Here is a 72,089-nt window from a genome sequence, read left to right on the forward strand (position 1 = left end):
ACCAGACCAATGATGCTTGAGGCTAGAGCATTGAAAAATAGCCCCGGAATCTCTTGAGCATAGTCAGATCTCCCAAGTTAAATTTTCATAGAACATACTTTAGGAAATGTGGCATACATTCTCCAGGGATAAATAAAAGAAACTTGATGTCATATATCATTCCCTCTGTGGGTCATCTAGATGGAAAAATTCTACACAATGTATAGAGCCTCCATGAAGTTTACAGAAGTTGTCAGTGGTGATTAGACAAAAAGAGTAACCTGACGCTGACTTTCAGGGGTCAAGAACAGGTACCATAAACTCACCTTGGGCACCCAATCTGAGATGGCACACTCCCCACGGGTGAACTTTGAGTTGAAACTAGGGTGGCATTTGCACTCTTCTTAACATATAAAAAGACTTTGTCATTCAACGTGTAGTAGTTTTCTTTTTGTCTTTACACTTGCACATGAAAGCTGCCTTTATATGAGTGTCACCAGACTGTCTTTTTATAAATCACTGCTGCCTTGCCAAATAGATACGTGCATCGGGAAGACAGTTTTTTCTGCATGAGTCTCATAAATCAACATCACTGAACAATTCCCGGCATAGGTCGTCTTTTAAATTTAAAATTGAGAAACATAAAGAAAGAGACTGTCATATGGAAACAAAAAAAAATTCTTAAGAACTTCTGTGTTTGTTGGAAAGAGTAAGAGAAAGAGGGAGAGATTGAGCTAGAGAGAAAGTTTCCCATATTCAGATGGTCTGAGTTATGAGCTAAAGACACAAAGGTGCATGGGGGAGAAATACAAAGATAGAGTTTTCCTTTGTAGAGGGGCAAAGGTTTGCATTTTTGGACCCTGGAAGGGAGGCTGCCTTTGATGTGGACTCCTCACTGGCCCAGCCTAAAATGCATATTTTTGAGAAAACACACACAAGCGCACATGGCTATTGTGATGTCCAAAGAAAGTGACAAATTGATTTCAATAGAAAAGACTATTAAAAATAATGATAACTAGCTTAATTGAGTGCTTACTCTTGGCTGGATACTTCTTAAAACACTTTACCGATTAAAACACGTTGAATTCTCACAGGAAACCTCTAGGATAAGCACTACAGTCATTTCTTTCACATAGAAAAGGAAACTGAGACATAGAAGTGTCATTAAATAACTTGGATAGATTCACAGCTATTATATGTAAAGACAGAACCTATTTTGCAAAGTAATTTCAAGCAAGTTACCAGGGCAGGATTTGAACGTGGAGAGTATAGCTCCCAGATCCGTGATCCTCTAGCAGCAAAACTATTAATTTAAGATAGATATTCTCCAGTTGCCTAATGAACTCCATGACCAGGGTCTTGCCTTTTTTTTTTTTTTGTGATCAGTATGTTTATTTTTAGGAACATGACCTCCAGTTTGGCCATGCCCTGGACCTTGCTTGAAATTACTTTGCAAAATAGGTTCTGTCTGGAGTGAAATTTTGATGAGGACAGATTGGACCATAACTATAGGGTTACATGAGGTATCCCAAGTTCAGCATGGCAACACAGTTAGCTGCTACTTTCTCTTTTATTTTCCTTACAGCTCCAGCAAATTCTCTCCTAGAAAGGGATATGGAAGGGGAACATGTATATCAGTTATGTTACTGAAAATGGATCCCTTACCATTATACCCTTTGAATCAGAATTTCCTGGGAAATGGGAAAAATGGGCATGATTCAAAAATCCCCAATGCTAACAATTCTGATACAGTTTGCTCCAGCTGGACAGCACTGTATTATAAGAGCCTTACATACATGCACAGATATTTGAGACATAAGTGTGAAGTGATGAGATGTTCTCAAAGCCCACCTCCCCCCCAACACACACAATTTCCATGGCTTTGTTTGTGCCCATGCTTATTTATCTCACTTAAAGTATCTAAATATATTGAAGTATATTTTAGAACTCATTTCCAGAAAAATATTTGTTCCCCTTGATTAATCATTATGCCTTTTTTTGCTCAACTATTCATAATGAAACATCCTATAATAGTTTGCTTTGGCTACCTAGAAGCAATGCTATGTTACTATAGTAGTTCATATTTTTGGCACATTTATATCCTTCTCCATCTTTGTTATGATAATTATCTGTATATATTTCTGAACAAAAATTTTTTGTAAGTCATCCCAAGTCATTATTAGAAGTAGGTTACATATAAATTATTTACTAAAAAGAAAAATAGATATTTATTCTCTAAAAGTGCATAAGCTAAATCATATACGAATTTCATATTCACCTGTGAGATTTCTCCCTTCCCCTTTTCTGGGGTCTCCCAGGTGAGAGCCCCTGGAGGTGCCTTCTTATTGTCATCCGTGATAACAACACAGACATTAATCCGGAAGGTCCCTGTCTCATATTCACCAGAATGTTTCAAGGAGGTCCATTTGAAAGGGCTTGGGTATTATGTGCTATGTCATAGCTTTTCACATAACGGGCCTGAAGATAACCATTTCTGAGAAAAAATGAAAAGGATCCAACACGTGGTCCTGAGAAATAACCACAGATTTGGAGAACAGACCAAATGAAAGGAGGGTAAAGGGCATTGTGAGCATGCCACAGGATGGCTTTGGTTCAGGGGGGACACATTGAAAAAGTGATGCAAAAACAGGAAAAGCATGCTGAGCCTTTGCTCTCCCGCGTGCCTGGATACACAGTGGGCAGGGAGATGAGTCCCCGGATCCCCAGCAGCGTGCTGGGCAGGGTGAGGACGGCGCCCTCCCTTCCTCTGGCTTCCCTTTCTCTCTCCCCAGCTCCTCTCCATTCCTCTCTCACATTCCCTGGGCCATTATTCAGCTTTCTTTTTATACACTTTTGAGATTTCTATTTCATCTCAGTCTGACTACATCCAAGTTTTTTTTGCTAAAAGTTTCCTACATTTTGTTTTGTGATTTCATCGTGTCGAGTGTGGTCTGTGGTTTGCTCCCCGTGTATCAGCTTCTCTCCTCCTGGTCCACCTCTGTCCATCCCTCCCTCCCCACCCAGGCTGCTCAGACCTGTGCCTGAGCCCCGACCTGGCCCTGGGCTCAGGTGGCCTGCACACTGCCGGCATGAGGCAGGCATCTCAGGATTCACCTGGAAAACACAAGTCCCTCCTACCCCTCTGGCGGGGACTGTGGCAGTCCATTCCCCAGTTTCTGGGACAGTTCAGGGACTCTCCATCACTGGCAAACACCAGATGGGACGGATAGAGGCAATTTTGCAGAAAATGCTGAGTTTGGCTTCCTCGGTGGCCTTTCCAGCTGGAAACAGAGTGGCCAGAAAGCACACGGTTCTCAGCCTAGCTGCATCGCCTCCAGAGCTACAGATGGCTTCCCCAAGCACCTGAAGTCTGTGCTGCTTCCCTGGCTGGGATATGCTGCAAGCGGCAGAATCGCTTTTGTCTCTCTGTGCAGCAACTCAGCACCCAGTTTCTCTCTGTCTTTCGAGTGAGAGCAAGGAGAGGACACAGAGTAGCAAAGAGCCAGAAGGTGGGGAAATTAATGTTTAATGTTTGAAACTCCCTGGAACTGACCAGCTGCTCAGAAAGATGCACCAGGGGATATGACTGCCTCCAGTGCGCACATCTGAGCAAGGCTTTGGAAATGAGCCAGGTGTCTTCCTTCAGAAAGGTGTAGGTTGGCCAGTTGAGTTGGAATCGATGACACGATTTCCATATTACTCGGTGTAGGAGTTTTTGTTATAATTTTCCTTCCTTTTCTCTCATTACCTTTGAACTCTTAACTTTATTGTTCATTCTATGAACATCAGTCAATGGCTAGAATCAAGGCATATGGACCAAGGGGCACTGCCCGGGATTAAGACGTATGTACAAAGAGCCACAGCCATTGAATTATTCCTCTACTGTTTGACAGGTCTTTCATTTGTTTTTAATTTTCACTGAGTGTTGGAAGCTGGGACTATGGGTCATTGGCAGACCTGATACGATAAAGGCTCTAGAATGATCCATAACCCTAAAACAGGCACCAGAAAGGCAGGCAGAAGTGGTCGGTTTTTTTGTTTTTTGTGTGTGTGTTTTTTTTTAAGTGGCTGTTGTTGTGTGTTTTTTTGCAAAGCTACCCATAGGAAGCCATCAGTGTTGACTTCGTGTTGGGCCGAGGAATGGTTCACTGTCAGTCCAGACCTCTCAGTGGCTGCCAGGTGCCATGACAATCATAAAGAAAAACAAAACGGTTTTTCCTGATTGACATATGATTTGTATCTTTTCCCTTACTCCTCTATTCAAAGCTGAGTTCCAAGCCCCGTGATCTTTTCCCCTACATTTCGCACTGCTTCTGAAGTTGGCTGAGTGCAGGCAGACACCAGGCAGAATCTGTCTAGCCAGGTGAGAGTCATTTCAGGCAGGACTTGGCCTTGTCCCTTTCATTGCTTCTCAACTGCCGGGGCTGAGGAGCAAAAGGACAGAGCGGCAGTGATAATCTTAACTCAAAACTCAAAGCCTGTGGGCCGGTGGTTACACTGAAGTAAGCCGGGTGGAATCCAGATACAATTCTTTCTTCAAGATAAAGAAGCAGGCAGGCTGACTGCTCGGTCCTGCAATGACCCACACAAGGCCAGGGGACTCTATTGATGATGCCATGTGCCCTCCAGCTAAAGAAGAGTGCAGGGCAGGTCAGATAAGAGGCAGGAGGCAGGGTCCTGACATAAGAACAGCCCCTGGACAATGAAATGTCTCTATATGAAAGGGCTGGAAAATTGTCACAGTCCTTTTGTAGTTGTTGACTTATTTCATTCCTGTATAAAGCCTCGAGGATGACAAAGGAAACCTATCCCAGATCTATTGGTTTTCTGTCTGGAGCCTGGAAGGTGAGCTGCAGCACAGCCTTGTCCAGCCGTTCAAGGCTCTGGCTAACATCTTCCTTCGTCGTGTGAGTGTGTTCAAGGGCTTTGGGGTGGGAGTCCTGCCAGCTCTGTGTAATTTTCTTTTCTTTGTCCAGGAGATCAGACACATGTGTGCACAAGTGACAGGACCAACTGTGATGAGGAGCGAGATTTCAGTTACGTACTTGGTGGTGGATCCGGTACCTAAAATACTGTTTAAGTGAATGCTTGCAAGACCAATCGGATCCTCATTGATATGAAAAAGCTGATGCGCAGATGACAAGTGCTTTACTAAACCACAGAGTTAGTGAATGATGATGCCAGAAATCAAATCCAGGTCTAATTGATTACACATTATATATTGGTTTCAGAACACCAAATTTTCTACAAATAATGTCTAATACTTAAACAATTAAGTATTATCACTTATAAAACACGTTCACACACTCAATTGCAAGGGATCCTTATCACCCTTCTATGCACTGGAGGGGGGTGGGGGGACGTTGTAGGTGAGGGAATTGGCTCTTGAAGAGTTAACTGATTTTCCCAGATCACAGGCTAGCAACTGGGAGTCAAGACTCAGCTCAGTTTTCCTTTATCAGATTCGTTTTTTGCTATGTTACATCACCTTTCCCATGAATGATACAAACAACTATAGTTTCTGGAGCAAAAGCTTCCTCCCAGACACCATTCAGCGTTTTCCTTGGCTTCTCCCACTTAACCCTCACAGCAAACTAAGGGAGGCAAGTACCATTATCCTATGAATCCTGCAGACAAGAAATTTAAAGAACCTTCTCCAAGGGTACACAGCTAGTAAGTGGTCAGACTAGGGTTTCCTCCCTCCTACTGATTCTGACTTCAGAATCCACATCTCATCACAATACTGTTATACTGTCTCTCAACCTGTGCCTTCCCCACACCTCCTGCTAGCAGTGGTTCTCAACCTTTCTAATGCGGCGACCCTTTAACACAGTTCCTCATGTTGTGGTGACCCCCAACCATAAAATTATTTTCGTTGCTATTCATAACTAATTTTGCTACTGTTATGAGTCATAAATATCTGTGTTTTCTGATGGTCTTAGGCTCTACAGCAGCAGTTCTCAACCTGTGGGTCGCTGCTGTAGAGCCTAAGACCATCGGAAAACACAGATATTTACATTACGATTCATAACAGTAGCAAAATTACAGTTACGAAGTAGCAACGAAAATAATTTTATGGTTGGGGGTCACCACAACATGAGGAACTGTATTAAAGGGTCGCGGCATTAGAAAGGTTGAGAACCACTGTGCTACAGGCAGAATATACACGTAAGCTGCACAGTGCTGGGGGAGGACAGAAGAAGGAGTTATTGATTCCAGCTCAGGAGATCCCCAGAAGCTTTGCAAAAGCAGTGGCATTTGAGCTAGGCCTTAAGGAATTATCTAAGGAATGGATAGGCTCAGTGACTTCTTTAAAATTTCTTAAGTTCTTCAAATACAGTTTCTTATACTCAGATTCAGATTTTTTTTAAGAATGTAAAATATAGACTCATCATGTTGTGCCTTTCTTTCTCCATGTACCTTAATTCTCTTTCCGTGAGCTGCAAACAAAGAAATATGCAGAATCTGGAAGGATAAGAGCCTCAGACTCTCCAAAGATAAAGATTATGTTAAGAAATATATTAGTGTCATTGCATGCAGTCATATACAAATGGTGCAAATTGAAAGCACACATTCATGCCTAGACTATCTCGAATCTCTTGCTAATAAATATGGCTCGCATTGGCTCTGTGGGCATGTGGAATATAAGACACACCCGTGTATTAATCCAAACGTGAGAAAGGCTCTAGCAAAGGTTCCATTCATGAAGTGATGTAAAGCAGAAATAAAATGTGACTCTATCGTCCAATTTTCCAAAGCTGTATTTCCACACTCTTTTCAAACATGTGTAAAGCTCTTTTTCATGTGAAGTAAATACGAGTCCTGAGCAGTTTTAATTAGCGATCTGGGAGGCACGCTGCACCTGTTCTGATTCATCTGCAGCGATGAAAACCCCTCACCCTTTTCATCTGCTGACAAGTTAATAGACATTTCCAACTCATGCCAGCACGTGGGGCTTTGCAGGTTTCTTGTGACAGGTGAATAATAAAGCCGCGCAACCATGTGGCAACTGTACACAGAACATCCTCGGGAGTGTAAATTCCTGAGCAGAGATGATACGTCCCCCGTTGTTCCGCAGGCCTCCGCCTGGGTAGCCGTGACATCACTTTGTTTTTAATGACAGATTTATTGAGGTGTGCTTTCCATAGCGCAAACCCCTCCTGTCTAGAGTGTCCAATGTGATCATCTTTGATATATTTGCAGAGCAGTGCCACCATCACTGCAATCTAATTTCAGAACATTTCCATCACCCCGAGCAGAAGTCTCGTGCCCACTTACAGTGCCGCCATATTCACCCCCCTCAGTCCTGGACAGCTACTGGGATGCTTCATCTTCACTACACTGTAGTTGGGAAAATGTCCCAGGTGCTTGCTGCTTTGTGTATCGGGCCAATGAATAATTGAATGGCACTTCATGCACTGGAGAACACGATATGGTATGGCTAGTATATGGCTGCATGCATGTGTGTGTGTGTGTGTGCACCTGTGTTTCTGTGTTTATGCTAGAAGGAAATACAAGGAATCATTCACGAAGAGAAGCAGAGGTTGGCAGTCAGCTTACACTTTTGATAGCAAAAGCTGTCAGGAGAGGTATTTAAAATGGGTATAACGATGCAAAGAACAAAAATGCAATTACAGTGCATTCTCATTATTTGGGCATTCTGTATTTGCAACTCACCTACTCACTAAAATTTACTTGTAACCCCCAAATGGGAACTCGTGGTCTGCAGTCATTTGTGGGCCTGCACAGAGCAATGAAACAGTTCCATCCTTGGCTTCCCTTCCTGATGGTCCCAGCTGAGGTCAACAAGAAACACTCTGGCTTCTTGTATCAGCTCAGACAGAGATGACCAGAGGATGGAGATACCCTGGACCACGTGGAACTGAACACAATTTCTTGGAATGAGCCAGTTGGGTACAAGCCTTGAGTTTCTGGTGTTATCTGCCCTGTTGGGGAGCTCAGGGGCAGTCATACCCTGGCTTTTACCGTGTGTCATAGAATGAAACATTGGCGTTCAGGGACTGAGATTCAGCGGGTCCTTTACCCCTTCACAGTCGGGGAGCACCCTTTGTGGTTATTCTGTGAAAGAGTTTAGTCTTCAGAAAACTGTAAGTCTACTGCATGGATCCAATCTCGAAAAATTATTTTCGCAAGTGGACTACCTTATTAAAAGTAAGAAAGGAGACATTTTCAAATAAAAATGGCATTCAGTCAGAATATGAGAGGTTAAGGATATTCAGTGAACCATGTGTATCTATAACTAGTGAGCCAACGTAGGCGATAAGGTCTGCCCTCCAACAAAGTCAAGGTCTCCACTATCAGAATTCCCAACCAGATTTATAAGGAGTTCTCCCACGTTGTCCTGGACCCCTTTAAAAACAACATTTAATGTTTTATTAAAATATAACATGTTTAATTTAATAGAAAATTAATGTTAGTAATTTAACACATAAATATAATACATGTATTTATTTCATGGACCACTAATATCTTTAAATACTAGATTGCTACTTAAAATCTAAACACACATACTATTAATGACTAATGGAGTCTCTTCCAAGGTTCCATAAAATATCAAATATAATGTGATTAAATAAAAATATCAAAATTATGTAAGTTACTAAAACCTTCAAACCCCTGGAATTTGGGGACAAAAGGGAGCTCAGGTGAAAACATGGCGATGTGATTCACTAATAATGAGACTAATACATTTGGTTTGAAGAAAATATCATGTTTTATGTACAGTCTGCCACTGAATTAAAACATTTGTGCAGCCAGGAAATGGTGACAAAAACCTCGGCTCACTGCATTTTCTACCCCTTGCTGGAGCTCATGGAAGACATCCCCATCCCACCTCTGTGTTATGGTGAATATTTCCTGGACATAATGTGTTCATTTTGCAGGATAATACAGTGGCCGGTACCTGGGGTCAGGGGAAACTGACTTATACCCTAGTTCCACCAGTTAGGCAGCTTACTTAGTCTCTATAAGTATTAATTTTCTTATCTGTAAAATGGGAATATTAACAGTACTTATTTAGCGTAAGGAGAAGCTGTAGAGTCAAGCCTCGGACTGACCTGTGGCAGAGCCACAAACAAGTCCCAGCATGGAGGGCAGAGCCCTCCTAACACAATTAAGCTTGACCTTATAGTCATCCCTTGTTCCTAGGTAGCTAATGGGCTGTGGGAGGTGTAGCAAGTGCTGCCAGGACAAGGCTTGAGTAATGAAATAGATTTGAAAATCGCAAGAACATTGTAAACATGTTGACCATTCCCCTTGTTTTGCTTTGTGTGCTCTGACTATAAAATAAAGATTCAGCTTAAAGGCTGTGTCACTCTTTCCTTATCCAGGCACAGTGATCCCACCTGGTCCCAACTGTATTCTCTTTTCTGTTTTCTTTTTGTAAAATATATTTTATTGATTTTTTACAGAGAAGGAGAGAAAGAGTTAGAAACATCTATGGGAGAGAAACATCGATCAGCTTGCCTCCTGCACACCTCCTACTGGGGATGTGCCCGCAACCAAGGTACATGCCCTTGACTGGTATTGAACCTAGGACCTTTCAGTCCGCAGGCCAATGCTCTATCCACTGAGCCAAACCGGTTAGGGCTTTTGTCTATTTTCTTTAATCCTTCACCGGCCCTCCTCAGGTGTACCCCTGGCCAGGCTGGACGCGTTTCAATTTAGAAGATTTCTGATGCCTTTTTGAGGCAGTTAGCCTAAGATTCTACATACAATGAGTACCCAATAGCTGTTCTTACATATCATCTATCAAATATTATTATTGTGCTTCCTGCCACCATCTCATACACATAGAGGGAGAACATATGAGAGAGAGAGGAAAATAGAGAGACAGGAGGAGAGGGAGAGGAAGCAGATATAGGTGTTATAATCTGCAGCGGGATGGAGGGTACGGAGGGGAGCCTATGGTCTGAGCTGTGGGCATACAGTGATTGGCATGTATAATGCTGTTTCTCCTGAATAAGGCAAGCAGGAGTTGTTCCTGGAAAAATCTTGAAGTACTTGATCCTGCGGTTGTTCTCTTAAACATATTACACACGAGTTAAGAATTGAAGATTGAACATGTCTTCTACTACACTGTGAAAAGAAATAGACATTGGAGCCTAGAATAGTCCACCATAGACATCAGGGCAAAAAACACATAAACAGGCAGTCACAGCATCAATGAAAGAAGGACGAGAGTCACAGAGAAAGCAAAGACCCGGCTGAAGACTGACACAAGAGAAGGCAAGATACACAAATACTTTGAAATTCCAACGAATTGCTTCTCAGCTGAGGGTGATTGCGCACTGCCCCCCCCCCTCCGCCCCCAGGGAATATTTGGCAATGTGTGGGGACATTTTTCATCGTCATGACTTAAGGCATTTCATGCCTGCAGGCTGGGTTGTTGCATATGATGCTACTTATTCCACAGGACACACTGGGAAGGAAGAATCATGTAGCTCAAAAGCCAATGTTATTGGGGTTGCAGCCAAGATTGCTGCAAAGGAAGGTGGATGGTAGAAATGAGAGGTGTTGGTTGTCAGAAGTGATGCTTCAGAAAAGTGAGTCACATGGAGGATGAGACAGGGAGGCTCTCCGCTAATTCATAAGACAAGTAAATATTGCTAAAAAGGCGGTATTCCATATAGAATAGGAGAGGTGCGTTCCAACTTATGAAATATAGATATAGAGAGGACAAATAAAGAAAAACATATAAAGATACACAATTGCTTAGAGATGTTACCTGAATAGGCAGATCAATTTGCTCTAGGTAAAAAAGACATCTTCTATTTGGGACAAAAACGGCTAAAAACCAGGATGTAAAACAAGGATAACTTCATTAAACAAAATCCAAGCTGGCCTAAGATTTTCCCCTCCCAATGTAAAATGCTAGAAATAACAAGCAAATACCCCAGAGACAAACAAATGCAATTCCCTAAAGCAATGTCAATAGAAATGTAAGGGTAAATTCTTCAAGGAATTAAACGTATACCCAATAAGTAGCTATTTTTATACATGCAAGGAAAGGTACTATAATTCTATATTTTCAACTCAAAAACATTAATAATCCCAGCCACTAAAGAAACAAATGAAAAGTAATAACTGAGTATAGCCATATATAAAAGGCCTAGCTGAGTATAGAAATGAATGATCTTTATAATGATTTAAATTTTGATAACAAAGTAGAATTCAAATATTAAACTTGTCCGTGAAACTTAAATGGTACCATGTCCTTTATGAACAGTGATCTACATCTAAAACTTCAAAATAAGATAGCAAAGACTTAGGTGACTAGCCTGAAATGATGAATACAAAAGGCAATATCTGATTCATTTTCTAATTTAAAAAAATAATATTAGGAATGAGTTTTTGCAAATCAAATTTTCTTTTCAGTGCTATTTAAAAAAATATCCTTTTATAAGCACTAGTAATTGTTAAAATTAATAACAGTATATGTAGCAAGAGAGAGAAGGTCACAGCACAAATGTAAATTTTTAAAAATCATAATACAATATGACAAAGATAAAACCAAATTCATCAGTGTATTTTTAACCTTCACATTATGCTGAATAAGGTTGAGTTTTCCATTGAAAACTAATAATCATCACATAATGGAGATAAATTTCTTTGCTTGAAAAATTTTTTTTCTCAAATATATAAAATAAAGTCTATTATGAACATATGACTGAATTGACAGAAATACTTAGCTTTTTAATGGATAGTTTAAAAGAAACCAATTTATAAAAACTAGAAAAGAATAAAATATTCTGAAACTTGCATTTTTAAACTCAAAGCACAATCACTAATAAAGTACAACTAAAGATACAAAGCAACGTACTTATAAATACAGAGTATAAAATTTTAAGAACTCATGAAATAGTTGCTTTAAAAAATTACATCTTTCAATAAACTCTAAAATATCACAAATACTTAAATATAAACATACAAGACTCTGACATCAAAGCCATTAAGTACATTACTGGAAAGAGATAATAAAAGTTGAAAGAACAAAACAAACTTTGAAAAAATACAAATTTATTATAAATAAATCCAATAAAGGAGGGGAAAAAAACTTCACTTTGTTTGCAGAAACCAGAAGATACTTTTTAAATAAAAATTTGTGAAATGTACCCAAAGTTATCCTTAGAGGCACATGAGTCTTAACTGCTTTCATAATTCATTAATAGATCTTAATAAGCTAAGCTTCAACTTTGGTAAATTAACACAACCAGCCTAAGGGCAGCAGAAGAGTAAGAATATCAAAATTAGTTGTTTCTACAGATTAAAAAAGGACATTTGAAAAAAGTAATTGAAGAATTTATTCTGTGGGGTCCCAAGGAACATAATGAATTAAATAGGAAAAGAGGTTGTTTTATTAAGAGGGAAAGAGCAAAACCGCAAATATATAGCATTAGAAGAAAAGGCCATGTGTCACCAGAATGGTCATTAAAAAGCATAAGGCATTTTTATGTAAAGATCTATGCCAAAAATGCAAAAACCTTAATGAAAAATATACTTTTATAGGATATTTTTTAACTGATGAAAAGTGATTCAAGATCTCAGGAAACAAAAAAATGTCTAATACCTATTGGAAAGAATAAGAAATAAATAATCAAAGGTTTACTAGGGTCTGATAGTTTTACTAAGCATTTCTTCTATATTGTTAAAAAGTATTCCAAAGTCATGTGAAACCTGTCATCGCTTGGGAAAATGTAGAAAAATTAGCAAATTACTTTATGGTGCTAATATCAGCCTGCGAAGCAAACCATGATTAATATTACCCATAATTGTAGACCACAATTTCTGAATGCAGTTGCAAAAATTCTAAATAAATTACTGACAAACAGTATTAATAGAAGAATTTATGACAAGCAGGTAGGATTTATTTCATTATTGTTATTAAGAAATTATTAAAAAGTAAGCCTGGATAAATGTATTTCTTCAACATGACATTTATTTTAAACTAACATGATATAAATTCTCAGTCATTAATCTAATTTTCTGGTTAATGTAAAATACTGAAGCCCTTCTTACTTCAGTGAGGATTATGACAAAATTAGAGGCCCACTGCATGAAAATTCATGCAAGAGTAGGCCTCCCTTCCCCCAGCTGCCGGCACCGGCTTCCCTCCAGCGGCTGGCACCCAGGGACTGGGCTGCTTCCCTCCTTGGGCCTTCTGCAGGCACCTGGGACCTGGGCTGGCTTCCCTCCGGCTCCGGATTTGTCAGGAAGGATGTCCAGAGTAATGTCCGGAAGACGTCTGGTCTAATTAGCATATTACCCTTTTATTATTATAGACTAGAGGCCTGGTGCATGATATTCGTGCCCGGGCGGGGGGGTGTCCCTCAGCCCAGCCTGCACACTCTTCAATCTGGGACCCCTCGAGGATCGGGCCTAAACGGGCAGTCGGACATCCCTCTCACAATCCAGGACTGCTGGCTCCCAACTGCTTGCCTGCCTGCCTTCCTGATTGCCTCTAACTGCTTCTGCCTGCCAGCCTGATCACCCCCTAGCCACTCCCCTGCCAGCCTGATTGATGCCTAACTGCTCCCCTGCTAGCCTGATTGCCCCTAACTGCCCTCCCCTGCAGGCATGGTCACACCTAACTGCCCTCCCCTGCTGGCCTGGTCCCCTCTAACTGCCCTTCCCTGCCTGTCTGTTTGCCCCTAACTTCCCGCCCCTGCTGGCCTGGTCACCCCTAACTGCCCTCTCTTGCAGGCTTGATCGCTCCCAACTGCCCTCCCTTGTAGGCCTGGTCCCTCCCAACTGCCCTCCCCTCCTGGCCTGATTGCCCACAACTGCTCTCCCTTGCAGGCCTGGCCCCTCCCAACTGCCCTCCCCTGCTGGCCATCTTGTGGCAGCCATCTTATGTCCATATGGGGGCAGCCATCTTTGACCACATGGGGGCAGCCATCTTGTGTGTTGGAGTGATTGTCAATTTGCATATTACTCTTTTATTAGATAGAATTGCCTACCATCCCTATTGTTATCTCACACTGTTTTAACATTTTGCACTCAGATGTCGAGTGTGACTCGACACGGTTAGCATTGGTAGCAGCTCTTTTTATACTCTTTGAATGTATCAATAATTTGAAATATAAAAAAATCCAAATAAATAAGTTTGTATGAAAAGAAACTCCAGTTTTTTATTCTACTGCCGAGCTTTGTAAAATCTGGGGTATTTAAAAAATTAAATCCCGAGTAGAATAAAGGAATTGAGAAAAAAGCAAGCGAGTGCAAAGGGTTAAAACAGACCAAATTAAGGCAATGGGGAATAAAGGGGGGTAGAAGAAGGTAAAGAGGGGATAAATGGTGATGGAAGGAGACATGACTTGGGGTGGTAAACACACAATACAATATATGATGTTTTGTAGAATTGCATACCTTAAACCTGTTCAATTTTATTAACCAATATCACGTTAATAAATTCAATAAAATAAGAAAAACTTTGAAATTAAACAAAAAAGGATACATGACCACAAATAAAATCTGTAGTGATTGTTAAAAGGAAACAAGTATCAAAATTTGAGTTGCTTTTGTGGAACTACAAGATAATGAACTGAAATAGAATTCAAGATATTATGAAGTGAATCAAACCTGTCTGATGCACCAGAAATAGCAAATTGGAAGATGCGATGGGAAAATGGGGTATTCATGAGAGCAATGAAGCGTGGACTATGTGGCACCTTAATAAGAAGTATGGGGAGCTTAAGAAATTAAACAGAAAAGAAAACCTGCTTGGCTTGTACAACAGATGAGATATACCACGTTTCCAGATGGCAGAATCAAATATTGTTAGTTGTATATCCCCCTAAATCAATATAGAGATTTAAGATAATTCCGATCAGGATTTAAATGAGATTGTTTCATTTGTTCTGGCAGGGGCAGGGCAGACTTGAAAAAGTTGTTTGAAAGTTTGATTGGAAAAAAACACAATGTTGAAACACAAAGTCATAATAGAGATCTTGCATCATAGAAATGTACACTTGAAACCTATATGGCCCTATTAACAATGTCACCTCAATAAATTTAATTAAAAAAACAATAGGTGGTACAAACTGACTCAAGTTTGAATGGATATGTAACTATAAAATTAGAATGACTAGAAGACAGGTGAATTGGTGTAAGGGTCAGAACACATGTTAATTTAATAGACTAGTTGGCCTTAAACTACATGAAAGAATTTATTAGAATCTAATTATAATTCAAAAAGTAACATGCACCAGTGGGAAATTAATTATTCAGGCAGGATATTGTTTTAGGAGAATGGTTAAATATATGAGAATCATAAAGTTAGATTTTTCTTATGCAGTTCATTAGTATATATTTCATATCTTTAAAAAGCTGATATAGAAAATAAAGATACCCTTGAAAATAATCTACTAAATGTACTAACCTACATATGGATGTGTGTGTGTGTGTGTGTGTGTGTGTGTGTGTGTGTGTGTGTGTAGAGAAGACATATTTTCAAAGTATAAATAAGCCAAAACATGCAGTTCAGTAAAAACATAAGATCCAAAGTAAATATATGATTCTGGTTTTGTGAAAAATATAAAATAAGGAAATATGTACACGAGGCTGGTGAAAAGATTTTGGGGCATGTTAATAAGATTATGTAAAGCTTAAGGTGAGCCTCTACCTTACCTTTTGTTTTTTAATATCATACAGTGAGGAGAATCAATTTTGTTCATATAATTAAAATAACTTAAGTTTAAAGATAAAATAAAATAAACGAAGAGATAACATCACACAAAGATCATTATGTGTATAATATACCATTTATAAGCCAGGAATAAAAGTAAATTCGTGAAGCAAGTGGAAAACTCATTATTATTGCGACATGTATTTTCACCTTGCAAAGAGTTCTTAAGAAGCAATTTTTTTAAAAAATCCTCAATACAGAAGTGGCCATTCAATATGAGCAATTAACAGGGGACAGAAAATGCGTTGAAAACATCAGCTTCACAAGTAATCAGAGATGCAAATGAGAGTGATATTGATTTTTCACTCACCACATTGAAATAGATTTTAAAAAAATGTATTTCAATACTAGAGAGAATGAATTTTATGAGCATTTTTATGCCCTCCTAATGGGAGTGTGAATTTAGGTAACTCTACTGCAAAGCAAAATTCAAAATTTACCAAAAGCCTTACTGGAAACTTATCCTTTGCTCCAACAATGTAACTCAATAATCTATTAAAAATTTTAAAGAGGCTGGCTGGTGTTGCTCAGTGGTTGAGCATAGATCTATGCCCCAGGAGGTCGTGATTCAATTCCCGATCAGGGCACATGCCCAGGTTGCCAGCTCGATCCCCAGTGTGGGGACGTGGAGGAGGCAGCCTATCAATGATTCTGTCTCATCATTGATGTTTCCATCTCTCTCTCTCCCTTCCTCTCTGAAATGAATAAAAATATATTTAAAATATTTGAAAGAGAGAGGTACAGGCAAGTGTTTGTGCAAAATGACGACGATTGCATTCAAATTTATCAGAGTGTAAACAAATGAAAACAACCCGTTTCCAACCATAGAGAATTCAACAATGGTGCTCCCACCACAAGTCAGATTGTAGAAGACTATCCTCCATCAGCATAATAGGCAAGAAAGTGGAATACAAAGCTTAAACATCATTGTTTTATTTAGCAGGCACTCAGAAAAATACTTGTAGGAAATAGGACAGCATATTCCAAGTGCACATGCCCTGTAATTTATTCTCAGGACTGTGTGTGTTTCATGTACTTGTTCTGTCAATGTTAAGCCTGAAAGTTCAATCATAATATTTTATGGAGGGAATAGGAAAAGTAGTTCAATTTGATAGTGTTTAACCCCCAATGATTAAATCACAGCAGTGTTCACTCGAAATGGCTTTGGTTGTTATAATCTTGCAGTTTGTATTTTTACATGAAAAAGGTTATATATATATATATAAAAGGGAACCCCAGCATGGCCTTCCTCCTCTTGCCAAGAATAAAAGCCAGCATAACCAGAGTTCATCAATACTGCCTTGCTGCCATCCCACTTTGTAATATTTGTAGCCACTGATTTTTTTTTAAAAAAATTCAGAGACTGCTTAAAGACAGTTACTCTTTCCAATTAAAAAGCCTGCAGTATAGCCATAAAAATTATATTCCTGCCAACTTGGCTAATGACAGCAAGCGTATGCTTTCTTCATTTAAATGACAGAATGGTAAACACAGATAAAATACATTAGTTACCATTAGCAACTGTATCAGAATTAGCAGATTTAGGTTATACTTGAAAAAAATATAGATCTATCATATTTTAATAATCATTTTCCCAGTATGAGGTCTCTTTGCAGCTTGATGGGAAGATCTAAAATTAGACTCTTTTTTTTGCGTACAATTCAGTTTCAGTGAACCAGATGTAAGATGAGAAGTCTTCAAATGGAGCTGGTAATAAACAGAAGCATACTTTGATTCTGCTTTCATAAACACCTCATTTTCTACATTAGAAAGGCTTGAGTAAAGTTATAACTAACCTAACTGAATTTAGCTCCTTTAATTTTACTCTGATACCTTGTTTTGACTTCAACCATTGTGGGCTTTGACCTGCAGATCCTGGAAACAATTTAGATCTCTACATCAGCATTAGTAGACAGGTGATAGTCTAATGTTGACAAAGCATTCATTCCATTGTAGACCACCTTCTCTCATACGTCTCTACATGGAAGATTTTAGCACTTTCATGTATGTATTTATTTTGATGAATGAGAGAAGATCATAAAGTTGAAGATTGTGGGCTTAACCAGCAGGTTTATTTGTGGGTTGTTTTTTTATTTGGCATTTCAGACCTGTGTATGCTATTGCTTTATATCATCTGCATACTGTAATTAATATAATTATTTAATAGCTACATTTTATGGAATTGTTTTTGTATCCTGTATATAGACATAAATGAGATTTTTTTTTATTGAAGCCACTCTATATTGCCAGGCTATAATAACAAAGAGGTGATTAAAAGTGAGAGATTAATGATGTTTGAGGTCAAAGTGAATAGCTTATTAGCCTACCTCGTTCGTATCTGGCCATTCATGGCTTGAGTCTGATCCAGGCAAGGGATGCCTGCCACCACGGAAGCTTGCCTATGGCACTGTGCTTGACTTAGCTTCCTTCTTTCGGTCATTATCCTTATTAGCTTGGGCTATGTAGCAAACATATTGCCGTTGAGTTTTATTTCTGCCATTCAGAATTGAGGTCACATAGCATGAGTCTTCACACCCATCGTTAGGGAATCTTTGTATGTTTTAATGGGATTTTCAATAGCACTTGAAACAAAGTAGTTGGCTGTGGAAAATAATTTTCAGGATGTTGACTTTCTTAATTCACATAACATGATCAATTCAGGAAAATAATATAAATTACATCATGATGAAGTTGATGCTACTGGTTTGATTTTTCCCCAGACTTTGAAAAACGCCATCCTAGGCAGGCATATACGTAAACTGGGATGTGTTCAAGGAAAGAAGAGAATCCAGCCTAGCAAGCATCCGCCGTAAGGCACACATTGAGCCAGTTCGTGACCCCAGCAGTAACCATTTATTGGGCATGGTGCAATTCACGCCTTATTGATCGTACCATTGCTATGTTATCAACATTTTAGAATCCATCAACATGAGGGCACACTATCCAGAAGCAACGATGTTTCAATTTCAAGGAGGGAGGTGTGGGAGAGAACGTTTAAATAAGGCACATATCAGAGCCGAGGGACTGGTCAGGATCACACATTCTATCTGTCTCTGGGAAATATTTGTCTGTGTTGTGAAGCCACATGGAGCAATGCCCTAGTGTTTTCCATCCTCCACAGTGCTCCGCTTGTGCCCCATCCCCATGAGGAATGTAAATGTAGGGACGTTGTTTCTCCTTAGGTTGCAGGCCCTGCCACAAAGACTCAGTACAATTTCCCTTCCACCCGGGCCACGGGGTGCTGCAGAGGTAACCTGGGACCTAACCACGGTGGCTGGCAGCAGACTCTGAGGCATATGGGATGGAATGCTATGCACTGAGTCCCTGTCATGTCGGTCTGTGAAAATCCAAGTCCGATGAACTCCTCTCTTGGTGGAGACGTTACTTTGGATGAGCAGCGAGGAGGCAGAACATTATCAGGGGAATAGTGATACGGAGCATCTGTTCCAGCCCCAGCCCTGGAGGCACTGGGGTCTGAGTGCCTGAGGAGCTGCTGACATAGTTCCGCACTAATTGTCTGTGCCACATTGCATGCACTGTGTGTCATCGTAGCCAGCCCTCTGTTGTGGAAGCAAGTCTATGCAGTCACAATATCAAGATCATTGGTGGGTTTACCATTGTGTTAGACATATTTCTGGACAACCCTACACAAAGTTTATGTAGTACATTTAACTTGACAAAGCGAATATCAAAATGAACGGACTGTGTGCTTTGGTAAGACATTATTTGTCTTTAGAGATACACTCTATTAAAAACCTCTTCAAATCCGATCCAGCAGATGTCACATTTTCCAGTTTCGTTACAGATGAATACACGGAAAATCAGAGATGCTGAATGACTTCCCCCAAGTCACATAGCTATGAGGTGTCGGGTGGAGGGGTATCAGGATGAGCTTTGCTCATTTCCGTTCAATCCATCACTGGTGTGTAGGAATCCTTGGCAGCCACTCGTTGGCACTCTGGTGTTACCATGGTGTCAAACCTTCTCAGGTCACCATGTATATATAGTGTTGACTCCTGGTATATGTAGTGTTGTTGAAGGTACACAGCCTCTGCTCTGTAGGACTTTTTACTAACTCAGAAGACTAATTTCTCAGCCAAATAGCATTACATCTGGCACAAAGAGGGGTGGGGTGGCTATAGAGGCAAGGATGCAAATTAGAAATTTAAGGAGCCGTCCAAATGCTGATATTCACATTTTTATTTATTTTTAATTTAACTTTATTGTTGAAAGTATTTCAGATGCCCCTCCCCCCATTAACCCCTCCCACCCTGCTCCTGCCCCCTCACTAGGCCTTTATTACACTATTGTTTGTGCCCGTGGGTTATGCATATAGCCATACAAGTTCTTTGGTTAATGATAGTCACATTTTTAGAGTGCGAGCAGAACAGAGAGGACTTGCTTATAGAAAGAGCCTGTCATTTCACTTGGTTGAGGCAACTAGAAACATGTTAACCTCAAGCACTGAGATAAAGACCAGTCCAGGGGTTGGAGAATGCTTCCACAGAATCCATAAGTAGCAAACTGAGATAAGAGGACAATAGAGGGAAGTTATGTACAGGATAACGTCAGGAAGCCATACACAGCCCAGTAAAAGAGAGTGCACATGAACCTCTTGCACCAGAAAATGATGGATGCTAAAGGAACCCTGGGCGTGTTAAAAGGACACAGGATCCAGCTCGTAAGAACTTGCATTGATCAAGTCTGGGACAATTTTGTCCTCATTTTTTTAAATGATAGTAATGGATTATAATCTAATGAATAATGCAATCATTTATGAGTCCAAAAAGTGATATAAAGAAATAAGTGAAACATAAATAAATGAAGAAAGGAAAAGTCTTCCTTACAGCGGAATGCTATCTAATAGCTATAGAAATAATGGTGTTAGAAAATCAGTAAAGAATGCTAAAATTAGTAGGTGAAAGTCTGATGAGCAATAGGGAGGTTACATCACATCAACCACAAATTACTTAGTGTCTCTTCATAAGTCACATTGATTAAAAAGGGAAAATAGTAATCTTAGTGTGAAGGACAGCAATGTGACCAGGTGGTTCAAAGCTAATAGCACCAATACACCAATATGCCTTGAACTTACTCTCAAATGGATCAGAAAAATAATAGAGTGTATACAGTATGATATAATAAATTGGAGAGAGGGAGAGAGATAACGATAAAACAAATGGGTCTGAATATTAATGATTGGGCAGTCTGAGGAAAGTTTATATGTGAGCTTCTTGCACTATTTTTGCAATGTTTCTATAGGTTTGAAATTATACAAAATTTAAAATGACCAAAATTAGGCACATTATGTTTCTGAGTATATTCCATTACAATAAGGCCTGAAAAACTACATCTAATCTGAAGAGTTAAAGCAAATAAAACAGTGAACTAAAGGATGTATAAACTTTATTCAGTTTAGTCACATAGACAGAGAAGTTTGTGTTAAGACAGTTTGTAGAGTTCCTTGTTTATTTTTTTAAAGATTCATTTATTGATAGATATGTATTTATTGCTACTTTATTGCTCATTTTTTTAATCTTTTTTTTTCTTCTTCTTTTTAAACAAGACCCTTTAATAGTTCATATAATACTGTTTTGGTGGTGATGAACTCCTTTAGCTTCTTTTTGTCTGGGAAGCTCTTTATATGTCCTTCAAGTACAGCACAGGAAATATAATCAATAATATTCTAATTACTATGCATGGTGTCGGATGGGTACTAGATTCATCAGGATGATCACTAGTAAGTTATATAATGTCTAATCTCTAGGGTGTACACCTGAAACTAATATAATGTGGTAAATCAACTGTGCTTAAAAAATGAAAATGATTTAAATTTTAAAAAAGTTTGTAGAAGCACACTGATAACCATTTTCATGCCCCAATAACTGGAACCATCAGAAATCTATATTCTTCCATTGTAAAATAGGATCACAATAACTAACTTGCAAGGCTTTCTGTAGATTGTATAAAATAATAGATATTGCTATTTAATATCCACCTCCATTGTCTTTCTCAGATTTTCTTCTGAGGCCAGCTATAATATTTCTCTAATTTCACCTCAAGGACATTCAGTCTTGAAACTCTGAAAGCCTTTCCTGGGATTCAGGCTACCATTTATGACCCATAAGAACCAGCTCCTCTCATAACCCTGAAGGGAAGAAACATAACACTTGAGAATTAGGATAATAACGAACACTTTTCTTTCCATTTCAGAATTATTCAAATGTATAGTCAATGTGTCCCAGTGGAAGCATATTTCTCTCTTTAATTTCTGCCTGAAGACTTTGTACCACATTTCTCCCTTAGAACAAACATGGGAAAGTGTTCTGGGAAAAGGAGTCTTTTAGTGAATCAATAAGTAGAATGTTTTCTTTAAAAGGACTACAAATTCTTTCCATGTTTTTTTTTTTCTTAGTAACATGGGTGCACATGTTTAGAATCTAATTAGCCAAATTAGTAGACTCCAGTGGCAAAGAAGTGAATTGAGAACTCAGATTTTGTCATTTTAATATTGCTTATCAAATGGGTGTTTCTAATGCTTGGTGATGTTTTAATTTTATTCTACAAATGTAGTGAGCACTATGCTAAAAGGTAAGGGTGTACCTCGAGAAGTAGAAAAACATTCTTCACCCAAAGTTATGCCATGCATAAGATATACTATGCAGTCATAAATCATGAAAAACACTATGTGATAAAAATACAAAGGAACTCATAATACATGCTGTTGATGATCAGAATTTCAACTGAGACAAATGGTGCAACCAATAGAATTCAGGGATCTGAGTGGAAAGGGAGGAAGTGATAAGAGATTTCAGACACATATTATGTTAGAATTATCACCAGGCCCCTGGGTAGTTTCATCTATATCACTTCTGGTCATTCTAAGCATTGAAATTATATCTATACTTATCAAATGGTTTGTTCAAACATTTCAGGGTGTAAATTTATTAAGGGGTGTTCATCTCTGGGTTTGGGATATGTTGGCAAGCCTATTGTTACTCAAACATTATCTCTTGAAATGATGCACAGAAATGCTCCTTGGCTTTGTCAAGGCTGTGTGGTAGAATTTGCCACTTAAAACCATCAGCTCCAACCACGTCAATCCAATAGAAGACAGGAAGAAAATAAAACTCAACCCTACATTTAATAAATATTGGGGGAATACGGACACATATGTAATACCACAATCAATAAAGAAATTTTAAAAAATTTAAAAAAAAGAAATTCAATAAATAAATAAATATTCGCTGAATCAAATCAACAGTTTTAGGGGAGGCAGAATGTAGCATGGAAATAGAACTGGCTTTCCAGCCAGACAACTGGAATCTAAATTCTAATTCCCCCACTTTGAAAATATGTGAGCTTCTTTATTTGTCTTTAAAATGGAAACAGTAATGCCTCCATATCTGATCTTCCAGAACTATTAGGAAGGTACAATTGAAAGCATATACATTTATTTTCTAAATTGTAAAGGGTTGTGTCTACATGTCAGAATAATTCCTTCCTTTTCAGTAAAAACCATATTAGCCATGCTTTTCATTACCAAATTGTTGCTTATTTTATAACTTTTTATATCTTTAGGTTTCCTGATATTTGCGACTGATACAAACATGGGAATAAAGCATAAGAGAACCAACACAACTATTTTTCAGAAATGGGCTATTTGGAGGGTCATTGGAGAGTGAGGGCAGGAGAGACCACAGAGGAAAGAGTTTCACAGGGCAATGTGTCCTGGAGGGATGCTCATAAAACTCATCAAACTAATATTCCCTCCAATGAAAGAAATCTCCCGGAGGCCATGTCTCTATAACATTGTAGTGGGGCCTGCCACTTGGGTCAAGTGAAACCAATTGTGGCTATTATTGTCTGAGCCAAAGTCTATTGTGTTTGGACTAGCTACAAAAAATAAATAAATTGCTCTTAAGAGAAAGATGACCACAATGTAAGCTTTGAAAAGGCAAGGTTTTGTTCAAATAACTATGGACCCCCCAGCACTTAGGACAGTTTGGGGTACATAATAGGTTGTTGGATTAGCACCAATATGTGTTCTGGTGAACATTTCTGCTCAGTGGGGTAATCCACATTGGAAAGGGGATGATCCATAGAGACCCTCTCTCTTTGTAGGTGTGACTTTTAGGGAATTCATGATAAAGTACTCAATATTACAGTATTTCTTGGTTGGTACCTTGACTACTTTAAAAAAATGTTTTACTGAGGAGATGTAGTCTCATGTAAGAGCTGTTTTGTTTTCATGCTGGAACCCCTTACTAATGTACCTTGGGAGTACTTTGTCCTTGCAAACTTCAAGAGCCCAATTATTACAAAGAGAAAAACAAATCTTCCCCTGGGTACTCTGTATGAAATATACCATTTAGTTCAATACCTTTCCTACTATTGTAGCAGAAAGCATTTTGTAAAAACCCATGTGCAAGCCATTTGTGGAACGCATTAGCAGAACATTCACGCTGGAAGAGTTGGGCCCTGACTGAATTTTGTCTCTCATCCACAGCATTAAATTATACCAGAAATGGCCAGAACAATAGAACAACGTGAATGAGGTCTCTTATGAAAACAAAAGTGCCTGTACTTATTTTGTTGTTGTTGTTGTTTTGTTTTTTGTTCATCCTCCCTTGAGAATATTTTTCCATTGATTCTTAGGGAGAGTGGAAGAGAGAGGGAAAAACAGAGAGAAACATTGATGTGAGAGAAACACATTGATTGGTTGACTAGTTGTCTCCTGCTGGAGCCCAGACCAGGGCCGCAGGAGGGGGAGGAGCCTAAGGTACATGCCAAGGAACCCTTTGGTCTGCAGGCCGATTCTCTATCCACTGAACCAAACCAGCTAGGGCAAAGTGCCTGCACTTTTAAAACGAAGTTCTGTAATACAAAACTCTGTGACAACCAAGGAGGAGGCTTAGGACCAGGAGGAGAGGAAGGAGGAGATGGACTCATAAAAAAAAAAAATGATCTTCTAACTCCAGAATTACAGAATCGGGACTAGGAAACAGGAGTAAAATGCAGATCTAAACCACTTCATTACAGAGCATTTGTATGATAATTAATACAAGAATCACAATGCAATTATTTCTGGATCTCACTTGTAATTTGAAAATATCTATAGACTCCCAAGTCCTGTGTTTGGCAAACAGTATGAATTTCACATTCGGTTGTGTGTGCTCAATCATTTTCAACTAAAGCTTTGTCGTCCTCATGTTGACATTTAAGTTCTAATTGAAGGGAGACTTTAAAACGGAGTGTACCTGGCCGACAACTCTAGTGACCAGGTACATGCAAATACTGAGCAGCCCGTCTAAGAGTGGTGTCCACAAACAAGATATTCAGATGTGCCCCTTCTTTCCATTGTCAAAACCTACTTAACTTCCAAGATCCTGCTCACATCTTACTTTCTCCACAAATCTCTCCTCATTTATTTTGGAACATGTAACCTTTTCATGTGCTGAATGTCAATGGACTTTATTGTCTACAGTACTTCTTTTTGGTTATATCATGAGAACTTATATTACTATTAACATAGTAATTACTATTAACATAGTAATTACTATTGACATAGTTGTCTTTTTTATTTCCTCAAAGGAGAGTGATTTCTTTTAGTATTTTTTCCTGGGTGGGGGAGGGGGAGAAAGCTATCCCTCATTTAATATTTAACAGAAGTAGGACCAAGGTCAGAAGTCAATGGATGAATGTAAAGAGAAGTAGATAACTAGCCTACTAGCACTATATTTAGAACAATGTTTTCTCTGGCTGTATACAAGCAGGAGAAAGGTGATAGAGGCATCGCCAGGGGGTCAAGGAATTTTCCTCTGAGATCATGTCCAGGGTCCAGTGCAGAAGAAGTGCCTTTCAAGCTTAGCAGTTGGAATTGAAGTAGCCTTTTAGGAAGCAAAAGGAGAGGTGCTCTACCTCATTTCACCAGCATCAAGTGCCTAGTGAAGTGGGGTGGAATGACACTCTGTCTGAACCACCAGACCGGAGTTGGAATGGCAGAGATGAATGCAGGACTCACTTGTCCATGACTTAGTAGTAGCTGCTGCGCATTGTGGATACGTGAAGAGTCCGTCTAATAGTTTATTCTGCATGAGCCATTTCAACCACACCGGGAGTTAATGGTCATATCTGGATATGTCAGCTTAAAATATTAGCCTAGATTAGCAGAAGTGTCAGGTGATGGCTCCAGGGAAACCCCCGTTGAGTTACTCCTGTTGGAGAAAAGCTAGTATGGAGTAGCTTTTTGGAGTAGTAGCGTTACTGTTGAATTTTGTTGGAAAACATGATGTACAGAGTGATCTCTCTTAGATAATTACTTTATGCATCTTCCTTCTTCTATTGAATTGCTAGGTTTTGGTCTACAAGAGGTCTATCATGCTGAAGAATTTAACCCAGACCCATATAATTTTCTGTTTTGATAAGGATACACATTAGATTTGAATCTGAAAATGAAATAGAGCCCATGAGCATTTCAGGATGCTGTTTTACATTTTATATTATTCTAAATTATTAGGTACCCTATATACCAATCTAGTCAACTGAAAAGAAAAAAAAAAGAAGCTGAGTTTTCACACACACACACAGACACACACACACACACATACACACACATATAGTCTCCAAGCCATGCTCCTATCCGAATATATAGTCCTTGCAAAAAATAACAACTAATTATGTGGTCTCCGTTATAAATTTTCTACCATTATTTCAGATGACTATCCCTTGTTATCTTCAAAAGGTTATACAGCATTTGGAATTCAAAAGGAAGTTGTTACCTGCTATCTTGCATAAATCTCTAATAATTGCAAATGGAATATATTATCGTCAGATCCAATTGCTTATAACCAATCTTGTCTCATTCCTGCATTTGTAAGGGTAAATGCATGGTATCTTGCCTCTTATTTTCTTGGAATAAAAAAGTGCGCCTATAAATGAGAGAATCCATGTTGTGGGGTTCCTTGCAGATTGTCTTTTTCCATCACTGTTCTCAGACAAGTACATTACACTGAATGGTGAGAAGGGCTGGAAAGCTTTATTAACTCTAACTGACATATAACAGCACGTTCTTTTTTAAAACGATGTGCGGAAAACAAATATCAACTTTATTCCTACTATTCAACAATTGAATTACATATACACACACTACTTGTTTGATTGCTCCCAGATTCTGTAAGGTCTTAAATTAATTGATTATTGTGAGGTTTTATGTTGAAATCTCTTTGTCAAAGTTTTTCAGAGTGCCAGTCTATTGGAACTCTAATTTGCATACTAGTAACGATGTAGATTAATAGAGTAGAATTACCTAACTCCAGCTAATAAGCATGTATTGAGTGCCTACTCCTTAATCATCACTGCACTAGGTTCTTGGGGGTTTGGAGGCAGGAAGACAAGCAGGCCCCTATCTCTGTCAAGTTCACAGTTGTGTTTGAAAGAGACTGAATAACCTTAATGCTTAAAATCCCTTGGGTTGCAGCAAGTATAATCAGAAGGGGAGTTGGACAATTTCAAGGTTAAGTCTGACTCATAATCAGAATCACCAGGGGATATATAAAAGAATAAAGATTGCTAGCTCTGCTCCAGACTTACCAGCCCAGAAGAGCTTGGGGAACATTACCAAGGATATGTCACTTAGAATGCTCCCTGGGTGAGAATGAGGAGCAGTCAGTTTGGTGACCACCAGACCAGGTGACCTTTAATGTCCTCTGAAAGCTTAGAAGTCTCGTATTCTAGAACTAAATTTGGGAAGCTTAAAACAGAGAACAATGTTGGTGGGAGACGGGGGAGTGGGGGGAGAGCGTACATATTCAGGCTTATCATGAATGAAACATAAAGCAGTCTTCTCAACTCTTTTTCCAACCAGGTCAGTGAAAATCTGTGTTTCGGTAATATGCCTAGCACCCACAAGAGGGCTCCCTGGGAAAAAAGGAGGGGGAAAAAAAAAGTACACCAAAATAGTAACAAAGCTTGATCCATTTAGAACCATCTCCATGATGTACTTATTTATTGAAAAACACACTGGCAATGCATTCTAGATAGTTTTTGAATTTTTTGAGCCCCATCTAAAGGGGTTTATGCTGAAGGAATGAGAACACCAGGTATTTAGTGTTTAACTGTCTAAACATGAGCCCAAATATTATTTTAAGAATATATGGTAACCTATAATATATGGTAAACAAAAAAGACATTATTTTCATAGCCATCTTTAGTTTCTGATTTTTCCTTATATATAGCTTATCTATTTTCGCTACATTTCTAGCCTCGGTCACACTCGAAGGCTTAGCCAGTGTCCAGACAGGATCCATTCAGGTGCTACATTCCTAACACGGCCCCCGGTGACCTTGAGGAGACACCAGTAAGACCACTGAGAGTAGAGAAAGTATTTCTCAAGTATCCATGTCTGAACCCTGTACCTGATTCTGTGGGACATTTATTCTGTGTTTCATCTATTGCAAGTCCAAGAGCCAGGCCATTTTAGGGGCCGGTAGGCCTGACTCAGCGATTCTCCCTGGTCTGATCACTTAGGAGTCAGAGTCACCGCAGCTTCTTCCTCCCTCCCCCTCTCTCACTTGGCTGCTCGCCAATGACATTTTATTCAGGCAAAGTCCCTGGATCTGTGTTAGCCTCAGGACAACATTTAAATTCATGTCGCTGGAGGCATTCAATCCCTGCAATCTGGGTGTTTCCTCCGAGCCTCCGGGTGAGGCCTGCTGAGGCTCGCACTCTCCCCCTGCATTCCTGAGAGGTAGCTGCTTGTGTTCTGTGTCAGAGTGCTCTCTGCCCGTGGGTCCTGGCGGTGCCTTCCCCATCCTGTCCTTCATCACGGAGCAGGCTGCACCCATGAGACACCACATCACATTTTGATTGGTGGCACTGAGCTTCTATGTTCCTTGGGGTAGAAATGACACGAATATGGGTTGGTGATCTGGTACTGGAATGATCTGAGTGGAGAAGAGCTAATTCATTGGCCACGCCTGCCTATTACCCAAGTCACATGGTCACCTGGAGCAGAAGTGGCCGGGGCATAGTTAGTCACTGCAGCCAATTCTGACATTAGCTGCAAAAGCAAAGAAAATAATCCCCTGGCTTCTGAGAGCTCACATATCAGCGGACAGATTAAATATGAGAATTGTATTATTACCTGAGTGGAAAAAGAAGGTAACTGAACTGTACAAACTCATTTAGAAGTGCATGGATTCTGCCTCGCAATGTATATTGATTGGCTATTGTGGGACTTAAAACCTTAATCTGTTTTGCTAACATAACAGCATGCAAAGCTGTTGGGCATATACTTTACAGCCATACGTAACACTGTACAGGGTGATGGCAATACACATTTCAATCTAACAGTGAGTCAGTGAGCACCTGTTCTGGCTCAGGCTTCACACAGGGCTGAGCCGGGGGGTCAGAGGTGTGCAGAATCTCCTCTGGCACTCCAACCGCTCTTGAGATGCTCCGAGTATTCGGGCTCTATAGAGGGAGATACGTGTGGACAGAGCATAACCAGCAACACGAACTATTCAGGAGGGCAGAATGGTGGAGAAAAGTAAGATTTTTTTTCAAGTCTCAGGGCTGGAACTTCTAGGATGGGGGCTGGGGACCGAGGGGAGTCCAGGGGGGTGGGAAGAGCTCTGTGGTTAGAGGTGGAACATACGTCTGAGGTCATGTTAAAAGATACTAAGCAGCAGTCATGTGAGATGTGACAAGCATGACTACTACCCCACACTCCCTGAGATGGTGGCTTCTACACAAATATGTAGGCACCCTCTTCCTGGGGCTCTGCTCAAGCACAGAGCCACCATCCCATCGGAAAGCACACACCTGTGTCTGTCTCTGCAGTAAGTCCCAAGTTATGTGCAGTAGAGGCAGGATTTTAAAATGATCTCCAAGATCTCCACCCCCTGGTGCTACTCCTGTGATGATAGTTCTTCATATTTTGGAGAAAGAGAGATTATCTACTCACACGAGTCCTTTAAAAGCAGAGAGTTTCCTCAGGCTGCAGGCATAAGAGAAGGTCGGAGTGATTCTAAGGGTGAGAGAGAGTTAATGGACCTCACTGATTTGAAGAAAGGGCCACCTGGGGAGGAATGCAGGTGGCCTTAGGAGCTGAGAGGCTCCCAGCTGGCCACCAACAAGGGAATAGGGACCTCAGTCCTACAATCCAACAGAACTGAATTCTGCCAACAACCAGATTGAGCTTGGAAGTGGATTCTTCCCCAGAGCCTTCCGGTTAGAGCCCAGCCTGACACACACCCTGATTTTGGCCTTCTGATGCCCAAAGCACAGAACTCAATCAAGCCTGCTTGGATCGCTGACCTATATCACTGAGAGTTGATAAATGGGTATTGTTTCATGCCACTGCTCTTGTGGTAATTTGCAATGGAGTAACATAAAACTGGGATACTATGCATGGGCATGCTGGCACCGATTTCCTAACATGTAGCTTCACTTGTTGGTTCCTTTACAGGTACATCCTAAAATGGCAATGACCTCTAAAGGAGAGCAATGCTGTATGTGTATAGACAGACGATAGGCCCGCCTCTCCATCCTTACAGCACTGGGGCTGCTATTTCAGAGGTGAGGGTTGCAGCATGAACCCACCTGCTTTCCTTCATCCCACCGGTATGGAGACCATTAGCACGCCTGAGGAAGGTAGGTGTAGGAACCTCAGGACAAGACCATGGCCAAAGGCCCTGGCCTTAGATCCCGTTCCATGTCTTAAATTCTCTCTTTGCAATCACTCAGTGAAATGTCCTTTTTACAATCTTCGTTCTTGTATTTTGATATTTCCATATGACTCTGGTACACTTGTGCCTCCTCCCCTAGAAGAGTTGGTAATCTGCATAGTTTGTTTTTATTCAACTTATTTTTATTCCGTGGAATACTCGAAGTGGTTTTGAGAGCCCGTGAGGACAGTTCCATACGTTTAGCACTTCCATAGCAGACATTCCAGATGGCCTAACCATTTAGGACAGGAAACGCAGATCGCTGCCACGAGATTTTTTGGAAGTCCTGCCATTTCCTCAGTATATGGCTGGGATGTGGGCCAGAGCCCTGAAGGCTCAGACTTCTGCTAATACCTCCTTTTTCTTGCCGGGTTGCCAGAACTAGAGGAAGCCCTTTTTATTTTTTTCCATCCGAATGAGGTTACACCGTCAGCCTGAAACTTTCTGTGGTCTTTGGGGTCTCCTGCAGCTGCCCTTTCCCGGGAGCAGGTTGATCCGTCTTCAGAATCCTCTCTCTTTGTAGTGCCTGCAGAGTGTAACTCCTACTCCCTTGTGATCCTGCTCCTGCCAGAGGAATGAAGAAGTACCACTTAGAACGTTTGACTTGGTGTTTTCTGTGCATTTGAGTCCATTCCATGCCAAGAAAATGGTCTTTGGCATCCCTAACTTTCCCCTACTCCTCAGCTGACTGGTGTGATAGAAGGGCCCGCCTGCAAGGCCGTCTGGGTGCACTTGACTTAGCCAGGACAGCACTGTCAGGCAGACAGTTAGATTTCCTTATTAAGCCTTAGACACAGCATCCCAGCTCCCCAGCTGGTAAGGGGCCCTACTGAACAATTCCGGCCCATCAAGCCTTCCTTGTACCTGAAATGCTGCCCGTTCATGAAAGTTGCTTTTTGGAAGTGGTAGGAGATATGAATTTAAAAGGCTGTGGGTAGCTCTTTCATGGAGTACAAAAGAGGGAATGGTCTGTTGGACAGCTTCACAACCAACATTGCAAACACCTTGACCAGGGAGAGGGACAAGGTGAGGGGCGGGGATGGGGACAGGGGGACTCAGCGCTCTGAGGCTGCACACGTGGAGGGTGGAAGCCAAATATAAGTGTCCTGCTGTTGAGCTGGAACACGTGACTGCCACACACCTTTTCTCCTTACACTAAAGGGACGGCACGGGTTTGCTCTTCTCTTTTACAGGTTGTGAAACTTAGGTTCAGAGAGATTGGTTTTGCTTCTAAGCCCTAGGGTGTCCCCAGTTGGGATAGATTGTAAATGCCTGAGAAAAGCCATCTTCTGTGGTCTCAGTTTCTCCGAACAGCTTTGTGTTCAGTCACCTGATGAATTGTGAATTACCCCTTTTAATCAGCATACACTGCCATTTTTTCCCCATTCACCCTGAAGTTTCTGGGTATAATTGTCATTATACAATTCAAAAAGATCACAATTTCAGTGCGTGGGCATCTCTTGGCATCAATAGAATTAATGGAACATAAATTAATATCCCAAACAGCTGTGTTTTTAAATTAAACTGAGTGGGGTGGCATTGGTGAATAAGATCATACGGGTTTCAAGTGTACATTTCTGTGACACATGCTCTGCATAGTGCATTGTGTGCTCACCAGCCAAAGTCAAACCATCTTCATATTTGGTTCTTTTATCCTTTCCTACCCCCACACCTCCTTCCTTTGGTAATCACCATACTATTGTCTATGTCTATGAGTTTCAGTCTTATATCCCACATATGAGTGAAATCATAGGATTCTTAGCTTTTTCTGACTTACTTCACTTAGCATAATATTGTCAAGGCCCATGCATGTTGTTGCAAATGGCAATATTCCATCTTTTCTTATGGCTGAGCAGTATATAACATCTTATTTACCCAATCATCTGTCAAAGGACACTTAGGTTGTCTTCATGTCTTGACCACCATGAAAAATGCTGCAATGGACACAGGGGTGCATATATCTTGGCGAATAAGTGTTTTTGAGTGTTTCAGCTAGATACCCAGAAGAGGGATTGCTGGGTCACATGGTAACTCTATTATTAATTTTTTGAGGAACTGTCATACCATTTTTCATAGTGGCTGTACCAGTTTACATCCCCACCTGCAATAAATGAAGATTCCTTTTTCTCCACAACCTCTTCAACACTTGTTATTATCTGTCTAGTTTATGATAGCCTTTCTCACAGGTGTATTGAAAGGTGGATTTATTTTTGGTTAAACTATTGTCTTAGCCTTTTTTTATTCTTAAGCCAAATTGTAGCCCTTCTTGCTTTCTTACCAATCTTGAAGAAATTATCCTACCTTAGTAAATAGTTATATACAAAAGATGCAGGGCTCTGATATCAGTGGTTAGCTGGGAAAGAAGTAATAAATGGGCAAAAGGTGTCATTATTGTGTACCATCAACTTGGTTTCTTTCAGGAAATGTGTAAAATAGAGGTGAGGTAGAAACATGCTTTCACTATAGGAAATGTATTTAACCTATCTGGGCTCAGTTTTCTCATCTGCAAATTGGGACTGATTGTATTGACCTTAGAGAATGGTTATGAGGAGAAATGAGGTAATGTATATGTATAACCTTCCAAAGCCCCTAACAATTTAGTTCTCACCCACAATCAATCAATAAATTAACAATTCTATGCTGAACATCAGCATTGAGCTAAGTGCTTAGAGAGAAAAGAATGTATGAATATCAACCTTGAAGAATTTTCAGTATGTCTACAGACAAGGTTAGGAATGACACAGAAAAATTAAAATCCTTACGTCAATTTCTGCCCCATCTTCCCCAGTAGTCCAGTGAAATAGTCAATGCCACCTCTTATTTCCAATGAGTTATATTTTCTTGTACAAACAGTAGTTCACACTGGTGTGGAGAGAGAGCCTTCCGGTGGACAACTTCACTTTTCCCAGTGAGACCTGCATTTGCCACACTCCTTCGAATCGTTCTTGGCGAGTTGAGCACATTATGGACACCTAGCGTGAGATCAATGGTATGCACTGTTAGGGTGTTCCTAGTAGTATTCCATTTAGAATATGATGTTTTATTTTATTTTTTACTAATGGCATAATAGAAAAAAATTTTTAATAGTTCCCAGGGAAATATTTGTTATTATAATATTTAATCATTTGGCGTCTCAACTAATGTTGAGATCTCTAAAGCTTACTTCAGGACTTCATCCCAAAGCAGACAATTCCACCAAAAGAGACTCTTGCTCTCTAGGTTTTGGGTGGCTTTCATAGTTTGGATGATTCTCTGCAATGACACCTAATGAGTTGTGCAGAATCCAGGGAAACCCATATAAATAGATTTAAAGCAGTTAACAATTAAGTTCCATTAAGTCCATAATAAGAGAAGATTGCTCTCCTATTTTTGTGCTCATCCTTTTCATTTTTCTCTCCTGTTTTCTTTAATATACTAGAGGTCCAGTGCACGAAATTTGTGCACGGGGGGGGGGGGGGAGTTTGGAGTGTCCCTCAGTCCAGCCTGCACCCTCTCCAATCTGGGATCCCTCTCACAATCCAGGAACCCTGCCTCCCAACCACTTGCCTGCCTGCCTGCCTGATTGCCCCTAACTGCTTCTGCCTGCCAGCCTGATCACCCCCTAACCACTCCCCTGCCAACCTGATTGATGCCTAACTGCTCCCCTGCTGGCCTGATTGCCTCTAACTGCCCTCCCCTGCCAGCCTGGTCACCCCTAACTGCCCTCCCTTGCTAGCCTGATTGCCCCCAATTGCCCTCCCCTGCAGGCCTGTTCCTCCCCACAACTGCCCTCCACTGCAGGCCTTGTCCCTCCCAACTGCCCTCCCCTGCAGGCCTGGTCACCCCCAACTGCCCTCCCCTGCAGGCCTGGTCCCCCCCAACTACCCTCCCCTGCCGGCCTGATTACCCACAACTGCCCTTTCTTGTAGGCCTGGTTCCTCCCAACTACCCTCCCCTGTTGGCCTGATCACTCACAACTGTCCTCCACTGCCGGCCATCTTGTGGTAGCCATCTTGTGTCCACATGGGGTGGCCTTCTTTGACCACATGGGGGCGGCCATCTTTTGTGTTGGAGTGATGGTCAATTTGCATATTACTTTTATTAGATAGGATTATTTTGGCAAGATGGCCACTTTAGCCATGAGAATGTTCAGTAGTGCAGTACCCATAAAAAATAGCCATTATGGCACCAAAATGATAGAGAAGATACTTTATGGCATCTGTCAATTCAAATGTCTTTTATTGTTGCCTCTTAAAGCAGGAAGGTTTATAATGCACACAGCTCTCCAACCACTCCCCTGAAAACCTTTCATAGGTATTTACATGTGAGTTTTGCACAAGAATGAAAGCATTAAAGAATCTGATTTTATTGCCTCTCTAGCTAATGATAACAGAAAAATAAAAAATAGAATAGAAATAATACCTATCCTTTTGCATTTTCACTGTGTGCTAGGAACTCTTCTAAATGACTTGTATTAATTAACTGCTGAGTTTGTATAATTAATGGCTGAAATTGCCATTGCTCTATGAACATCCCATTTTTCAGGTGAGGAAAGTGAGTCACAGAAGGTTAAGTAACCTGCCAAGATTATACCGTGGAAGATTGCAGAGCTGGGTTAGATAACTGTCCCTGGGCAAGATAATTGCAGTTTAAAAATGCTTATCCCTATGGAAAATTAGAATAATTTTGTGGTAGTATATCAACTGAGAGGCAAGGCTATGAGCAAGGATATGAGCTGTTTACCGCAGACCTGCGAGGACCCATGTATGAGGCAGAGGTGACTTCACGTGCAAAATATAGCCAGGTCAAGGTCACCAGAGAAGAATGGACACAGCCAGAAAACTCTCCTGCCATTCTTGAGGCACTAAATCTAATAAGTTTCTCATATCTGTGACAGGTATTGCACTTGATTTCCTGTATTGCACTGTGAACTCCTTCAGAGAAGGAGCCATGAGCATTCTTCATGGGTTCTCTATCAGTAAATTGTGGGCTCCTTTAGGGCAAATGTTATATCTTAGTCATCTCTTGCCATCCCTTTCCTTTGAATCCAGGGCTTGCAATAGGCTTGAATAGTGCCTATTAGGTGACCAGCAAATGGTAGATGAAATGTTGAGTACCTGTCACAGGTTCAAAAATATAGAAGAGACTTTTCAAATGTTGAATAATCTTGTAAATCAAGTGAGATGCGCTTAGAGAAGAAATAGCAATGGCTCTCCTTCACTGAGCTCTACTGCCTCCCCTGACTTACACTCCTGCTTACCATTGAGCTTTGTGGCTGTAAAAATGGGCACAGCATTTAAATATTTAAAGAAAACACGGAGAAAAATAAATTGTAAGGTGATTAATGGAGTTAATTATCTAATTATATAATAATGGAGCATTATGTCAAAAGTACTTCATTAAAAAAAGAACAATTACCTTTAATTATATTTTGAACTTGATTGAAGGATGTTGAATGCATTACTGCATCCAAAAGCTCCAAGGATTATTCCTTTCTCCTATTAATTCTGTTTCTTTGAGGGGAAGGCTTCCTTTCACTGGTAAACATTTTTTTTTTGATAAAAATGTGTATTTTAAAAATATTCAGCCAAAGACAGAATCAGCTACAGAAGAGAAGTTGCAGTGTTAGAGGATAAAGGATGCATTCATTCATCGCTGTAAGGGGCCATGCTGGGGCTGAGAGCTGGATATCTCCCTAAGGACAGCTCTGTTTGTCACTACCTCCCTCTAAAATGGGGCAGGTTAGGAAGAAATGCCAAATGCCACCCACTTGAGAGAACAGAGGCACTCCAGTAACCACGGAGACAACTGAAGGGCATGAAAAGAGTAGTCTTGTCCTTCAATGAATACTCTCTGTGTTAATTCTATAAACCTAGGTGAGGTTGCACTATGTAGTTGAGCCTTCTGGATCCTTTACTAGTTTTCAGGTTTCCTTGGAAACTGCTTAATTGTAGCCTGTTGAGAATCCGTGAGCAGGAATCACATTTGCAGTTGTGGTAGTGTGGGTATACATCACCACTGAGGGGGAAGAACTGGAACCAGAAAGGGCTTTATTCCAACCTCTCCCCAAAGTGGCTTGGCCAATGTGCAACTTCTCTCCTCTCTCTGAGAATTCACAATAATGTGAAGTTATCTTCCACTCTACTCACTGTCAAACCATGGATGTATAGGACACTATCACTAAGAACTCAAAGATATTGTTCATGCATAAGTAATCAGATCACGAAGACTTAACCAATAGTTGCCTTATCCTGGACACCTGGACACCAGCTAGCTTGACATGGATTCTTTTCAAATGCTTAAGCCACGAGGCGCATGTTATGTTTTCTCATAATTCCAATTGCCATAAAAAATTGTCGATGACTTATAGAGAACATTGATTTTTTTCCGGTGGCGTTTACATGCATGCTTTATGCAGCCATTCGTGGCCCTCGCGGAATTGATAGCTTTTTGAACCATGTCAATGAGATTATTGATTCTTAGAAGGGCCCTAATCTAGGAAAACTATTAAAATGTTTGCTATTGGCTTTCACGAACATATAATGTAGCAGCAGGATTGAAAAATTTAAGTACTGTGTGATTGCCTGGAAATCTCAAAGTAAAAGAAATCAATGTAGCTAATCTATTTAATAAGTCAGGACACACACACACACACACACACACACACACACACACACACACACACACAGTGAGGGCAAGTCAGTTAAGATTCATTATCAAGAAGACAATTTCCTGTGAATGTGCTCTGCTGGACCAGCCAGCTTTCTGGCTAATTCCCTGTCCTTACGTGCCCAGTGGGCTCAGCCAGGATCTAACATATCAAATTCTTATTGCTTTCTTTAGGGCTCCTCATGTCCACTTCTGGCCCTTCTTTCCCGATCTTGTCACATATACATTTTCAGCCCCTATTCTCTAACTCCTTCCTCTAATGACCCAGCAGATCGGGAAACAAGACCAGTTAGCATGAAGAAACAGGAGTCACAATATCTCCACAGCATAATAATGGCTTCCCATGTCTAGGGCACTGGGCCTGGAAAAGTCAGAGAGGATAATTTAGAACACCAAGATAACTAACATTTAAATGTCCAAAGTGATAGTAAATCAGACACAAAGTGCTACGGGGCACAGCTTACTTACCACAAAATTAGCAAGGAAAAGAATGACCCATAAGGATCTCCCTGCCTCCAGCACATAGTTTTAATTAACAGAAACTTGTTCACCTCTTTTTCTTCAGATCCAGGGAGAGCAAATGCAGTGCATCCTTAAAGAGTCATATCTTTTCTTAAAAAAAAAAAAAAAATTGATGGAGGCAAGAGAAATTAAAATGTAGCACAGACAATAATCTAGTCACAGTGAGGAAAATCTCTCAAGTAATAATTTTGGAATCCCTACTAAGTTATCAGAAGAAGGAGAAAAATCCAATTCCATTTCTCCTCACAAATCCATTTATCTCTAGTTCTATGGAAAACAATGAAATGTATTATTAAGGTGGATAAATCTGGGTGTCCCTTGGTGATAATAGAGCCAGGAGGGGAAATAAAACAGGGCAAGAAAATGGGATCGCTTCTGTATCCAAATTTCAACATGGGTGGCTAAAGGGTAACTAGTGGTTATAATGCTCTGGTTTTTAGAAAAGCCTATTGAGACAATCTTCAAAGCCTTGGGAGTTAATCTGAGCTCCGGGCATCTCAAAAATAAGCAGATAACAAGGCTTCCACCAAGTGATGTCTCTCTTCATCATGCAGTGTCTTAGGAAATTTTACCTAATAAACACACACAGCGGCACACACACATACATGTAGTTGATAATATTAGCCTTCTGGACAGGAGGTGATTAAAGGCTCCAGTCTGCAGGGTAGGGAGGGGTTGGCCAGCTTTGCCCAGAAAGTGCTAAGGTGCATACAATGCTGCCCATGCAGGAGACCGTCATCTCCCCTCTGTACTGATCATATGCATATGGCCTGTATCTATCTATCTATCTATCTATCTATCTATCTATCTATCTATCCATCTATCATCTATCTATAAATATAAAAGGCTAATATGCAGAGTGTCCCCATGCGAGTTTGCCTGGGAGACTGGGAGTTCTATCACTCACTATGACGTGCGCTGACCACCAGGGGGTGATGTGGAACAAAGGAAGGCCCTAGCCGGCAGCCAGGAAGGGAGGCCCAGCCAGCATCCCACAGCCAGGGAAGGGAGGCCCCGGCTGGCAGCTGGAAGGCCCCCATTGACCCAATCGCCGGCCAGGCCTAGGGACCCTACCCGTGCACGAATTTCATGTATAATATACTACCCAACAATTTCTAGTATAATATACTAGAGGCCCAGTGCATTATTAAATCATGCACTTGTAGAGTCCCCTAGGCCTAACCTGCCATCCAGGCCATATCCACTGCCCTGCAAAGCCTAGCACGCTCCGCGGACACTGCTAGCAGCCTGCTCCCCGCTTTTGATGGCAGGGCGTCCGCTGGTGCTGGAGCGGACACACAGCTCCCCGCTTTTAATTGCAGGGGAGCTGGGTGCCTGTCCTCTGGTGCACCAGGCCTTTCAGAAGCCTCCTGTGCGGCGGAGGCTTCTGAAAGGCCTGGTGCCGGAGCAGACAGGCACCCAGCTCCCCCGCTTTTAATGGTCCGCAGCGGGACGTGGGCTCGTTGCCCCAGAGGCCCCTTCTGTGCCGCAGCACAGCCATGGCGTAGACGCTGAGCTCGCGCCGCTGGCGATGCGAGCTCAGCGTCCCGCCGGCCCAAGAGGCCACCCCAGCCACCCCGGCCACCCCGAGTCCCACCCCTCCGCGCCTCCTGGCCAATCGTGGGCATAGCAAAGGTACGGTCAATTTGCATATTTGTCTATTATTAGGTAGGATACTATTCTAGATGCAAAGAGGTAGAAGAGATATGGGTTACAAAGTAGGTGTGAAACAAGGATTTCTGCATGGACACATTTCAAATACTCTCCTATCAAGCATCCCGCCCAACATAGAACACAGCTGTGAAGCTGTATGTGTCCTACACATACTGCCATGTTGGTACAAGTATTTATCAGCCACTGAGTGCCTGAAAGTCAAGTCCAACCGTCCTGTCGGTTAGAGAGGTGGCATGGTTGGGTTTGTGTGGCATGGCCTAAATGAGACATATGCTAGGAAGGGCAACTGCTTGCTGGATGGGTATGAGGTCACTGTGAGTAATAATAAGCACCCTGAAAAGCACTCCACCATTGTTCCCAGACCTTCCTTTCTCCTCCCCTGAAATGCCTGAAATCCAATCATTGAGATGCCTCTCTTTCCACTAGTGCATGGTTCAATGGGAGGAACATAAAGGCCTATTCCTGAGGAGCTGCCAATAGTTACTCCAGGAGAAAATACTCCCATTATGGGAGCGGCAAAGCCAAGAAGAGTTCAGCCAGGGCTACAACCCACAGGGCTCTTCACCTGCCAATAAACCATTAACTAGAAATAACTTTGTAGTAAAAATTAGGGTAAACATATTGTAAAGTGATTTATACAATGCTCCTTGCCTCTCCTTTATCACACCTAATCCTCACAACACCTTTTAAATATAGGTATGGTTTTACTCATTTTGTAAAGATAAAGCAACCAAAACACAGAGTATAAGGGCCTTGCTTTAAATCACCCAGTTTATTGATGGCAGAAACAAAAAATAGAACTCAGATGTCTTACTCTAATTTTATTTTCAGTAACCCTGAATGTAATCAGGAGACCTATATTCCATTCCTGGATCTGATTCCACTTCACTGCTTGGCTTTGGAGCAGCCACATACCAATTCCTTGATTCTCCCCACATTTAGCAAGAATAAGATGAGACAGATAAGCACTAAGTCCCGACCACTCCCAACGTTTCTATGTGGGAGCATCTATCCTGCCAAGAAACTGAAATGTAACCATTCACATTGTGATTTATCCAAACACAGTGGACATTCTCTAACAGAAATCAAACACTTGAATTAAAGATCTGAAGCTCCTAGGGGAGGGTGTCAGGCCCTACCCGCTGGTCAAGGAGTGAGTGTGACTATCAAATTTCAAATACCTTTTTAACACTTGGAAATAAGATGAGCAATTTACCTGGGGTAAAGAGTATATAATATTCATACTTCATTTACTCATTAACTATTATTTACAAAAATCTGAGCTGGACAATTGCAATCAGATACTAATGTAAGATTCTCACAATGAGTGAAGATAGTCAATGGGATACAGGCTTGTATAAATGATATTTCTATGTAGGGAGTTGCCAGACACTTTACAAAAGAGTTAACGTTTGAAGTAAATATAAAGTTATCAGGAGTGATTTCTGATTAGATATAGGTGTAGAGCTAGGGCCATCTAGGCAGAGGAAATAGTATATACAAATGTATGGAAAATATATCTGACCATACCTTAGAACGCAGCTTTAGAAAACCTCAAAAGATACTATGAATAGCACAGAGGTTTATAAAAAGACTAGGGGCCCGGTGCATGAAATTCGTACACTGGGGGTCGGGGGGTCCCTCAGCCCAACCTGCCCCCTCTCACATACTGGGAGCCCTCAGGGGATGTCCTACTGACGGCTTAGGCCCGTGCCACACGGGGAGCGGGCCTAAGCCACAGTCTGGCCTCCCTTTGTGGGAGGCAACCAGGATGATCAGGGGAAGGCACCAGCCCCATCACCCCACTGCTGCAGCAACTGCCAGTCACCGCAGCCACCAAGGTGTTTTCATCAACATGGACTCCAGTCCCTTTACCAAGAAAAAATGACAACTTTCTTTAGGCATTTTCAAGATGTGTCTTTCATAGGATATGCATTTCTTTATTTATTTTTTATCCTCACCTGAGGATATGTTTCCATTGACTTTTAGAGAATGTGGAAGAGAAAGGGAAAGACAGAGAGAAACATTAAAGTGAGAGGAACACTTTGATTGGTTGCCTCCTGCATGAGCCCTGATCTGGGCCCTGGCCAGGGAGGAGCCTGCAACCTAGGTACATGCCCTTGATCAGAATCAAACCCAGACCCTGCTGTCTGCAGGCTGAGGAATTATCCACTGAGTCAAACCGGCTAGGGCAGGATATGACATTTCTTAGCCCTCTAGCAGCGGACCTTCATTTTTTTCTCCAGAAGTGTGGTGGAAAAACCCTAGATCACCTTTTTGGATTCTTATTACCCAAGTTACTAAGAATATTACCAGTGGCATACAGGAAGCTTAGCCAATGTGCAGTCAGAAAAGGTGTTTCCTCTATAGTTCACACCAATCGAGAGCTGGGCCCTGCCCCTCCAGCTCCCTCTGATCACCGGCTCAGTTCCTGCCCAGGCCTGCCAAGACCAAAAGCCTCTTGGGCAGGAGTGGACCCCCAGCTCCCTGCGATCAATCGCAGGGGGGTCTGCTCCTGCCCAGGCTGAAAGCAGAACCCCAGCTCCCTGCGATCGATCGCAGGGGTTCCACTCATGCACCAGGCCAAAGCAACCCCCAGCTCCCTGCGGTCAATCATAGGGGTTCTGCTGGTGCACCAGGCCGAAGCAACCCCCAGCTCCCTGCGATCGATTGCAGGGGGTCTGCTCTGGCACCAGGCTGAAAGCCTCGGAGGCTTTCGGCCTGGTGCCGGAACGGACACCCAGCTCCCTGCGATCGATCGCAGGGGATCCGCTGGTGCACCAGGCCGAAGCAACCCCCAGCTCCCTGGGATCGATTGCAGGGGGTCTTCTCCGGTACCAGGCCAAAAGCCTCTGGCTGGGGGTTGCTTCAGCCTGGTGCCGGAGCAGACACCCAGCTCCCTGTGATCGATCGCTGGGGGTCTGCTGGTGCCCCAGGCTGAAGCAAACCCCAGCTCCCTGCGATCGATTGCAGGGGTCTGCTCCGGTACCAGGCCAAAAGCCTCTGATGGAGGCTTTTGGCCTGGTGCCGGAGCAGACACCCAGCTCCCTGTGATCGATCGCAGGGATCCGCTCGTGCACCAGGATGAAAGCCTCTGGTGGAGGCTTTCATCCTGGTGCTGGAGCGGACCCCAGATTCCTGCAATCCGTCGCAGGGGGTCTGCTCAGGGCGCCTATGTATGCAAATTAACCATCATCTTGATTGGGTTAATTTGCATACTCACCCTGATTGGCTCGTGGGCATGGCTTGGGCGTAGCGAAGGTGTGGTAAATTTTCATATTAGTCTTTTATTAGGTAGGATGACAGCTGGCAGTGAGAAATAATCATTTAGTGGGATGAATGGAAGTAGCAGATGAGCCTACAAAGGTGGAAAGCTGGGTTGGTACTAGACCAAGATGAGCCTTATGCGTTAGAGGGTTAGAAGTTGTAAGAAGGCAGGGTCTTTCTGTTTGGCTGTGAGACCTTGTCAGCTCATCCAGCATCTATCAGGAGCCATATGAAGATACAGAGACAATATCTTGCATTGTATAGCAATTAAATCAGCACTTGATTTTTTTTATTTTTTATTTAAATGCCTGTTGAGGTTTCTGGGCCAGGTTTCTGGGCCATTTCACGAGCAATCAGCAGTAATCTGAGAAATATGTTAGGACTTGGTTGTAACATACTTTTATTTTTACTTTTACTATGCCAGAGAGTTGGGGATTTATCTCCAGGTGACAGAAAGCTGGCAGAGTTTAAAAAGACCATACTATCTTAATTAAAAAAAAAAAAAACTAATCTAAAAGATTTTACAAAAGAGTTCATTCTTTTATCAACATCTATAAAGTTTCTGAAGTCTAGGTCATGTTATCTTCTCAAAACAGAAACAGGTAAGTTGAGACAATGGGCACTGTTAATTGTCCTAGGCAGCCAGGTTTGCATAATCATAGAATCCAACAATCCACATACATGATCTTGAACCCAATTGCTGAGTTGTTTCCAACAGTTATTATGTCATTTAGAAAGCATTGCAAATATGACCATTGAGAGGGGGATAGAATCACTGATGCAAGAAGAGAATATTAGGAACTAAAGCCTACAGTGTTACAGAGAACCAAAATAAATCAAGCAATGCTCAGAGAGTTTGCAGTTACATTTATAATGCGTGGGTCCAGAGGAAAGTGTCTCTCAAATTCTGGGCCCCAACATGGAGGAATTTTCCCTATTTATATGTTTTTACCTTCTTTGTCTCTCAAATATGGGGTGTTTCCGGCCCCTTTTGCAAGTTCTTAAAGAGCCCCTATGTGCTGGGGCCTTGAGACCTCAACCAAAGGCCTGGCTTGGTGCCAGCACTGATAATTTTGTCCGGGGAAGGTTTAATGGCCTCTCTGAAGTGGAAGTAGTCTCATTTTCCTTATTATTTAAGCAAGCAAGCATTTACAGAAGCCAAATAGCAGGGTTAAATTTTCAAACAGCAGTTTTTATATAAGATGGATGCTTCAACAGAAGCCCAGAACATGAATGCATCTAAGGGACACCAGGGATTATGGATGATCAGAGACTGATTTTTACTGACCAATTCTTGGCTTGTAATACTCTTTAAAACAAAGCTACCACAGAGACAGAATAGAAATGATGTGATGATGCAATGCTTTTGTATCCGAGCTTTGAAAGCTCTTGGGAATCTTTTAAAAGAAAACTGAAGACTTCAAATGAAGACCAGGCAGGCAGGCTCCCACGTGGTCAGTTCTGTGCATGAGACTACAGAGTTGAGTCATTTGCCAGGGAAAGGAACTTGGTCGCCCTCAGAGTCAGGCATCGCTCCTGTCACCCAGTAGAACAGATGTCCTCCAAGAGGCTCCCGGGCTTCTTCAGGTTTGGCCTCTGGGCCTCTGCTGAATGAGTCCACCCACTCCCTCTGGATCCCTAGAAGGATGATTATTACATGAGTCAATTTAAGAAAGATAAGGCGGATCAAATTTCAGCTTGAGGTCACAACTGAGGGTAAAGGATGTGGAAAATAAAAACATCATTCTACTGACTTCTTACAGTTTCCCTGTGGATCAGCCATTTAAACAGAAACATGCAATTGTCCCAGAAGGTCTTGGTCTTAGAAGGTGCCTACATGTGCCCAGGGACCTGGAGCAGGCAAGCCCCTGGAGGTGGGGGATGCAGGAGAGCTGGGAATCTTGGGGACCTCAGCTTTACCACATCATAGGTGACAGAATGAAAATACAAAAGGTTTCATAAAACCCAGGGTTCCCCTAGAACATCTAGGGGAAATAATGAGCAACATAAACTGATGAACAAAAACAGACCCGGAGAGAGGGAAACATCAATCAGACTCTTAAACCTCAGAGGGAAGGTAGGGGAGGGTGGGGGAAAGGGGGAGAGATCAACCAAAGGACTTGTATGCATGCATAGGAGCCTAACAAGGGGTCACGGACAACAGGGGGGTGGGGCATACATGGGGAGGGGTTTGGGGTGGGAATGGGGGATGAGGACAATTATGTGATACCATAATAAAAATAAAATAAAAATTATAAAAAACAAACAAACAAACAAACAAAAACCCAGGGTTCCCTCTTTAGCTGCAGCCTAGTCTCTTCTCATGCTAATTTCTGAAGGTTTTCCATTCTCCCTCTAGTTTCCTCCCCTTCTATTCAGGACACAGTGCACTTTGCCCTCAGGGCTCTCTTCAGGTTAAATTCCTAGAAAGCCAGTGCCCTTTTCCAAACTTCTTATCATCCTATGGACCTTTTGTAGTGCTTAATATTACACCCTTTTCCTTTCTATGATAATAATAGAATGATAGCTAACATTATTGTCTGTTAATTATTTGCCTGGCATTATGCAAAACATGCATTAGCGCTCCTTTTTTTTTTTTTTTTTTTTTTTCTAGGAAGTGTAAATAGGCATATTCCCTGGTGAACAGACTCTGCCTAGGCCTTAAAGTGGGAGCTGAGTGCAGAGTCCGCCTGGAGCTCTGTAACCCAGGGACCAAGGATGGACCCTGATACCTGGAGGTAGAGGTTGTGATCTTATTGATCTTATTCTCCTCTCTGGCTGCCTGGCTTTGGGAAAGGGCCTGTTCTTACATAAAGGCTTCAGAGAAGCAGGGGCTTTCTGATTGGGCAGTAACTGATGCAGGTGTGCAACACACCTATGACTGGGATTTCTTTTTTTTAAATATGTTTGTATTGATTTCAGAAAGAGGAAGGGAAAGAGGGAGAGAGATAGAAACCTCAATGAGAGAGAAGCATCAATTAGCTGCCTCCTACATGCCCCCCACTGGGGGTGGAGCCCACATCCCGGGCATGAGCCCTGACCAGAAATAGAACTAGCAACCTCCTGGTGCATGGGGCAATGCTCAACACTGAGCCATGCAGGCCGGGCCTGAGATTGCTTTACTAACAGCCTGTCATCTGTTCCCGTTCTGCTTCTCTCCCTGATCACTTTAAAAAATAGATGTTATTGATTTCAGAGAGGAAAGGAGAGGGAGAAAGAGATAGTAACACAATGAGTGGAAAACCATTGATCAGCTGCCTCCCTCACGCCCCCTATGGGGGATAATCCGGGCATGTGCCCTGACATGGACTCGAACAGGAACCTCTTGGTTCATAGATCAAAGCTCAACCACTGAGCCACACCAGCCCGGCTCTCCATGATCACTTTTGCTCTGAACTTTGTGTGGCCACAGGAGAGCAGGTCAGCTAAGACCACGAGACCAACAATTTACACACAACTTCAGTTCTATTTCAGGGCCGTAGGGCTATATAGATGGTCCAGGGGTAAATCTGTAAGGCCCAAGCAGAACAGAAATCAAGCATGTCTGTGGAGGTCAACAGGCCCCTGACGGGAGAGAGGGTAATGACAGATGCAGCATCAGTGTCAGATGGCTATGTTCTTTGGCCTGGTGGAGAGACACAGCCAGGGCTCCAAGCCTCTGAGGCTGTACTGCAACTACACATAGTTAGTTCCCGCGGGCCCTGGGGCCTCCCTGTATCGTTAAGGCAGTTTCTTTGTAGTTTTCATTAGCGAGGGTAATAACCTGCTAATGTGTTGTTCCAATCTGCTTCATGTTCTCTCTCTCTCGCTCTCTCTCTCAGTCTCTAACAGTATTTAGTAGAAATACCTTCAAGTCTAACAGAAGTAAAATTTTATTAGATTTATTTCTATTTAAGGACATTACTTATCCAGAATGGTAACCTATTTTCTCTCTACATTCATGTATTAATGGGACCATATTACCCCCCCCCCTTAATTATTTTATTTGTCGCAGGAAAATAATGATTTCAGGGAAAATCACTTTGCATAAAATTTCCTGAGCTTTCCCCCTGTGCTCAGTGATATGAATTTTGCAAGATTACCCTCTGAGGTGTCGAACATTCCTGCTCAGTACACATGAGGGTGCAAGGAACTGAGGTCTGAAAAAGGTCAACATGGAGAGTAGGGAAAGGGTCCTTTGTTTGATGATTTCCGGTGTGCTGTGCTCTGGTCTGTGAACCGGGTGGACCTTATCCCATTGGACCTTCATAACAACTCTGCCAGGGCTGCATTGTCAGCCCTATTGTGAAGGCAACTGAGCGTGGAGAAATGGGAGATTTCCAAGACCACACCGTCAGGAAGAGGCGGAATCAGTAGTTACACTCCTGTGTGCCTTACTCGGGAGCTGGTGTTCTTTCCTGTGGGAGACGCCGTCTCTGCCTTCACACTTCCATAGCTGGTGTCTGAGCTTAGGGCCCGTGGTTTCAGCTGGTGTCTGAGTGAGTTTAGGGGCCCGTGGTTTCAGATGGTGTCTGAGTGAGTTTAGGGGCCCGTGGTTTCAGCTGGTGTCTGAGTGAGTTTAGGGGCCCGTGGTTTCAGATGGTGTCTGAGTGAGTTTAGGGGCCCGTGGTTTCAGATGGTGTCTGAGTGAGTTTAGGAGCCCATGGTTTCAGCTGGTGTCTGAGCTTAGGGCCCGTGGTTTCAGCTGGTGTCTGAGTGAGTTTAGGAGCCCATGGTTTCAGCTGGTGTCTGAGTGAGTTTAGGGGCCCCTGGTTTCAGCTGGTGTTTGAGTGAGTTTAGGGGCCCATGGTTTCAGCTTTTGTCTGAGTTTAGGGCCCCTGGTTTCAGCTGGTATCTGAGGTTAGGGGCCCCTGGTTTCAGCTGGTGTCTGAGGTTAGGGGCCCCTGGTTTCAGCTGGTATTTGAGGTTAGGGGCCCCTGGTTTCAGCTGGTATCTGAGGTTAGGGGCCCCTGGTTTCAGCTGGTATTTGAGGTTAGGGGCCCCTGATTTCAGCTGGTATTTGAGGTTAGGGGCCCCTGGTTTCAGCTGGTATCTGAGGTTAGGGGCCCCTGATTTCAGCTGGTATTTGAGGTTAGGGGCCCCTGGTTTCAGCTGGTATCTGAGGTTAGGGGCCCCTGGTTTCAGCTGGTATCTGAGGTTAGGGGCCCCTGGTTTCAGCTGGTGTCTGAGTGAGTTTAGGGGCCCCTGATTTCAGCTGGTATTTGAGGTTAGGGGCCCCTGGTTTCAGCTGGTATCTGAGGTTAGGGGCCCCTGGTTTCAGCTGGTGTCTGAATGAGTTTAGGGGCCCGTGATTTCAGCTGGTGTCTGAGTGAGTTTAGGGGCCCGTGGTTTCAGCTGGTGTCTGAGGTTAGGGGCCCGTGGTTTCAGCTGGTGTCTGAGTGAGTTTAGGGCCCATGGTTTCAGCTGGTGCCTGAGCTTAGGTGGAGGAAGGGGTTATCTGAACACAGACAAAAAGGTCATTAACTGTGCAGGACATTGCATATGTTATTCTGTGTGGGAAAGCTATCGGGGTAGTAGTAGTAACTCAGGGAAACAAGGGAGCTTCGAGAAGTGGGGTGGCCAGGAGCCACGGCTGAGCAGAGCCTGTGGAACGTGGCTGCTGCCTTGGCGACCAGAACATGCCTATTAAATGAATTAAAGAATGAATGTCACTGCACGTAATCATTGAGGGTGTGCCGTACCCTTGAGCTTTCTAAAAATGATTGCAAATTAAATTCAATAAAATTTTAAAAAAACACATGATTGTAGGCTTACTCTCAAATTTGAATGAAAAATATGTCAACAGTATCCTATCTAATAAAGAGAAAATATGCTAATTGACCATCACTTCCTCACAAAGATGGCTGAACACACAGCTGAAGCCAAGTTCCCATAAGGAGCCTTAACGAGCAATCAGCAGGGACCTGAGGCTACAAGGTCCATGGGGTTTGACAGGGGACCTCAGGCCATGCCCCCCGCCCTGGCATCAGGCTGGGGGACCTCAGGCCCCACCTCCTGCTTTGGCATCAGGCCAGGGGACCTGAGGCCATGCCCCAACCAGGTGGGGCTTGACAGGGGACTTCAGGGTGCGCCCCCCACCCCGGCACCAGGCCAGGGGACCTGAGGCTGCGCCCCCCCTGCCTGGTGGGGCTTGACAGGGGACCTCAAGGTGCACCTCCAGTGCTGGGTTGGGGGAACTCAGGCTGCGCCCCCCCACCCAGCAGGGCTAGACGGGGCACCTGAGGCTGTGCCCCCTGCTGGTGGGGCTTGATGGGGGACCTCAAAGTGCGTTTCCTGTCCTGGTGCTGGGTTAGGGGACCTCAGGCTGCTCCCCCTGCCCCAACACCAGGCCGGGGGACCTCAGGCCATGCCCCCAACCAGGTGGGGCTTGACAGGGGACCTCAGGCTGTGCCCCCAACCCAGTGGGGCTTGATGGGGGATCTCAAGGTGCACCCCCAGTGCTGGGTCAGGGGAACTCAGGCCGTGCCCCCACCCAGCGGGGCTTGACAGGGGACCTGAGGCTGTGCCCCCCTCCCGGTGCTGGGCTGGGGAACCTGAGGCTGCACGCCCCCCCCCCCCCCCCCCCCGCCTGGTGGGGTTTGACGGGGGACCTCATGCCATGCCCTGAACCCAGCGGGGCTTGACAGGGGATCTCAGGCCATGTCCCTCACCTGGCGGGGCTTGATGGAGGACCTCAAGGCACGCCCCTGCCCCGGTCTGGGCTGGGGGACCTCAGGCCACACACCCCGTCCTGGCGCCGGGCCAGGGGACCTGAAGCAACGCCCCCTGCCTGGCAGGGCTTGACAAGGGTGGGACTGGCCGGATCTGGATCTAGCCCAATGTGGGGGGGGGGGGGGGAGCGGGTCTGGGTCTCACGCGATTTTGAGGTGCATGTGGGTGGGTGGGGACTTGACTCTGGGTTCCGTGGTGAGCCCCAGACTCTGACAGGAGAAAGGTTTTCATATACATTTTACTAATTTTTATTCATCTCTGACACTTCTATTATAGAGACAGGGCAAATAGCAATATTAAATTATTTCCTCTCATTAATTCCCTTTTAATGTGCACGGATTTCATGCACCGGGCCACTAGTTAGAAATAATAGCCCTGGGATTGTCTTTTGTACTAGTTCTTAAACTTGGCTGCATTTTGGAATTACTTGGATTTTTCAAACAATGTGCTCAGGCCTCATCCTATAGCTATTATTTGAGACTCTCCGGAGAGAGCGATTTCTAAAGCACTCCGGCTGGTTGCGGTGTGGAACCGAATCTTAGATGCGATGATAGAGTATTTTGCCCTCAGTTCAACATGATAGCCAAGTGCCCTGTGGTCAGGGTTATAACCTGAAGATCTAGGGTAGACCTTTCTTTGGGGACTTCAGAGACCTAGAAACTAAATAATTTGAACACAGCTGCCTTTTCCCAAAATATAATCTGTGATATATGCAGTGCATATTAGTCACAATGACTGACTAGACATATTAGTAAGAGGTAAATATAAGAAAAACAGCGCTTGTTGTCAAATATATTTGCAGAATGCCAGGATAACTACCCAAGTGTTTTGTGTTATTACTGTTTTAGTTATTGGTTCAGCCCCAGGCCTTTTCAGAACATTTAAAGTTCTAGCATGCATTATACCTATCAAAAAGAGGATGTAGTAAGTAGTGCTTTCTAAATTTCTGTGTGTGTGTGTATGTGTGAATTTGATAGAACTAGTATTTCATGAAGCAATGTCCACATTCTGGAGACAATAACAGCAAAAGGTCAATAAAACCAACCACAGCTTCTTAAGGGCCAGGCTGTCCATGTGGTTCCTTAAAGACATTATTTGATTTGATAGAAACAATAATACTATGAGTAGGTATTAGCAGATGCACCTTATGGATGGGGAAATTGATGCTCTAGGGCAGTGGTCGGCAAACTGCGGGTAGTGAGCCACATGCAGCTCTTTGGCCCCTTGAGTGTGGCTCTCCCACAAAATACCACGGCCTGGGCGAGTCTATTTTGAAGAAGTGGCTTTAGAAGAAGTTCAAGTTTAAAAAATTTGGCTCTCAAAAGAAATTTCAATTGTAGTATTGTTGATATTTGGCTCTGTGGACTAATGAGTTTGCCGACCACTGCTCTAGGGTTTAAATCACTTGCAATAATTGACAAAGCTGGGATGCAAATCGGGTCTTAGGATTATTGGTCCAATAACATTTCTTTGTATTAACAGCTTCTGTAGATATTCTCAATAAAGTCCCTTGTCACTCCAGGGTCAGCCTAACAGCAACTACTCTCCTCAGGCAGTATTGCCCACTGCCAAACCTTTTGCATTCCTTTAAGCAGGTCAATGTTAAGGTTAACATTTCCCATTAAAAACTTTCTGGACTCTGTTTATCTGACTGAATACACTTTGTGTGCATTGCAGAATAGTTGCCCAGGGTCACCTGTGGCCCCTTTCTCACTCTCCTAAGAAACCCACTCTCCCCACCCGTGCCTCACGTTGCTTACGCCCCCTTTCCTGCCTCCCAGAGCTCTGAAGTTCTCAGGTATTGTCTTCAAACAAACACTCTGGTGACACTGACTCGTTTTTTTTCTTTTAATGATTGAATGACTGCGCAGGGTGCTGCGGGAATATGCATGAAAACTTAATTATACTGCCTGCCTCGCTGAGCGAATGTTGGATAGAAAGATGATTCTGCCTGTGGTGTAAAACATCACAGAGATCAGATCGGTTCCCCGGCATTTGCACACGGCTGATAATCAGCTCTCCCCATAAACAGGCAGACAGATGAAGCCAGTTATCTGCAAAGGTGTCAGCGTCCTGGGAGCAGCTGCATCCATCTTGACTTCTCACTCTCACAGCAAACTCAGCAGCAGGCTGAGCCTCCCAGATCCTTCGATTGGGACGAGTCCATGATGCTGCCTGGAAATAGTCAATTCGAAAACACTTCGTGTTTCTGGACTCACCAGAGAATCAGCCACCATCCTGAGTGGCTTTGTCAGGATGCCAACCTTTATGTATTAGAGTGCCCACACATTAAGCGCATTCGACACTTTCAGATGGAAAACTCTCAGTCTTTCTTGATGCAAAATATTTATTGAGCACCAGCTATGTTCCAGGCACTGACAATTACTGGCAAGGGGGTGAGGAGGGGATAAATGGGGCTAAGAATATAGATGTTATTGTGAAGTCTCGGGATGATTTCCTTTGGATAAAGCACAGATTTTAGTTATGGACCTCATCATCACTCCATTCCGGCTATTCTGAAGAGCATCATATTCCCTAACCCCCAGCTGTGGGCTAGATGGCTGAGGCTGTTGGCTAAGTGATTCTAAGAAAGAGAGACTCTATTTGGTAAACAAACAGCCATTCATGCCATAAACATTCCCCAGATGCCAACCATATGCATAGCGCACTCTAGTCACTGGCCATACTCTGTTAAATAAAACAAAAACCTTTCCTCTAAGCAGGAGAGACACAAACAACGCTAATCACGGGTAGAGGCATCTACAGAGGGCAGCAGGAAATATAAGAACCACAGCTACCTTCGAATCGTCATATGTTTCTGCAATTTCCTGGTAGTCTGCAGGGGCAAAGGGGAACAGAGCAAGTGGAATCAAAATAAGAGGGGCCTGCAGGACCCTCTGATGCGCTCCTACTTAAATTAGTGCGGCTTCTTCTATCACCCAGAGAACTGACATCGTTTCTGCTCACTTGTATGCTCACCAGCCTCCTTAATGCAGCTTCGGGGATTAAATGTTTCCCAGCAGACAATGCAGGTGTCACCTCTGAGAAACGTGCACACTCTGTTAACACCAGAGGTGGCAGCCAATTCTGGAACTATAATTGGAGCTTTTCTTCTCCATTCCAGTTGCATGATTTCTCTTTCTCTTCGGTGACTTCCCTAACTTTATAAATGAATACAAAGGCTCAGCTTCATGCTGCAGCGAGGATATTTGCTTAATCCCTTTAGCCATCTGTAAAGCAGGAGTAATACACTCTATCAACTCATCAGCCGTGTGCGTGCGCGTGGGTGTGCATGAGGGCATAAGGCAGACACTATGTCTGACGAAGCCCACCAGGAAGCGCGTTTATGTTTATTTAAAGATTTGAATAATACAGGGCAAAGGCATGGCTTTTGAGTCTAAAGTAGCTCTCAACTCCGGGTATTCTCATTGCCTGGCACAGGCGCGTGGTCACTGGTCATTCATTTTGATTCCACGGGTCCATGGCATATACTCAAGAATGTGTACTCCGTGCTCCGTGCGGTCCTAGGTTTTGTTTGAGCCAGATTCAAATTCTATCCCATATTAATCATTTGTTTTTCAGTAAGTTCTTTATTAACAGCCAAATCCCTTGATTATTACACTTCTCTGAACTTTCTGGTTAATCTTACTTACCAGTCACATCATGACTAAAGACATTGCTCTGAAATGTTCTTGGGGTTAAAAGAGCTGACGGTGACAGTAATTCACTTGTAAATAAATGTGAAAATGGGAGGACCCTGTGAATGCCCCCAGTGCAAGGGATGCATGCCAGAGTCCCTGAGGTGCTAGGCAGCCTGTCACCCCATGAGCTGAGGACAGCTCTGCCACTAATTCCAGAAGACAATCCCTTATTTTTATGTATTTTTTTATTTCTTGTTAATCCTCACCCAAGGATATTTTTCCATTGATTTTTAGGAAGAGTGGAAGAGAGAGGGAAAGACAGAGAAACATCGATGTGAGAGAAACACATCGATTGGCTGCCTCCTACAAGAGCCCTGATTAGGGCCCAGACCCCGGAGGAGCCTGCAACCAAGGTACGTGCCCTTGACCAGAATGGAACCTGGGCTCCTTTGGTCTGGAGGCCGAAGCTCTATCCACTGAGCCAAACCAGTTAGGGTCAGAAGATAATCCTTTATACTGTTTAGTCTACTTAGCCTCTTAGTTCTCGGTTTTAGCTAAAATACGTATTTTATAGTTTGCTTGTCACATGTTTATCCTCTTTGCCGTATGTCCTCCCATCCCATTCTCCACAGCTTACTTGCATGTATAAATCCTACCTAATTAGGGCCCACGTTCAACAGTTTCCTCTGCCCACCTCCTACTGCAGGGTGTGGTGCCCTTGCACGTAGCTGGCTGGAAACCCAGCCGGTGCCCACAGGTCTGTTTTGAATTGAGGTAGATGTGCTCATAAGATATTCATCTCCAGTGTGTCAAACACACACTGTGAAAGCGCCCTGTCTGTGCCACAGGGAAGCAGACACACACCAGCGGGAGTGTGACGTCTGGCATCCGACCAGTGGGGTTGATATGTGGGCTCTGACCCTGGTTAGAAAGGAAACTTTGGATAGGTTACGGAACATCCATAAGTCCTTATTTCCTCCCCTGGGATATGTTGGGGGGAAAAACAGTACTCTGATAGAGACATTGCAATTATTACATGGCATAATACAAGCCAGATGTTTCACTCAGGGCTCGACAAGAGCTCAACCGTTGGCCACTCTAACAATCTTCATTGGGCATTCCGATAACGATCTAGAGCCACGAACTGTTGGTTATAAGGTGGAAAAGGCTTTCTTCTTCCCCTTGCCTTTCCATGGGCTAGCAAGGAGATATTTTCAAAGCCTAGATCTAGGCAGCAAGTGGTACTAAGATGGAAAGTTCCCCCTTCTAGAAACAGTCCATTATATTCCATTTATATTCTAGTATTTGGGCCTTAGATTCATCTACAATGTATAAAGATGGAAACAGTACCAAAAAAGGTTTGAACCCTCTTTGGGTCTAGAAAGAGAAAATATTCCTTTCGACATGTAATGAACACAGTGTGGAAGGTCATGCTGGGGGTAGAAAGGAGTCCCCTACCACTCTGGCTGCGTCCTCTTTGGTGCGGTGTCTCTCTGTCTTGCAAAGACCAGCTTCTTCCAGAAGTAAGTCGGATTGACACTTTTCAGTGGCATAGCTCTCTGCTGTCCTTGCCTGAGATTTATTTCTCCATCCACCTTCCAATCTTGTTTCTCTATATTCAAATAGTTGCCCTGTCCTCACTTGCAATTTTTATGTGCAACCATTTATAATTTTTCATTTTTCTCCCCACATTTTTCTTCTCCTAGTGTCATAATCCCCCCTATTTTCTTCACTGCTGTTTCATTTTATCTTGTTTATAATTTATTCTGAAAATGTGCTACTTGTGATAGCCTTATATGAGATGTCATTTCTGTGATGGTACTAAGGGCAACCATTCAGGAAATATTATTTCTGCTTCTCTTTGACCACCTCCCACAAATCATCCTACATAATGTTGACTAATTTGTAATCAGCACCTTAAAAAGCAGCCTTCCATCTACAGCATGTAAAGAATGTGATCTTGGATCATTTTGCTCTGACACGCATTCTTAAAATAAAGAATTAAATGTGCTTAACGCCAAATAATGGAGGTGACTTTCCAAGGAAGCTGAAGTTTTATTTTCAGGTTCTCTATAATTTGTCTCATTTTTCATGGTCTGCTCACTTCATCCTTCAATATCTTCAAATAACCTTGTTCACTGTGTGGGGTAAAATAGTCCATTATATTCCATACAAAGAATTAAAATCCATCCATTCTGAAAGCTCTTGTGTGATGCCTACTGAGACCTAGTGAGCTGCAGGGCACAGAGCACCAGGTAAGAAATAAGGGGCAAAGCTTCTTTCTGGACTCCTCCCCTCCACTTTGGGAATGTACTTGGATGAGTACTTGATAAGTCTAGAGTTCCTAAAGTGTTATCTCAACATGCATCCCCAGGACTCTGGGAATCAGGGAATATCATGCACATGACATGATGTTGAACATAAAGATTTTACCTACTGGGCATTACCACATGGAGGCAATGGAGCCATTTCTCTTATGGCTCCAGCTGAGCTATTAGAGTTTACCCTGAACTCACCACTCCCCCTCCAAACCTTCCTCTTTGTGCTTCTTATGTCAGTACACGATACCACCCACAAGAACCCAGGTGCACTCCTGGGGTCTTCACTTTCCCTCAGTAATCATGTCCACTTAAACAAGAATTTCTATCAATTCTGCTCCATAACCTTATCTCTAACATATCACTTCTTTTTCATTCTAGCTGTTTATTGTTGTGGTCCAATTCTACTCACTAGATCACTAAGACAGTTGATTAATCCTCCTCCCACCAGCAGTCCTGTATCCCTACAATCTTTTTGTTCCCCACAAAGAAGACAGAATGATTCTTTTATGATGCAAATAGGATCCTTTTATTCCTTCACTAAATCCTTCAATGGTTTCTATCTTTAAGATCTAGTCTAAACCCACTAAAATGTCTCATCAAGTTGTTCTTGTCTTGATTTTCAATGACCTGGTCTTTTTTTGGTTTTCTCAATATGCCATGTTGTCCCTCACCTATAAAACTTTGTTCATCTCATCTCTCTTCTTAGACTACTTTCTCCACACTCAACCTCCACTCTGTTTTCCATTTACCTTGCCAAATCCTACTCCTTTTTGGTTTAAATGTTACTTTCTATCAGAAGCACTCCAGAATTACAATCCGTTAGCTAGATCCCATTGCTATGTACCCTCCTAGCATGCTGCATTTCCCATTAGAGTTATTGATACTGATTATAGTTTCTTTTTGAATTATCCTTCTCCTGGTCTGTAAGCACCAAGAAGCAGAGATAATATCTATCTTTCTCATCACTGTTTCTCAAGTGCTTAGCACAGTTCCCAGTAAACACCTGTCGAGTGAATGGATTGTTATAATTATCCAATGAAAGTGAGAAATGGGTTCCTCCTTCAAGAAGCTTAAGATAATTTTTGACAAATTACTACGATGTAATATATGATAAGTGACTAATAATGATAAAAGTAATAATAACAATTGGGCAATCATCTTTGTATAGCATTTATTCCATTCTAGATGCTATACTAAGCCAGTCACATATAAGTTCATTTTATTCTCATAACAAGTCTATCAGGTTATAACTTGATGACATTATTTTATTATTTTTATCCTGACTGCGAGGGATTCTGTGACTTGCTGATAGCCCTTCACCTGGTATGTGAGAGCCTGCATTAAAATTCAAGGCACTCTGGTAATAGAGTTTACGTTCTTAACCTCATTGCTACCCTGACTCCTGTTACCTCTGTGCCTCTTTAGGATGAGTTTTAGGCTTCCTGCATCCTGCTCCATGGCACCCTGGGCCATGCCTGGTCTTCCCTTGTCCTTGGGGAAGGGTGGCACTGAGCCATCATTGCTCTCCAGCCTGATGGGGGCCTGGGGACCAAGGAGTCTCAAAGGCAAGGCAGCAGTGATTCTTGCTATATGCTGGTAATGCAAGGTGTTCTCACCCTCACCCAAGCCCCATACTGAGCACATTTTTAACAGTGGTTAAAGCTCCAAGCTCACCTGTCTGTGATGAGTTTGTGCAATAGATTCATGAGACAGGGAGACCTTGGCCAGAGTCTTTCCATTTCATTTTGCTCTAAGCCCCACAAATTATACAGCAGCCCCTGCTGCCAAGGTGACTGATGAGTTCTAATTGCCTAAATCTAATCCTTGCATGCAGTAATAACTCGATAAATATTATTAAATGGATGTATACCAGAGTCTGGCCATAACCCTTCTGGCTTCACATTTCCTGAGTCACAAATGTGGCTAGCAATAAGAAAGAGACAGCTTTGATGTAGTTATGAAATTTTAGTGTTAAATTGAATTGGATTGACTTTTAATAACCAAGTGACAAGATAGTTATAGAATCTGCCCAATATAGTATTAGGATATATATTCACCAGCAGGCAGAGGATACTTCCCTAGGGTAGTTGGGCACAGCTATCAGAGAAAAGTTAGACTGTTTCATGCCTGCGCCTCCACTATTTAGTACATGAGCTAGTTAAAAAAGATGGTTCTCGCGGTTGGTGTGTTTTGCCTGAGAAGACAGAAAAACTAGAGGCAAAATAACTTGGAATAAGAATCTGAGAGAATGTGAAGGGAGTGAGAACACAGGTAAGCTAAAAAAGGAAAGACAAGACCAAGAGAAGAAAGCTACGGTGGGAAACTTCAGAGCAAATGAGAGGATGACCTGAATGCCTGAGTGTAGGCCAGGTACCTGTGGGAACACTCTTTAAACAGATTCTGACATTTTCAAAATAAATAGCATTAGATTCGCAAGCATAAAGCTTGGATCAGGGTAGGCCATGGATTTTAACTTAAATTGGGAAAGTTGTGATACTCCAGTTATCTCCAATAAGCTTTTTCAATGTACAGAGCTAAGTGCCTTAGAAGCAGTGGGCACAGGCTCTTGCATGTTAAGCTGCATAGCATATATATATATATATATATATATATATATATATATATATATATATATATATTGTTTGTTTTATGTTTTGTTTAATAAAAATTCTAATATTAACTTGTGTTTAACTTTGAGTTGCCTTTACAGCAAGTTTTTTATAGGTCTTGATATTATCTTTATTAGCTGCCCCATTTTAAGAAGAATTACAATGAATTAAAATGAGTACTTGTGGTTGATTGCCTAATCCCTATAGTGCCTACTGAGGGCCCTATGATTGCTATCACATTTCCATTAGCTGTTACTCTGGGAATAGCTGTTCCTCTGGGTTTCACGGCATCTTATTATCATACTAGTAGTCATGGTTTACATCTAGACTCGCCCATTCCTCCTGGCTATGGAAGTGAAATAGGCCTATATTCAGAAGATGGAAGAGGTAACAGCAAGACCTAGAACTCAATTCAAAGTAATTTTTATATAGTAAGATAACCATGTCAACGAAAAAGGCCATAGAAACATCCTATACAGTAGAGAGAAATATATGGCAGCTGTTACATAAAAAATAGCAAGGTTTTAGATGTCACCTAAAGATATACTAGTAAAACTCATATCATGGATGAGAGTTCACTTTAGGTTATCAGATGAGTAGCCTACACATGGCCGCTCCATGGGCTTTGGGCTTCTCATAATACTGTGGCTGGTGTTCCAACAGGCCAACATGGAAGCTTCAAGGCTTAGTAAATTAGCATCAGAAACCCCAGAACATTGCTTTTCCTCATTCTATTGGCCAAGCAATACCCAAAGGGAAATCCAGACTCAAGGGAACAGCGTCAGACGACTTCTCAATAGAGGAATGTTATGGTGTACATAGAGGAGGTTAAGACAGTGGCCCATTTGAACACAAACTACCACATTACGTATTGGCTTTCTACTGGCATCTATTGTTGATCTCTTTAGCTGATAATATAGAAATCAATTCCTGTTTCCTTTCAATTTGAGCCTGATGATCTCCCTTTGCTAACTCGGTTGCCATTCTGCTCTAGTTTGGGTTCTAGATATTTCAGATTCTGTGTCGCTTCCTCCATCAGGCAACCTATCATATTAATCCATCTCCAGCTTATGTCACAAGGACACCTTAACTTTGCTACACAATGTCCAGCCAACTCAGAATTTAGGAGAAGCTTTGGAAAGCAAACCAGAACCCTCTATTTTACCATAAAACACTATCCATTAATTATGCTGGTCTCATTCATATTTATACAGGAACAAATGAGGATAGTTGACTCCTGAGCCCCCAATTTTTTTTAAATCAACATGACACATTTTGACCTCTCTTGGTTAAGGTCTGACAAAGAAATATTAAGACACCCATCTGATTACTACTTCTTTCATTGCCTTTTTATCTTTCTATAATACTTCAGGAGAAGGGTTGGGTTTCTTCTTACTTTCTTTACATCACATTCTCCCTCTTCCTGAACATGTCGTTAAGCCTTGTGTATCATCTCTGAACTAAGAGAGAAGATACTGTCTTACAAGTCAAGCTTATTTCACATAAGCTTGCAAAGAATCTCAAGCATTTTTCTCTCATATTAAACATTGTTTACAAGCCAGTTGTCTTCCTAAAAATATTTTCTTGTTCTCAGACTATATAACTCTTGGCTTAGATTTTTGAGGTAAAAGACTGAAACTAGATTAAAGGAACGGATTTTTTTAAAAAACTCTAAGTAAGTAAATATCCAACACAGAAGAATGATTAAATGAATGATGGTAAAGCCACTTAATGGGATACTTGAAGATTTTAAAATATTTGCTTAGAGAGAATAAAGAAGATGGGGAATGTTAATAATTCAATGTTGAATCTAATAGTCTATGTTTGCAATGGAGTATCACTGCATTTTAAAAAGAATATCCTGTATCCATCTATACCTTCTTCATTTACATATATCTTTGTACTCTTAATTAGGGATGATGCCTAATGCTCAGTCTTTGTTCTTTTCCAGTGTCACTTTCAGTAATCTTACCTCCATGACATTGGCTACCATATTTATAAAGAAGTTCTTAAGACTCACTCTGTACTCTGGCTGCTTTTGTGAGCTTCAAATTTTTGCAGCAATGTGCCTGCAAGTCATTTTGAAAATCCTATCTCTTCGACCAACATGTACCAAACCGAAGCTATCATCTTTCCATCAAGAATGACATCTCTTTGTTCTATTCCTATTCCTCTCAATAATAATCCATTTTACCAATTTCCAAGGATGCATGATCTCTAATAGTTTTTGACTTATCCTCTCTTTTCTTATCTCCCATCATAGTGTCTGTGTCACAGACACTGTCACCTACTCAAAGCTGCTCCCTTGCCTTATTCATGACAATAGAAATTTGCATTTTTAGTTTTTGGCAATATCAGAGGTCCATTTCTCATGTCTCCAGGTGAAAATCTTGATAAGTAAAAATTAATACCAGTAATTCCATTTTCCTTGCCCATAATTGGTTAGGGCTGAACACACAATGCAATCCCTGAGGGAATATTTGCTGAGGTATATTCTAGGAAAGATTTATTATTATTATTTATTCTTAAAAATGACACATGGAAGACAAAGTGCTTTTTTGGGGGGGAAAGAGGTTTCTTAGACATTACAGTATGAGAATGTGATGCATGTAGCCTTTAGAGTTTTCTTGAGAGCCCAAGGGATAAGCTGAGGACAAAAGTCACCATTGCTAAGAATGATGAGAAAACAGACATAATCTGGGCCCTGAATGAGCTTCTGAATTAACCAAACCTCTAGCCTTCTGCATAAATTGAGGTTTTCCAGTTAATTTAGTGACAAGACCATTGGACTACATAAGCAATTCTAATGTTGTGTAAAGAAAATATTCATAAAAATGTAGTTCAAGCCTTGGTTCTTCCACTTAAAGTTTCCTGATGTTAAATAAACTGCTTAGTTTCTGTTTCTACATCTCTGAATTCAGAACTATATTACTCAAACATTTGGTTGTTCTAAATTCAGGAAAAATGCATATAAAATAACTTTGAAAGGGTAAGGCACCATATCAATATAAGGTTAATATTTTATCTTGTGAGTTTGATGATTTATTGATTACTTGAGTCACCTGTCCATTACAACTACTGTGTAGTACTTTATTCTCTTCTTTTTGAAGCAGAGGTATGTTAGCTGTACCCCCATTTACTCATGTCCCTATATCACCTAGTCACCAGGTTAACATCCTATCTAATAAAAGAGTAATATGCTAATTGACTGTACCTCCACCACACCCACAAGCCACACCCTCCAGCCAATCAGGAGAGAGTATGCAAATTAACCCAAACAAGATGGCTGCGGCCACAGAGAAAGCAGCAGGGAGGCTTGGGTTTCCCCGGTGATGGAGGAAGCCAAGCTTTCCACACACCCTGGCCGGCCAAGGCCTCCACTCCAGGCTACAAAGTTTCAATTATAGAAGATAAATAATTCCCAACAGAAATGGCTGCCACCACAGAGGGAACAGAAGGCTTGGCTCTGCTCCAGGCTACAAAGTTTCAATTGTAGAAGATAAATAAATCTCAGATATCAGGGCCTTCGCTTGGGTCGCCGGGGTGTGTGGCTGGCCTGCAAACCACCACAGGCTCCTCACCCAGGCCGCCCCACACCCCAAGGGAACCCCCATCCTGATCCGGGACACCCTTCAGGGCAAACCAGCTAGCCCCGACCCATGCACCAGGCCTCTATCCTATCTAATAAAAGAGTAATATGCAGATTGACCATCACTCCAACACACAAGATCGAGATAGCTGCCCCTATGTGGTCAAAGATCCTGCCCCAATGTGGACACAAGATGGCCACCACAAGATGGCCAGCAGGGGAGGGCAGTTGGGAGGGACCAGGCCTGCAAGGGAGGGCAGTTGTGGGTGATCAGGCCAGCAAGGGAGGGCAGCTTGGAGGGACCAGGCCTGCAGGGGAGGGCAGTTAGGGGCAAACAGGCTGGCAGGGGAGCAGTTAGGCATCAATCAGGCTGGCAGGAGAGTGGTTAGGGGGTGATCAGGCTGGCAGGCAGAAGCAGTTAGGGGCAATCAGGAAGGCAGGCAGGTGAGCAGTTGGGAGCCATCAGTCCTGGATTGTGAGAGGGATGTTCGACTGCCAGTTTAGTGGGATCAGGCCTAAACGGGCAGTTGGAGATCCCTCGAGGGGTCCCAGATTGGAGAGGGTGCAGGCTGGGCTGAGGGACAACCCCCCTCCCGTGCAAGAATTTCATGCACCGGGCCTCTAGTCTTGTATAATAAAAGGGTAATATGCAAATTGACCAAACAGTGGAACTAGCGGTTGCTATGATGCGCACTGACCACTGGGAGCAGATGATCAATGCAGGAGCTGCCCCCTGGTGGTCAGTGCACTCCCAAGGCGGGGAACTCCACTCACCCAGGGTGGCAGGAGCCTCTCCCTCCTCCGAGGTAGTGCTAAGGATATTCATCCCCTGAGGGCTCCTGGACTGCAAGAGGGTGCAGGCTGGGGCTGAGGGACCCCTCCAAGCGCATGACTCTCATGCACTGGGTCTCTAGTTGATAATAATTTCCTTTAGTTGAGTGGGGTGGTATATAAGAATAAAGACAGAATTTGAATCCATTACTAGATTTAATTGGTAAACCTTGAACTCTTTGTCCTACAAACAAACATGAAACGTGCTTTTAAATTGCCTTTATAATATTTAAGAACAATAGTTATCATATTCTACTCAATAGAAAAGCTCACATAGACTGTAAACAGTAAACACTTTTCTCACAATAAAATACTGATAATTATTATTAGCTAGAAGATCTCCCAATACCAGATCACTAGGAATTGAAAAATAATTTAAAAATCCACTCTGCTAAATAATTATTTCATCAAAAGTAAATAAAACTGTGATAAAAATGTATTTATTAATAAGAACTGTGAAAAACTCCTACCGAACTTGACACAAAAACCAATATATAACTAATAGAAATTTTATAGATTTACATACTTTTATTAAAAAAAAAAAAGCTTGCCCTGACCAGTTTGGCTCAGTGGATAGAGCGTCAGCCTGCAGACTGAAGGGTCCCAGGTTCGATTCCAGTCAAGGACCTTGTACCTTGTTTGCGGGCACATCCCCAATAGGGGGTGTTCAGGAAGCAGCTGATCGATCTTTCTCTCTCATCGATGTTTCTAACTCTCTATCCCTCTCCCTTCCTCTCTGTAAAAAATCAATAAAATATATATTAAAAAAGCTTTATTTAAGCTTAAGTAAGATTACAAAAGAGCAACACAGTAAGTCTTATGTATAACACTAGAAAATGGGAATTTAAGATAGGAACATGATTAATACAATTAGAGGAAAAGTCAGACTATAATTTATTTACTCAATATCTACAAATTTTAAAAGACCCACACAAAAGAATAAATTCTAGCAAGCATTATGGTGAAACAACAAAGAAAATATACCTTTATCCGCATTATAAGTGATAAAGAAGCTATAACCATATATATATATATATTTCCTAAAATTAAACACACTAGGACAGGAGTCTTGCTCTTAATTCTGATGTAGAAAATTGCAAGGACTGTAGTGCTCACCTCAAACACCCGAGCAGGTGGCCATCACCTCCCCAACACATTCCTGTGGCCTTCACGGAGCACTTGAGGAATAGGCCAGAGGTAGGGGCAGTTGGGAAGATAGTGCTGAAATATCCTCCTTTTCCAGAGTCAGGGGGTCCAGGGGAAGCTAAGAGAGATCCACCCTGAACCTTCTGTGCTTCCAGGCTGAGGGGGAGCAGGAGGGCTCTTGGTTGCAGCCCCAGCTCTCCAGGCTTCCTGCTGAGGAATCTGGGGCCAGGGTGGGGTTTGGGGTGGAAGGGGCAGGGAAGCTGAGAGACAGATCTGAGGGACTGAGGATAGACAGGTTCTGAATGACACAGGAGGATGGATCCTCTTGTGCGGTGGTGACTTTGGCTTATATATACATGAATTATTCAAAGCGGTACACTTAAGGAATATGCACCTCATTTAAATTTTCCCCTATTTTCAAACAATGCTTTAGGAAGAGGACTTTGGTCTCAGTCTATTATTTAGAATCAAGGGGGAGAATGTTAGAATGCTCCAGAAAACCCATGCTTTCACTTCTTGCAATCATATCCCAAAGATTTAGATACACGAATGCTATGCTATTGTTTACCAACGCAACATTAGAAAAATCACTATGAGAGATTGGTTGATTGAGCTGGGGCACATTTTTTTAATCCTGTCATACTGTTCAGTCATTACACTTGGTGTTATAGTTGTGGGTAGAGAAAAACGTCTGCTATTATTGAATTTAAAACAGATTGCAAATCAAGATGAATAGTTTTTTAAAATATGCATATCAAAAACAACAACCAACAAAAATGAAAGGATCTAACCTAAAATCTTAATAGTAATTATTACCTGTCTCTTTTTCCTATTGTGCACTTAATTTGTTCTACAATAAGTCCGTATTAAAAACAAGTTATTTTTCTAACAACCAAACAAAAACACCACCATGATAGGTAAGATGGAGATCTCCAGGAAAATAGCTGATTCATGTTAGTGCATAAATTAATGAAGCTGTATGATTCAATATTACTCAATACATTAACATTATGTTAATTGTGTAGTAGCTACTGTTAATAGAATGATTAAATATTATGTCAATAATAACACTAGTGGCTAAAAAGTCACCAGATAAACTTGAGACATGTGGACAGTTATTTGAGAATAAAACAAAAAGTAATATGCCTTCAGCAGACAATGCATCAACATAAATCATAGATAAGTTTTTTTAAATCAAAACCATAAAGTACACTACAAAAGAAAAGCAAAAAATTAGTAATATTCAGAGTAGGGAAAGCTTTTGTAAACATCAAAGCAAATGCTGATATTCTAAATAAAAATAGTGATATATTTGACTGTATAAATTTTAAAAACTTCTTTATCGCTGAACAATGTATACAATTAAAAATCTATGGAATTAGAGAAAACAGCTACCTCTCCTGAAGGAGTGGCCTTGAGTAGGAGCGCCCTCTGAGTAGACTGGGGGTTCTGGGGGCTTCTGCAAGCCGGCTGCAGCCGAAGTGGGAGTGGGCAGTGAGGGGGTGCCTGCTGTGGGTGAGGGCCCAAGTAAAAAAAAAACCCAACAACAACAAAAAAACAACAGAAACAAACTCATAGCTCTGGAGAACAAACAGGTGGTTGTCAGAGGGAAGGGTAGAGGATGGGTGAATAAGGGGAAGAGGAATAAGACATACAAAATTCCAGTTATAAAAAAGTCACAAGGATGTAATGTACAGCACAGAGAATATCTATATACATAAAAGCCTAAGCAACTGAACAACCAGTCGACCGGTCGCTATGATGCACACTGACCACCGAGGGGCAGACATTCAATGTTGGAGCTGCCCCCTGGTGGTCAGTGCACTCCCACCACCCACAGCCAACCTCCTGTGGCTGGACAACCTCCTGCAGTCCCTCCCTCCAGCCCGCCGGCCCCAGCTGGTCCCGATCTGGACTGGGCAAGATGGCCCCAATTGTCCCCAATCACTGGCCAGGATGAGGGACCCCACCCATGCACGAATTTGTGCACTGGGCCTCTAGTAGTCAATAATATTGTATGGTGATATGGTTACTAGACTTATCGTGATGATCACATCATAAGGTATATAAATGTAGAATAACTATGTTGTACAAATGAGACTAATATAGTATTGTATGCCAACCATAATTTTTTAAAACCTTACATTTCTGGAATTTAAAAAATCTAGGGAAAATATTTTCAATAAATATAACAAAGAGAGTGATGCTTGTACTCTTCAAAACATTATTACAAATAAATTAAGCAATAACATCACTTAAGTCACTAAAGAGGAGATATACATTAGTATTAAACATGAAAATAGGTAACTGTCTTGTTAGCAATCAAAAATTCAAATTGAAACTACAGTGAGTTATACTGAGATTATCAAACTGCAAAGATAAAGAAAAAACCCTCATAATTTCTGGGGAGGGCTTAGGGATATTGATCATCTCCATCTCTGACAGCAGACTACAAATTGGGAAAAAACCTATCTGGAGAATGATTTATGATAATGTATGTCAAAATCCTTACAAATATGCATATTCTTTGATCCGTCATTTCACTGCTAAGAACTGATATTTTCCTGGAGGTGTGTTTGCAAAGATAAAAATTCACATGGCTTTGTTTATCATAGCATTTTTCAAAAATGGGGTGGGGGAGACTGTTTATGAAAAAGAAAACTGAGTAAATAGCTTTTGATATATTTCTACCAAACAATGATGTGAAACTTACAAAAGTTATTTTGTTTGGGAAATGTCATTATTACTTAAAGGCATTAAGCAAACAGAACGCAGAGAAGAATGATGTACCAGGTTTGGAGTTTAAATGCCCAGGTTTGGTTCCCATTACCTGTGTTTCTTTACCTGTGTTTTCTTGGGCAAGTTACTTACGTTTTCTGATTCACCTATCTGTGAAACAGAGGTGATAGTAACAATCTCATCAAATTTTCTGTGATATAATTAGTTCATAAGTATAAAGGGAGGTGCCTGGCATGAGCTAAGTGCTAAAATTGTTAGCTGTTATCAGTGAGTACTATAGATATCACTTAAGACATTATTTTTATCATCATGTTCTTCCACATTGAAGGCACAGAGTGCCTTCCAAATGTGTGGAGATCAAATCTAAGCATTTCCATTTATCAGAAAACTATCTGTATTGCAAAGAGCAAACAGAAAATTCCTTGTGCTTGGACATATCCAGATGCTTCTGGAAAATTCTTTCTATGGCATTTCTCCCAGGCATGCCTGTTAGACATGGCTCCTCCACCACCTTCTCACCCATCTTGAACATATGCCCCAATGTCATTTCTATCACTAGTGAACCATGCCCCTTCCTCTATTTATCTAGCATACTCCTGGCCTTCACCACTCTGAGCTATCTCTCCCCTCTCCAGCCCATGGAAATTATCTGAAAAACAAAATTCTCACTTGTAAATCCTATGTTATATTCTCTGTCCCTTATCAGAGATATATGACTACTAGAGGCCTGGTATGTGAGATTCTTGCACTCGGGGGAGTCCCTTAGCCCAGCCTTCACCCTTTGGCAGTCTGGGAGCCCTCAGGGGATGTCCAACTGATGGCTTAGGCCTGCTACTCGCTACCCGCTTAGCACTGCCGTGGCTGAGCAGCGCTCCCCTGTGGGAGCGCACTGACCACCAGGGGGCAGCTCCTGTGTTAAGAGTCTGCCTCCTGGTGGTCAGTGCACATCATAGCAACTGGTCATTCTGCTGATTGGTTGATTTGCATATTAGCCTTTTATTATATAGGATATGACTTTCCTTTAAAAAGCCCCCATGGGTGGGCTCAATGCCACTTCTCTCATGAAGCCCATTTACAGCCAATGCAGATGCTGTCTTTACAAATTTAACCATGCACTTACCATGTAATGTTAGAGCACATCAATCCTTACATGAATAGTCTGACCTCTGGCCCCTTGTGGTCCAACGTGTAGGAGTATTCGTTTCTCGTGAAGTCATCTCAGAAGGCTTCTAGACGATTGTGATAAAGAGCCCAGCCTCACACAATAGCAGGAAATGACCGGGAAACTTATGAAATAAGACGCCTTCCAGAGATTTATGTCACACTGTTGCCATCTCTACAGAATCCACAGATTTCTTCACATAGTGCAGATCTGTGCTTTCACTATCATATAAAAAATAAGGGAGAACGTTTTAGAAAGAGACATGTGTTGGGTGCATTCTTTTCTAAGTTGTCTGAAGGTTTAGAAGGTCAGAGAATGGTCTCAGTTTAATGAGAACAAGTTTTCTCATATTCTCTTCAAATCATTTGATGTATTTTGAAGACCCCAAGGACTTCAAAGTCAGGCAAAGGCTGACCAACTCTACAAAACACATCCTTCAGTACCTCTCAGACTCATTGCAAATACTTCCCATTTACCTGAAACGGTGACAATACCAAATCACATTATGTTCGCATGGGAAGTAATTGAGAGGCAACTCTTTAGCTGTAAATTCAGAAGTTGGTCAAAAGTCTCATATTTCCAAAAGCTATATCATTTTGAGAAAGTGAAGAATATTACATTTTTCTATTTGTAAAAGGACCTCACAGTATCCTTTATTATAGCATTAAGGTGCTTTGGCTGGCCCTGTGATGCTGAAGGAACAAATCAAGGACATCAGGTTGAGAGTCACAGTGAGACAGATTTCAAACAGGAGAGTTGCTGAGTACTTACTACCTTTTTTAAACTTTCAAACTAAGAATTGAAGCAATAGGAGAAATATGTAGACAGTAATAAAATTAGAAAAAGAAAGAAGGTTATATAGAGCAGTGTTTATATATGAACAGTGGTCAGGGAGCCATTCATCCATTAATTCATTTTTTAAAAAGTGTTTAATTTTCATGGCCGGTATGGCCCAGTGTTTGAGCATCGACCTTTGAACCAAGAGGTCCCGGTTAAATCCAGGTCAGGGCACATGCCCAGGTTGCAGACTCAATCCCCAGTGTGGGGTGTGTAGGAGGCAGATGATCAGTGATTCTCTCTCATCATTTATGTTTCTACCTCTCTCTCTCTCTCTCTCCCCCTCTCCCTTCTTCTCTGAAATCAATAAAAATATATTTTAAAAAATAAAATAAAAAAAATAGAAAGTGTTTAATTGTGCCAGGTCCTGTTCTTGGTGCTGAAAGCAGCATGAACAAGGCAGACATGAGCCCTGACCTCATAGAGCTCCCAGTCTAGCAAAGTAGGAGTGCATTTTATGCTTTCATTCATTCGTCAGGAAATAAGGAGGAAGCAGCCAATGTTAATGGAATAAAATCTTTGTGGGAAGGGCAAAATTGTGATCGACTCTTAGATCACCTTCACTTTCCTACTCTTACACTTGTTTCCTCTCCCAGAAGAACGTGTGAGCCCCCTCAGGGGCAGGTTCTATATGGAGTTCATGCCAGCATCTGCCTTGTAATTTATAAACAGCTACATCCATGTAAAGGCAGCTCACTATTTTATTTGCTATATTAACCATAGTACACATTCCAGAAACATGTATTTTTAATGTAAAATCACCAGAATTCATTGAACTCAGGCTACTATACTGACCACCCTGTGTCTCCAATTCCAGAGTCTTCTTCCCAGCCCTTGCCCTGCCTCATGTGATACCTTCGCACTCCTCCTCCTAATCTTAGGTAACACTGCACCTTGACTACCTTGGTTCCCTTGTAATTGTTTCACTACTTTTCATTTGTGGTACTTGATGACCCTGCTCAATTCAATTCACTTCAACACAGTTCAGTTTAATTGACATCTGAGCAACTACCATATACTGGAACATGTAGCACCTCTAATTAGATTACTTCGAAGTTCAGCCTTCAGCTACCTGATGGACCTAAACCTAAGTTGTCTATCAGACATCATCTCCTTGGTAATCTGTCTTCTCAGCATATTTGAAATTAAACTTATTTTTTTTCTGGAAATAAGAATCTACCTTCTTCTTACTTAGTTAATATGATAAAATTAATAATGTGAACATTATTTAAGCCAACATAAATGGACAAACATACAACATCTATGTTGTATTTAACCGTCTCTTCAAAAATATCCTTTAAATTAAGCTTAATTTTATTCTACATACACATTTCCTCAAGTTGTCAAGTGCTCTTAACTTGCCTTATTGTTTTTATAACTTCCTCCACTCCAAGGTGGAGGTACTAGATGGCATGGTACATTGCTAGGTGACAAGAATAAGTCAACTTTAATGATTATCCCCTCCTACAGAGACAGTTGTAGTTCCCTCATTGTGGGGTCCAGTGCCTTCACTACAATTGTTTGATTTGCCACTACTGGTCTGTAGATGTCCTACACTCCAAAGTAGTGTAGATGTCTTCCTGACTATGACGTGATTTTTTTTGCTTTTGAATTGTTCGGCTTTCCTTACCCTTCCATATGCTTACTTTTGTCATTCTGCCTGTTAAAACTCTCCCCACCTTTTAAGCCCTAGTGAAAATCACACCTCCTTGGTGATTTATGCTATGATGAAAACAAACTTAAAAAGAGAAAGAAATAAAGAGCATGGCCATAGGAACACAGAGACTCGAATTAAATCCTGAATCCACCACGTTAGATGCTGTTTGATCATTGACAAATTATTTAAAAGTATGACGATAAGGGAGAAAAAGTTCTCTAGCTTCAAAATGAAAATAATCCTGCCTTGTACTTTGAAGTAAAGGAGGTGACTATAGAGCACTAGATGACAAATGAGTGTGAAAATGCGCAAAGGATGCTGGGATTCAGCGTTTTGGAATTTAGAGGATTATTGGTTAAAAATATACCAGGACCCAGGATGAAATGAAAGCATAACTGTTCTCTTGAAAAAGAAGAGCTTGTTCAGACAGGAAAAAAGTTTGCATATATTTTTTTCATGTTCAGTGTGACTTGATAAATTTACAATCCAGTAGGCTGGTAATCAAACTCCATGTTCCCACCCTAAGACATGGGAGAAGTAATTTCTGAAATATCCAGAGCCATTTCATTCCTGCATACCTCTCCCTTCCATCCTCTAACCTGGATGTCACCTTGTACATTTATTCTGGGCCTTCATACAATTCCAAGTGAAATTATGACTGCTGGCTGAAATGAAGGGGAAGCCCTTAAGTGAGTTACAGGAGTGATGCACTCTAGCGGTCTTAGATATGGACATAGTAATTATGGCAGGGGACTAAATACACATTCTTTAGGTTTATTATTTTCTGTAGGTTAAACAAACAAACAAACAAACAACCCCATCTCCCAAAAGAGTATACATACAAAACGAGATAGCAAGACAGTTTCTATCGGGTTACAGGACACTTGTAATTTGGTAATTAGTTGTGTATATTCACTGCCCTACCAGCTACTGATCTTAGAAATTGGACAAGTCAAAAAGACCTAGTCAAATTTATGCTCCTAATCAATTATATACTGCCAAATTTTAACCCAAGTAGGCCTCAATCTGATGAATAAATTAAAATATAAATAGCTAAGAAAATACTTGACAACCTAAAATTGTTCTCAGATTATAAAGGATAATCCATATTATAAATATTTACTCTAAGGAGAAGAAATCTCAGCATCTAAGTTGGCTTCTTAATAAATTAAAAGAGGCACACTCACAGTATCTATATAATAAAAGCCTAAGTGACCGTTATGGCAGAATGACCAGAACGACCGGTCGCTATGATGTGCACTGACCACCAGGGGACAGGTGCTCAACACAGGAGGAGTGCTCAGTGGGCTCCCATAGAGGGAGTGCTGCTCAGCCAGAAGCCGGCTCATGGCTGGCGTGCGCAGTGGTGGTAGCGGGAGCCCCTCCTGCCTCCGCAGAAGTGCTAAGGAGCATTGAGCAGGTGGGCGGGCGGTAAGGAGCAAGGGTTTCTGGACTGCAAGAGGGCGCAGGCCGTGCTGAGGAGGCACCATGCCTACCCTCCCCCTGCCACAGTGCATGAATTGAATTTCGTGCACTGGGCCTCTAGTATAAGATAAAGAAAAATATGCAATTAGGAGAGCTGAAAACAGCCAGCTTGCCCAGCTAATCCAAATTCAGTAATTTTTATCTGATAGGTCTCTATTGGTTTTGTATTTGTTGTCATAAAGCTTAGATTTTACCAAACTTGTATGAATGTAGAGTTCTTATGGTTGGTATTTGGCATTTTTAAATAGTATTTCTGTTATTTTGGTTAACTTTCAGTGGGGAGAGAAGCATTAAAAAAAAACCTGTTTGTAATCTTGATCTAACTCTCCATTACATGTTAATTTTTTTATGATGGAAAACAGTAAATGTTACTCTTAAATTATTACAATTATTAAAAATAAATTTATGAAGTTAGTCTTTGCTTATGTGAAAAACCCATCTAAGTGGAACACCTCATTTCCCAGTAGTAGTCAATATAATAAGGCATTTCTGTGCCATGTAAAAAAAAAACACACAAAAAACACTTGCTATAGAAAATTATTTGTGTGACTCAATGTAAAATCTTTAATTTTCCATATTTTTCCACTTTATGCTGCTCTAAAAGGAGAACTGTGGTGTTCTATAGGATTTGTTGTACTATATTAAATATGTGTCTCTCATCCATGGTCATTAGGATCAAATATATATTGTGCCTTAGTTGAGGAGACAGTTAATAGCAAAACATTAATTCTAACCCACTCTTTCAAATCCATCCCAAACTTTGAGAACTATTGTGTTAAATTTACTTTCAAAGCTTTGGTAAATGGGATTAAAGTATAAGCCATATTAAAACATTT

Source organism: Cnephaeus nilssonii, assembly GCF_951640355.1.
Source record: "Cnephaeus nilssonii genome assembly, chromosome: 15".
Taxonomy (NCBI): Eukaryota; Metazoa; Chordata; class Mammalia; order Chiroptera; family Vespertilionidae; genus Cnephaeus; species Cnephaeus nilssonii.